Below are 72,089 nucleotides of genomic sequence, written 5' to 3' on the forward strand. Positions count from 1 at the left end.
AGTACCCTGTGGGTGTCTGGCTCTGCCTTTCCCTTCCTGTCTGTTCCGTGTGAACAGAGCCCTGTCCCCCCTACTCAGCCTTGCCTGCTCTGACTCCTTTGCTCACTGCTCCGGCGGTTCTAGCCTGCTCTGACTCCTTTGCTCACCGCTCCGGCGGTTCTAGCCTGCTCTGACTCCTTTGCTCACCGCTCCGGCGGTTCTAGCCTGCTCTGACTCCTTTGCTCACCGCTCCGGCGGTTCTAGTCTGCTCTGACTCCTTTGCTTACCGCTCCGGCGGTTCTAGCCTGCTCTGACTCCTTTGCTCGCTGCTCCGGCAGCCTTGCTCCGCTCTGACCCTTTTGCTCGCTGCTCCGGCAGTCTCGCTCCACTCTTGCTCACCGCTCCAGGCCTTCTCGTCCTGCTTTACTCTTGCTCACTGCTCCAGCAGTCTCGCTCAGCTTTGATCCTTTGTTCACCGCTCCTGGCGGCCTTGTCCTGCTCTACTCTTGCTCACCGCTCCAGGCGGCCTTGTCCTGCCCTGTTCTCGCTCACCTCTCTGGGCGGCCTCACTCTGCTGTGTTTGTCCGCCACATCTGTGGCTCTGTTCCTGAGTCCCAGTGTGTACTAGGTCCTATCCCGCCAGTGTCCCTACCTGCTAGTGCCTCCCTGTCTGCACTCTAGCTGTGCTTGCCTGTACCCCTCTGCCTGTATTGTTCCTGAGTCCCAGTGTGTACTGGGTCCTATCCCGCCTGTGTTCCTACCTGCTAGTGCCTCCCTGTCTGCACTCTAGCTGTGCTTGCCTGTACCCCCCTGCCTGCTTACCCGCCTGCCTGCATACCAGTCGTGCCTGCCTATACCCACCAGTCTGTGTGCCAGCCTACCAGTCTGTTCCTGTATTCCCCTGTGTGGGTCAACAGCCGTGTCCGGGGTCTGTCCTGGAGTAGCACCTGGTCCCTTTGCTCGGTTCCTCCTTGGTGCACTGGCGTCGTATGCCGTCGTGCGACCCTGGTCGGATCGGGTGAATACCTAGTTAAGCCCCTCCAGGCATTCACTCTCCGGCACGGTCCAGTGGAATCACTACAATCACACGCACACGCCGCTCAGCCCGGGCGTGTGCATAACACTTCACACTAGACTCCAAGCATCTTGGATTTTGTTCCTCTCCACTCTTTCTCCGACTCTGGGATCTTGATTTCCAAATGAAATGCAAAATTTACTTTCCTGAAACACCACCTTGGACCACTGAGCAACAGTCCAGATCTTTTTCTCTTTGGCCCAGGTAAGATGCTTCTGGCGTTGTCTATTGGTCATGAGTTGCTTGACACAAGGAATGCGAAACTTGTAGCCCATGTCCTGGATACATCTGTGTGTGGTGGCTCTTGAAGCAATGACTCCAGCAGCAGTGAATCTCACCCAAATTTTTGAATGGTAATTTTCTTTACAATGCTTGCAAGGCTGTGGTTATCCCGGTTGCTTGTGCACCTTTTTTTACCACACTTTTCCTTCCATTCAACTTTCCATTAATATGCTTGGATACAGCACTCTGTGAACAGCCAGCTTCTTTAGCAATAACCTTTTATGGCTTTCCTTCCTTGTAGAGTGTGTCAATGACTGCCTTCTGGACATATATCAAGTCAGCAGTCTTCCCCATGTTTGTGGAGCCTACTGAAACAGACTAAGGGACCTTTTTAAATGCTTAGTAAGCCTTTGCAGGTGTTTTTTGTTAATTATTCTAATTTACTGAGATAATGACTTTTGTGTTTTCATTGGCTGTAAGCCATAATCATCAATATTAACAGAAATAAACACTTGAAATAGATCACTCTGTTTGTAATGACTCTGTATAATGTATGAGAATCACTTTTTGTGTTGAAGTGCCTGTACATATGGTGGTTATGTGTTGCAATGCAAATGTTGTGGCTGTAGGTTTCTTTGAATGTCTTACCTGTCTTCTGTCCTGTCTAACTGACATGATTAACTGCAGGCACTTTGAAAAATGGACTTACTTAAAATGGACATAAATGCCCCCTACATAAATGCATCCCCAAATATGTGTCTGAATATATAGGGGAGTTTACTCTTAGCTCTATTACTAAATTATCTTGTTAATCAACTAGCTTAAGACAGCAGGAGGCAATAAATGCACAGAGAAATAAACAAGCTTACAGACCAGCATGGATCATAAACTGAGGAAATCATCAGGGTACAAATTCAGTAAGATAGATGAAATATATACCAATAATTCAGAGTTGCAGAGATGAGAATGCACGCTTTAAAGGGATGAAGGCATCATAGCATGGAGTATATACCAATAATACAGCAATAGCATAGCTGTAAAAATTAACTTGAATCCAGTCTTACACCTTATGTAACTTAGCTCCTGGGTGTTACCAAGCTAGAAAAGTAATACACATTTGCCCTGTTTTTATTGACCAAGGGGTCTATGATTCCATTATGTTTGAGGCAATGCACCCAGAATGCTTGATTTGTAAGTGGAACTTTAATTGCTTAAACATAATTTAAATAGTAACCGTTGTTACAATTATTAGTTCATAACTCAATAGCACATGTGGAAATAACAAAACACTTTCTAATATCTAATCAGAGAAATCTTCATTCTCTCATTCATTCTCAAAATTCTCAATTAATGGGTTAAATTAATCCAGACTTTCCCATTATTGAGATAGGAGATGGCAGTTTGTGTTCATAAAGGTCTATTGAACTTGAAGCATAATATCTATATCTTCCTCTAGTTCCTCCCCATAGAATTTTTAAAGAACAGTAAATGCCATCTCCTATCCCAGTAACGAGAAACTCTGTCTTCACTGAAAGCAAATTTTACATGTGAATTGAGAGTGAAAGATCAGGTCAGGAGGAGAAAGAAGCAGATTTGTCTGATAAGATATATATTACACAGTTTCTTATTTTACATGTACTATTGATTTATGGTAAGATATGATAAGAATGGCCACTACACAGTGTATAGAGCTCAAACATGGGACTGCAGAGAAAACAAAGATATTGACTACTGCCAGGTACGACCAGGGCACATTTGAGATGGACGTTGAAAAACTGGAAATTGCAAAATACTTCAACCTACTTGGATGAATGATCACTCAAGATGCAGAGAAGTCAATAAGAGAATATCTATGAGCAAATCAACGAAGAAGTTACTGGACAAGGTCTTCAATTCGAGGAATACTTCACTGGCGATGAAGACACGGCTCGTACATAAAAACAAAATGAGAAAATACCATGCAGTAAATAAATAGCAATAGTGCATGAAAATAACATAGGGTACTTAGTTAATATAATTTTGATCAAAGAAACGTAAAAGCCATCCCAATGCGTCAATGTGACCCTATTCAGGACGATCCTAACCTCTGCATTGAAACCTTGCCATATGTCAAATGATGTAAATGTGATTAAGGGCGGAGCAGGACCGAGAACCAGACTAATTTTTAGACATATGGTAAGGTTTTAATACTAGAAGTTAGGACCGTCCCGAATAGGGTCACCTCAATGCGGTGGGATCGCTTTTACGTTTCTTTGATCAAAATTATGTTAACTAAGTACCCTGTGTTATTTTCATGCACTGTTGCTATTTATTTATTTATTTATTGCAGGGTATTTGCTCATTTTGTTTTTATCTAAGGTTTTATCTGTTTAGTGGCCAGTGTGAACATGCGGCTTAACATTGCATGCAGACCAACTTACATTCCAGTTCATCTATTTAGGTTTTTGGCTCCTACTTAGTTTGCTCTTTTCTGTGGTAATATACAGATGTGAAGCCTAGATGATAAAGAAACAAGACAGAAGAAAAATTGATGTCTTCGAAATGTGGTGCTGGTGAAGGATGTTATCAATATAATTGATCGCAAGAAGAATATGCAAGGCAAAAAGAATAAATAAAACAATTTTGGAACAAATCAAGCCAGACATTTGACTTGAAGCAAGGATCACCAAGCTACAACTTGCCTTCTTTGGGCACATCATCTGAATAGAGCAATAAGATTGGGCTTCCTACAGATCAATAATCCATCAAGTCACCATGGCTCGTGATTCAGCTGAAGGACATTTAAAAAAAACAACTATATTTTCTTAGCATATAATTATTTAAGGTACATTTCTTTCACAGAAATATATTTTTTAAAAAAAAGGAAAAACCATGCTTAAACCTCTTGCAACAATATTAGCATTTTAAGATAATTAGCCCACTGGAAAGAAAAAGAAAATAGTTTTTGTTTGGGAAAGTGAGATTTTATACCTCCCACAACAATTTGGTCCTTTAAATCCATACACATAGATCCATACCAATACTGGCACTGTTCCTTGTTCCTGACAAAAGCAATCCTATATTTACATTAAGATGATTGTGATAGGATATTAATTTGCAGATTTCTAACATATCTATGCTTAATTTTTTGACAATCACATTAAGAAAAAATGAGGCTCTCTTATGCTGAGCAATATGCTACATTTCCTAAGATTTATGCTACTTTTAGCTCATAACCCTCTGTATCTATTTTTATCTTGTCCATGACATTTGCAAAGACATGCCATGTATTATAATGCTATATATCATGCTTAGCTTAGACTGTAATAATTTTCTATATAAAATATAAAATCTTTATAGCAATTTTAGAAAATGAATATAATGAAAATGTGAAAACTTTTTATTGTTCATCAAAAGGTAAATTCTGCTTGGTGATAAGTGGAATAAAAAATGAATACATCTCACATTTCCTTTTGCAATTATCCTAACATTCCGTTTCTATAACAAGTAGTTGTTTACTTTCATAGTAACATAGTAACATAGTTTTTAAGGTAGAAGGAAGACTAAGTCCATCTAGTTCAACCCATAGCCTAACATGTTGATCCAGAGGAAGGCAAAAAAAACCCATGTGGCAACACTAAGTTCCACATTGGGGAAAAAAACGCTCCCGCTCTAGTTCAGTTATGTCTTTCTTATACACCAGAGACCAGAACTGTACACAGTATTCTAAGTGTGGTCACACTAGTGACTTGTATAGAGGTAAAATTATGTTCTCCTCATGAGCATCTATGCCTCTTTTAATGCATCCAATTATTTTATTTGCCTTTGCAGTAGCTGTCTGACACTGGCCACCAAACGTGAGCTTGTCATCCACCAATACACCCAGGTCTTTTTCAGTGACAGTTTTACAATTAAGCATATAATTATACATTTTATTTCCTCTGCCCAAGTGCATTACCTTACATTTATCCCCATTAAAGCTCATTTGCCATTTATCAGCCCACACTTTTAGTTTACATAGATCCTCCCGCAATATAAAATTGTCCTCCTCTGTATTGATTACCCCGCAGAGTTTAGTGTCATCTGCAAATATTGAAATACTACTCTGTATGCCCCCTACAATGTCATTAATAAATGTTAAAAAGAAGCGGGCCTAATACTGACCCCTGTGGTACCCCACTGTTAACTGTGACCCAGTCTGAGTGTGCTCCATTAATAACCACCCTTTGTTTCCTATCACTGAGCCAGTTCTTAACCAACTTACATATATTTTCCCCTATCCCAATTTTTCTCATTTTATGTATCAACTTTTGTGTGGAACCGTATCAAAAGCTTTTGAAAAGTCCATATGCACAAAATCCACTGCATTTCCTTGGTCCAGTCCGGAGCTTACCTCATCATAAAAGCTGATCAGATTAGTTTGACAGGAACGGTCCCTCGTAAACCCATGTTGATATTGGGTCATGAGGTTATTCTTCTTCAGATACTCTAGTATAGCATATCTTAGAAAACCCTCCAGGATTTTACCCGCAGTAGAGGTTAAGCTTACTGGCCTATAATTAGTGTTGAGCCACCCCCGCAGTGTTCGAGTTCGGTTCGGTTCGTTGAACACCCGTATGTTCGCCGAACTGTTCGTCGAACTGTTCGTCGAACACCTTCGAACACCGTTAAAACCAATGGCAGACAAACAAAAACACATAGAAACACATAGAAAACACCTTCAAAGGTGTCCAAAAGCTGACAAACTGCTCAAAAGACACAACTAGCACATGGAAGAGTGACAAGTACATATAGCCATGCAAAAAGAAAAGAGGTGGAGGAATAAAAGGAGGGGGAGACACAGATATAGGCATGTCATGCCCTTCTAAAACCAAAAAAGTGCGAAGCCGTCATGGCCAGTCCGTTCCTGCCCGTGCGACCTCCGTGTCGCCGGGTTTGTGCCAGAGCTGCGGTGGACCCTGACGGCCAGCCCCCCTCTCTCAATACTGGTGCCTGTCCGCTGGTGGGTCGAGCGAGCCCCCCTGCGGTGGAGGCAGGTCTAAGTTTTTTAATTTAAATTGTCTCTCTAATGAGTACACTTTAAATCCTTTTACAAGGATTTATTGGAGGGCAAGTCTGATGCCAGCAGCTGTGGGAATTCCAGCTCCAGTGGCGTCCACTAAAGCTGCTGCAGTTAAAAAGCTTTTATAAGGATCGAGCTTGGCGGTCCACCGCAAGGCATCCTACCACCAGTCCCAGCCCCTGTGCCTTGGGGTGCCTCCCGATGCTCTTCACTGAGTGTCCCGGGGGCCCGAAGCATTTCCTTTGAAAAAATTAAGTGTCCAAACTACAGGTGGTGTAGCTTGCTTAACAGCTGGGATAATCCGCTGACTAGCAGACACTGCTCCTAGGCTCAAAGTATTTCCTGGGCTAGATGCAGTTAAAAATTTGTAATTAGATTCTCTCGTTGGATGCTGAGAAAGCATTCCATAGAGTCTCCTGGCACGCCATATATTATTCTCTTAAAAAGCTTGGGTACGGGTCTAGGGGACCCTTTTATAGCCAAAATCACGGCCCTGTATCGCAATACGTCACCTAGGCTGAAGATAAATGGAACATTTTCATCACCTTTCGTAATCACCAATGGGACAAGGCAGGGATGTCCTCTGTCCCCTCTCTTATACATCCTAGTGACAGATCACCTGCTCTCATCAATTCGCCATAACCCCAATATTAGGTGGATTGAGGTGGGAGGCACCGAGTACAAGTGCTCTGCATTTGCTGATGATGTCCTAGTATATATCACTCAATCACATATATCCATCCCTGCTGTTATGGCTGAAATAGATCACTTTGTTACATGGTCAAATTTTAAAATCAATGAAGCGAAGTTTGAGGCCCTCGATGTCTCCTGTTATGAACTGCTACAAGCACTAAGGAAATATAGGAAAACTGTCCCTACAATAGGACTAAGCTGATTCCCTACGATGCAGCGGGGGAACCTGTTCCTTGTGAACAGACCCGCCTAAGTCTTCGGCTAGTCTGAACGCAGACCTATAGATATAAGGGAGGGGTCCCTACAAGAACTAAGGACTCGGATATAGTTGGACACCTCCTAGCAGAAATTGTAGCAGAGCAAAGACAAACAAACAAAAAGTACTAGTGGTCGAAAGACCAAGCAAACTACAGAGTTAGGTACAAGGCACCTGGCTAGCTTAAGAGTAAATGTAACACTGAAGTCCAGCAATGCCAGAAGGGCAGAGCAGGATTATATAGGCAGAAAGTCATGTGACCAACAAAATAGAAAAAGAACTAACAGGAGGGTTCTAACAGTACCCCCTCTTTATGAGGATCCTCCGGATCCTCCAGGCCCAGGTCTATCAGGAAACCTCCTGTGAAACGCTCCGACAAGTCTAGGAGCAGAGACATCATCCGCCTTTACCCAGGAGTTATCCTCGGGACCGAAACCTTTCCAAGCGACGAGATACTGCAGTCTCCCTCTATGCCATCTAGAATTAAGAATGCGAGAAATGTCATATTCACCGTCTTCCACCACCGTAAGAACAGAGACAATGGCGTCCCTATCCGAAACCTCAGCTTTTTTCAATAAGGAAACATGAAACACCGGATTAATCTTCCAAGAGGTGGGAACCTCCAACCTAACAGCAGATTGGTTAACTACGTGAAGTACCTTAAATGGCCCTACACATTTCGGGCCCAATTTCTTAGAAGGAATCCTCAACCGCAGATTCTTAGAGGACAACCAAACCATGTCACCAACTGTAAACAAAACCTCTTGACGTTTCCTGTCAAAGTACCTCTTAGATTTTTCGTTAGCCTCTTGAAGGTTACAATGTACATCAGTCCAAACTCTCTCCAAATCACCGGAAAAATTCTCCTCCTCCGGCACAGCCGATACCAATTTGGAGAATGACCCACACGACGGATGTCTCCCAGCACAACAAAAAAAGGAGAACACCCAGCAGAAGAGGATGTATGGTTGTTAAGAGCAAATTCAGCAAGTGGCAGAAACTCAGACCACCCCTCTTGATTGTCAGCCACAAAACAACGCAAAAACTGTTCAACATCCAGGTTCTTTCTTTCTGTCTGTCCATTAGACTCAGGATGATATCCAGATGAAAATGTCAAATGAACTCCCAACCTGTCACAAAAGGCACGCCAAAAACGAGCCACAAACTGAGGTCCCCTATCGGAAACAATGTCGGTAGGATCGCCAAGGAGTCTGACAATTTAATTAACAAAAGCCTTAGCGAGTGTATTAGCGCAGGGCAGTTTGATGAAAGGAACCAAGTGACACATCTTGCTAAAACGGTCCACGACCACCCAGATGACAGTGAAACCCTCAGAGGCAGGAAGGTCAGTAATAAAATCCATTGCAAGATGCATTTAAGGTGCACTAGGAACCTCCAGAGGGCAAAGCAACCCCTCAGCAGGAGCATTTGAAGACTTAGATCTAGCACACACAGTACATTGACGCACCCACTTAATGACTTCCTTCTGCAACCCAGGCCACCAAAAACTGCGACCTACAAGTCTCTTAGTCTCAGAAATTCCTGGATGACCTGCCAACCGAGACTCATGACACTCCACAAACAAATCTCTCCTAAAGTTCCTAGGCACAAACAACCTCCCATGGCGAGTGTTAGACGGGGCATCCTCCTGGGCTTTCATAATCCCATCTTCCAAAACGGTGTCCAATGCTGCTATCACAACACCTTCCTGTAAAATACTCTCCTCCTCCTTGGTACCAACCATGGGAGAAAAGCTGCTAGATAAAGCATCAGCTTTTACATTCTTGGTACCCGGGATGTAAGTAACAGAAAAATTAAACCGCGAAAAAAAAAGTGCCCACCTAGCCTGACGGGCATTCAAGCGCTTGGCAGCATCAAGATAGATCAGATTCTTATGATCAGTGAAAACCTGAATGGGAAATTTAGCACCTTCCAAGGGATGACGCCAATGTTCAACTGCGAGTTTAATAGCCAGCAATTCCCGATTACCAACATCGTAATTAAGTTCGATCTCAGAAAATTTTTTTGAAAAAAAGGCACAGGGATGTATTCCATCCTTGTTTTCCTGAGACAAAACAGCACCGACCCCCACCGAAGAAGCATCAACCTCGACCAAAAAAGGCTTGGTCTCATCAGGCTGCATAAGGATGGGGGCAGAACTGAACCTCTCCTTGAGATACACAAAAGCTTCAATGGCCTCCGTAGTCCACTGAACAGTTTTCGCACCTTTCCTGGTGAGATCGGTCAGCGGCTTAACAATTATAGAAAAATTCATAATGAATTTTCTGTAATAATTGGCGAAACCCAAAAATCTCTGTATCGATTTCAAACCAATAGGCCTAGGCCTTTCCTGCACCGCCTGAACCTTCACCGGGTCCATCTCAAAGCCCTCGCTGAAGACAATGTAGCCCAAAAAACTAATTCTCTGCACAGCGAACACACATTTCTCCAGCTTAGCAAAAAGCGAATTGTCACTTAAAAACTGCAATACCTCACGTATGCTCTGCCAATGTCATCCAAATACATCACCACATTCTTACCAATCAACGGTCTTAGGATGTCATTAATAAGGTTCTGAAAAAATGGTGGTGCATTGGTAAGATCAAAAGGCATAACCAGATTCTCAAAATGACCCACCGGAGTGTTAAAAGCAGTTTTCCATTCATCACCTTCCTTCATACGTAACAAATTGTATGCCCCCCGGAGATCAATTTTAGAGAACCACTTGGCCCCCACTAACTGGTTGAACAAGTCAGGAATTAATGGCAGTGGGTAGGAATTGCGTACGGTAATTTTATTAATTTCGCTAAAGTCCAGACATGAACGTAAACCGCCGTCCTTTTTTTTTACAAAAAAAAATCCAACAGCCACAGGAGACTTAGAAGGTCTAATGTGACCGGCGGACAAGCATGTCTGTATGTATTCCTCCAAGGCCTTTCTCTCAGGGATAGTCAGATTAAATAAGCGACTCTTGGGAAGAGTAGCTCCAGGAACAAACTCAATGGTGTAATCATAGTCCCTATGAGGAGGCAAAACTTGCGACTCCTCCTCAGAAAAAACCTTCCAAAAATCCTGAATAGGTTCAGGTAATTCCCCCCTTTCCACAGCAGCAATGCGACTGTTACAACATTTATCATGACACTTAGGACTCCAAGACTTAATTTCATGGGTAGACCAGTCCAGTACAGGATTGTGCAATTTTAACTAAGGTAACCCCAAAATCACTGGAGAAGGCAAATTATTTAATACCGCCAAATCCAAATTCTATTGGTGAATACCATTAATGGTGAGGGGAAATTCAAAAACCTTGTGAGTAATACATTTCAAGGGAGAGCCATCAACAGCAACCACAGAAATAGGAGATGACAAAAGTTTGGATTCTTATTTACATTTTTCTAAAAATCCCTTATCAATCACATTGAGTGTAGAACCACAATCCACAAATACCCGAAATTCAATTAACTCCTCCTGGCATGAGGTGCTTCCAGAAAGAAATACTCCTTTTGAGTTTAAACAAGCTATACGGGCGTAACTGACCTCTTTTTTTTTTTCTTTGTTCAAACGAAGCACACAGTTCTTAATAAAGTGGTCAGATTTGCCTCAATAAAAACACAATCCCTTAGCAAACCTGCGGTTTTTTTCCTGAGAGTGGGGTGACATCGCCCCAATCTCCATCGGTTCTCCACCTTCCGAGCAGACCCTCTGAATACTAGGAGCTGCCATAGCAGTAGATTTCTCCTCATTAATCCGAGCACGCAGTCTCCTGTCCACACGTATAGCTAATTGCATTGCCTCCTGCAAGGTTCCAGGTTTTGGGAAGGCAATCAGCAGATCCTTAACCCTTTCAACTAGACCAGCAAGAAACAGACATTTTAATGCTGAGTAGAGATGAGCGCTGTTCGACTCGAACTGTTCGCCAATCTAAAATTCGAGCTGTTTTTGGCGGTGTTCGAGCCGTTCGGCAAACACGAACGATTTGAAAAAAATTCGGCTGTTCGAGGTTAAGTTCGATAACTGTTCGTGCACCAAAATCATAACTGGATTTTTTCTCAGTAATGCTGAAAATTAATGTTAATACGCAGTTTGAGTGTACAGTGGGGCGGGGGGGGGGGCAGGGGATGGATCTCTGCAGAAATAATGAAGATCTCCATTTTTTTTTCTCTTTCCCGCATTTACAGTGGGGAGGTGCAATCTGTCAGCCTATCAGCAGCGCACACACGGAGCGAACTGCTTTTTTTCACACAAGCAAGGGCATGTGTCATTGGCAGTATATGTCACATGTCCTTGCCCTATAAGACCCAGCCATTTTCCCCGTCGCCACCATTTTCTCACTGCTGCAGCTACGTGTTAGACGGCACCGCTTTAGCTGTGTGCGCTATACTTTGTTAATTTGAAGCCAATTTTTCGCACAAATCTACAGATAGCTTGGGAGTAGGGAATAGTTGTGATTGCAGTCCTTTTAAGGACTAGGTTACATCATTTCCTACGATTTTTATCAGGCTGGTCTGTGCTCTTAAATAGATAGGTTGGGAGTAAAGACTAATTGTAATTGCAGTCCTTTTCAGGGCTAGGTTACATCAGTTCCTATCACTTTTTGCCAGGCAGGTCTGTGCCAGTGCTGTGCAAGCTTTTTTTCACAGCATTTGGCTAAATCTAGCAAAGAAAATCCTTTTTGGCCTATTGCAGAGTGTGTTAGTCAGTGGAGTAGCCTATCTGTGTTGCAAGCTACACCACCTGTGTATAGAATACAATTATTTTTACTGCACCTAGTGAAGTAAAACCTTTTGGGCATAGCATCATTCTATTAGTCCATCTATACTGACCTCCACCAGGTTGCAAATTCAATATAATTTTTTCCTGCATCGAGCTCTGAAAAAATATTTAGGCTTCTAGCAGTGTGTGGGACTTGTTCTATTAGTCCATCTATTCTAACCTCCATCAGGTTGCAAATTCAATATAATTTTTTTCTGCATCTAGCTCTGAAAAAATATTTAGGCTTCTAGCAGTGTGTGGGACTTGCTCTATTAGTCCATCTATACTAACCTCCATCAGGTTGCAAATTCAATATAATTTTTTTCTGCATCTAGCTCTGAAAATATATTTAGGCTTCTAGCAGTGTGTGGGACTTGTTCTATTAGTCCATCTATACTGACCTCCATCAGGTTGCAAATTAAATATCATTTTTTTCTGCATCTAGCTCTGAAAAAATATTTAGATATTTAGGCTTCTAGCAGTGTGTGGGACTTGTTCTATTAATCCTACTATACTGACCTCCATCCGGTTGCAAATTCAATATAATTTTTTTCTGCATCTAGCTCTGAAAAAATATTTAGGCTTCTAGCAGTGTGTGTGACTTGTTCAATTAGTCCATCTATACTAACCTCCATCAGGTTGCAAATTCAATATAATTTTTTTCTGCATCTAGCTCTGAAAAAAATTTCAGCTTCTAGCAGTGTGTGGGACTTGTTCTATTAGTCCATCTATACTGACCTCCATCAGGTTGCAAATTCAATATAATTTTTTTCTGCATCTAGCTCTGAAAAAATATTTAGGCCTCTAGCAGTATGTGGGACTTGTTCTTTTAGTCCATCTATACTAACCTCCATTAGGTTGCAAATTCAAAATAATTTTTTTCTGCATCTAGCTCTGAAAAAATATTTCAGCTTCTAGCAGTGTGTGGGACTTGTTCTATTAGTCCATCTATACTAACCTCCATCAGGTTGCAAATTCAATATAATTTTTTTCTGCATCTAGCTCTGAAAAAATATTTAGGCTTCTAGCAGAGTGTGGGACTTGTTCTATTAGTCCATCTACACTAACCTCCATCAGGTTGCAAATTCAATATAATTTTTTTCTGCATTTAGCTCTGAAAAAAAAAAATTTCAGCTTCTAGCAGTGTGTGGAACTTGTTCTATTAGTCCATCTATACTGACCTTCATCAGGTTGCAAATTCAATTAAATTTTTTTCTGCATCTAGCTCTGAAAAAATATTTCAGCTTCTAGCAGTGTGTGGGTCTTGTTCTCTTAGTCTATCTATACGAACCTCCATCAGGTTGTAAATTCAATATAATTGTTTTCTGCATCTAGCTCGGAAAAAATATTTAGGCTTCTAGCAGTGTGTGGGACTTGTTCTATTAGTCCATCTATAATAACCTCCATCAGGTTGCAAATTCAATATAATTTTTTTCTGCATCTAGCTCTGAAAAAATATTTAGGCTTGTAGCAGTGTGTGGTACTCATTGTATTAGGCCATCTATACCAAGCTCCACCAGCTTTGAAATTAATAATAATTTTTAGCTGCATCTAGCCCTGAAAATAATTTTTCTTCCCAATAGTGGTAGCAATAGAAATATGGGGCGCGCGCCTGGCTAACAAAAAACAACAGCCTAGCGCACTGCATTAATAAGATGGCATCATCGTCTCTCCCAGTGCTAGTCCTACTACGCCGGCTAGCATTCCTGTGCCTCAATCACAATGTATGGGTCCGCGCTAGCCACGATGCTGAGGGGTCTAAAGCTGCTGCTAACGCTTTATCACAATTCGATAGGCAGATTTTCACAGAGCTCTTCCCCAACACCCACCCATCGGGCAACAGTTGCCCACCCTCCCTATGGGATCTAGTGGCGAATAGTTGATGCCATTAATCAGAGCGTTAGTTGCCCCGTCGATGTGGCAAGCATACAGTAAGGCATGGTAAGAGTGGACTCGACTAGTAGCAGGCAGACGGGTTTACCAATGTGAACAAGCCAGATCACTAGTCACCATAGAATTTCTCCACCAGCTAATGATGAGGGGCATATCAGGGGCGTCAGCGCAGCGGTGTCTGACCGGAGTAACATTTCACTTCCAACTACTGAATTGGGGAGATGTGACAAAGATTCATCATCAGACAATCCATAAAAGGGTGGAAAAGGGGTCAACCAAGTCAGGAGTGTAGACGTCCCATCCCGTGTCACTAAAATTGATATCTCACATCATATCCCTAACACCATTAACATGACACTCAGAATTTGAAGCAACACCACTGTGTACTGCATTTGCGATCGCCTTCTTCGTGGCGCTATGCATAAGCGAATTGGTCCCTCAATCCAAAATTACAACCAGTGGAGGCTTATTTCACCAGGACATAGTCATAGCCAATAATGCAATACGTCTACGCATACGCCAATCGAAAACGGTTCCAGCTGGCAGGGCAGTTGGGTACTTCTACAACCCACAAACAGTACACTGAGTCGGGTATCAATAGTAAAAACATATATATCTATCAAATCACAAATTAATTTCTTCCTATCACACATTGATGGAACGCCATTATCATGATACCAGTTCCAAGCTATATTTAATAAATGCATAACATCGGCAGGGAACCACCCCAAAGATTACGGGACACACTCATTCCGCATAGGTGCGGCCACGGAAGCAGCAAGAGCCGGACTGTCAGAAACGGAAGTTCAGAGGATAGGGAGATGGCGATCCACGTGTTTGGCGAGATACATAAGACCGGACTTGTTATCCTAACGTGGTTTGTTTCTTTTACAGGTGACGCTAAGCCAACAGTGTGGGTGATAGGCCACTCGTATATATATTGGGCAGAAAAAAGGGCGAAAGTCCGCCCAGGTGGGAGGAAATTAGAGTTTCATAACACATATTTCAACTGGAGAGGTATTAGAGGCCTGCTATGGCCACAGGTACTAATGGAGGTAATCAAGGTAGGGAGAGAGGCAAGAGGTCTGGTCATCATAGTTATACAGGCCGGGGGAAACAACCTAGGTCATCACAATAGCGCATAACTAATGGCAATAATGAAACTAGTTCTTCAGAGAATTTTTCACAAAACTAACTCTAGTATGGACAGAGATTGTGCCGATAGCGGTATGGCAAGGTGCGCGAGACATCACGGCCATCGAACGGACAAGGCGGGTAATAAATATTCGGATGGCAAAATTTAGAAGAGACAGAGGCGGTGTAGTGATACAACACCGACAACTGGAAGGAGATAAAGCAGGCCTCATACGGCCCGACGGTGTTCACTTAATGGATATTGGACTGGACATATTCCTGTCAGGACTCCAGGATGGAGTGGAACAAGCGTTAAGAGTGATGGGTGGGGGTCAGAGTCCTGCATACGAGTACGCAGGAGCCTCCGCGGCCTGGAAATAGAAAGGACAAGTTGGAGAGTTACACTTGTTGGCCAACTTGCCGGAGTGGAGACCCAGGGCATGCTGCAACAATCTGAATTATTTTAGAAATAAAATGCCTTTCTATTGGAATGAGTATAAAGAGTTAATAAAGCTGTGACCGATCCTCACCCATACAGTTGTAAGAGTAACATTATTGTATTGTCAAGGAAAGGGGGGCGGTAGGGGGGCTGAGCATCTGGGTTTGGTTGGGGGTCTCCACAGTCTGCCTAGGCTAGATGCATTTAAAAATTCTTATTAGATACACAGGCGGTGCAGCTTGCTTCGCAGCTGGGCTACTACTCCCAAAGTATTGCCTAGGCTAGATGCAGTTAAAAATTCTACGCTGACTAGCAGACACTGAAGCTTTGGAGCAGACCTCTGAGTAAACAGCTCTTCAGACTCAACCATCTGTGTTACCCAAAGCCAGAGTGTATGTAGTTTCTTACAGTTAAAAGGGGGGGGGAGCGACCCAACCCACCTGAAACTGACGATGCCAACGTGACTTAAGACACAGCAAGGGGACTCCAAAAAGAGTCTCCATTTTTTTCCCAAAATTGTGGCACAGACACCACTTAAGTGGCATCAATTGCCCCACAGTTGCTTAAAACGGTTGGTGAGGTGATTTTACCAAATCCTCAAGCTTTTAGTCTCCCCAGGATGACACAGGGGTAGAAAAGTCCTTGCGGATCCATGATTTGTTCATCTTTATGAACGTGAGTCTGTCTATATTCTCAGTGGACAGCCGCGTGCCCTTATCTGTCAGCACACCACCAGCAGCGCTGAACACACGTTCAGAGAGAACGCTGGCTGCAGGGCATGACAAGATCTCCAAGGCGTGAGTGTCGAGCTCCGGCCATTTTTCCAGATAGGAATCCCAAAATGAGCAAGGGTCCAGTGACACAGTCATGGCTTCGATGTTCACTTGGAGATACTCCTGTACCATCCTCTCTAGGTGTTGACTATGTGTCAGACTTCTTGTCTCCTGTGGCCTTGCAAAGGATGGTCTAAAAAAGTGGTGAAACGATTCCACAAAATTGCTGTTACTAGCAGATACTGTGTTACTGTTGCGGTTTGAGTGATGAAGACTCGACAGTCCCACGGTTGGCAAGTTAGAACTGTGAGATTCACTACGTGCACCACTGGTGTTTTGTGGAAAAGCACATGTAAGATTCTGCAACAGCGTCTGCAGATACTCCTGCATGCGTGAATCCCTTTCTATGGCAGGAATTATTTCGGCAAATTTACTTTTGTACCAGGGATCTAAGAGTGTGGCAACCCAGTAGTCGGGATTACGTCGAATTCTGACAATCCGAGGGTCATGTTGCAGGTAGTGCAGCAAGAAGGCACTCATGTGTCTTGCGCATCCAGGAGGACCAAGTCCTTGTTGTGTTGGTAGCGAGGTAAGAATCAAGCTTCCTTCCTCTGCCCTCTCCCCCCAACCTCGCACAACAGAAATGTGATCAAGGTCTCCCTCATCTGATGAGTCTTACATGCCCATCGCCAGTTCGTCCTCCACTTCTTCCTCGGCTCCTGCACTTTCCTCAACAGTTTGGCTGCTACCATGTGCCCTGGTTAATCCATCTCCCCCACCCTCCCATGCCTGCCGCCTTGGTGCTGCCGACCGTCTGGACCTTGGAGATGTTATCCCTTCCGCATACTACTCCTCCTCTACTTCCTACATCTCCTCTTGGTCCACCACCTTACTCTGAATTCTGTTTAAAGTGTGCTCCAGCATGTAAATCACCAGAATAGTCATGCTGATAATGGCATCGTCGTCAGCACTAAACATCTTCGTCGCCATTTCAAAACTGTGCAGAAGGGTGTGTGGCGCCCCTGTGGGTTCAGTCGCCACAGAGTTACTGCATCTCGCCCAGAGGTGTGGTATCTCACCCTCAGGTAAGGAAGGAGTATAGCTCGGGACCCTAACACCTGCATCCAACACATACCCGCAGTGGGGGTAGGGCGAGATTGCTCCTAAGGGAGAGCACAGTCCCAGGTCCCTAGCTGGCGGGAGGGTCTTATGTAGTGGGTGCTTAGGGGAGCAGCTTAGGGGAGCACATGACAGGGAGAGTATAAATAGGAAGCCATCTTATAAAGAGCAAGCCAGTCAGAGGAGGAGAAGTGACAGGAGCAGAGGCTCTTCATGAGCTCTGCTCCGGAGGCAGGCATAGCCTTGGAGGCCCAGGACTGAAGGAGAGAAGAGAGGAGTTGGAGCAGGAAGGCTCCAGGAACCGAAGGGACCCTAGGGGTATGGGCCGTGCAGAAGGCCACCCGTATGCCCCCTGCTACCAGGAGGTAGAGGGGTCAGGCCAGATAAGGGGAACCGGTCCCTCAACTAGCGGAGAAACAGCAAGGCTCAACTAGAAACCCGAGGCTGCAGCATTTCATGTACTGCAGGCCAAAGTCCACACCAGTCTCACTAAGAAGGTAGCCACATAGGACCCAGGGGATGGAACACACGTCGCCCGCCAAGGCCCGAGGATGCAGGATAGAAGTGTCACTGGGTGTGAGGTGCAGGGAGAAGGCCAGAGAAAGGACACAAAGAAGGGGGTCCTGCTAAGTACTCCGGAGCTATCTGGGGGTGGACTGAGCCCCTCACTGAGTACGCACAGCACGACGGGGGAGATTGCTCTGGTACCTGTAATCTGGACTGCAACAACTGTGAGTAAAGATCTTGGGACTGCATCACACGGACTCTGTGTTCATTACTGACTCCCTGCACTACAACCACCATCATCCACCCACACTGTCCTGAAGCTACACTCTTCCTGTGGGGAGTAATAATACCATTGTTGCAAAACCACCAGCTTCAGAGGACTGTTCCGCACCGGCGGCCCCTTTGGCCGCACTACACAGGTGGCGTAGTCGGACATTATAAATCCCATATATACAAATTACCCTTGGATTGACCGCCCTGGGTCACGAACCGGGTCACCGCCACAGTGACTACAACCCCCAGCGTCTACCGGCCCGGCTCCGGGTACTCCACGGCCCAGGGGGCGTGTCAACTTCATAGGTCCCTGATCTGAGACCACTCCTGCAGTGTGATTTCCCCACCTCTGGATCTCGTTGGCCCAGGCTATATGTCAGAACGTATTGCACCATTGCTAGTCGGTGCTGCCACAGTCGCTGCAACATGTGCAGAGTTGAATTCCACCGTGTCGGCACATCGCATTTCAGCCGGTGAAGTGGCAGGCCCAACGACTTCTGTAGAGATGTAAGTCGTTGAGCTGTGGGATGCGAACGGCGGAAGTGAGCACGCAGCAACCGTGCCCTCTACAGAAGGCCATCTAGTCCGGGATAGTGGGCTAAAAATTGCTGGACAACCAGGTTCAACACGTGAGCCATACAAGGCACGTGTGTGACATTGCCCCGTCGAAGGGCCGCACCCAGGTTTGCAGCATTGTCGCACACGGCCTTCTCTGGTTGCTGGTCCAGTGGAGACAACCATTCATGAAACTGCGTCTCCAGAGCTGACCACAACTTATCAGCTGTGTGACTCACATTTCCCAGACATTTCAAAGTAATCACTGATGCCGTTGAGCCCTGCTGCCAGCATAGTAAGGAGGTGTGCAGAATTCCTTCTGTGCAGTTAGAAAGCAGGTGGCATTACCAGACAGGCTTTGGGTGCAGGTGGAGAACCGAGAGGAGGTTGAGGAGGCAGAAGCAGTGGAGGAACTTCGAGATAAAGAGGATTGACGCACAACTCGTGGGGACGGTAAGACTTGGACAGCAGCCCCTTGTCCTGCTGTCACCATAGTTACCCAGTGCCCAGTCAGCGACATGTAACGCCCCTGTCCATGCCTACTCGTCCAAGTGTCTGTGGTGAAATGCACCCTGTCACACACAGAGTTTCTCAAAGAAGCGGTGATGTTGTGTGCGACATGCTCGTGGAGGCCAGGCACACCTTTCTTTGAGAAGTAGTGCCGAATGGGCATCTGGTACTGGGGCACTGCGACGGAAAAAAGGTATCGAAAATCCTCTGTGTCCACCAGGCGGAAAGGCAGCATTTCTGTAGCCAAGAGCTTGCAGATGGTGAAATTCAACCTCTTAGCTTTGTCATGGCTAGAAGGAAATGGTCTTTTACTTGTCCACATCTGAGGGACCGAGGGCTGGATGTTGTGCTTAGAAGGGGTTGAGTAGGGTGTCCCCGGCAAACTGCCGGTCTGTGAGAAAGATGCATGCGGACATGTTAGGTTGCCTTGATCCAAAGGTGGTGCTCTCGATGTGAGAGAGCGCTCAACACCAGCAGGTGTTTCCACTTCCAAATGAACTGATGGCCTGCCAATCAAACTGGCTGTTGCGGGTAAAGAGGTGGCAAGTCTGCGTCCAAAAACATGTGTGACTGCTGTCCCCCCAGTCACAGAGGATGAAGAGGCCGCGGATGCACAATATGGGGCAGACAGTGGTTGGCCTGGCCCGCTAGGCTGCATTGTAGCAAGGGTGAGCTTCCCACTGTAACTTATGCTTCATATTCATGTGACTGTTCACGCATGAAGCACTCAAACTATGGATTTTTTGGCCTCTACTTTGCTTTTGGTGACAAATATTACAGATAACACGAGTTGGGTCATCCTTATCGATCTGAAAAAATGCCCAGGCTATGCAAGGCTTAGAGCCCATGCGACCTGAAGAGCCACTACGACTTGTGGTCAGAGGCAGAGTTGTGGTTGAGGATGCAGTTGTTGACGTGCTTCCAGTACTCCGTCTCTGTCCAGGAAAGCGCAACCTAACCTCATCTTCAATAGCATCTGTGACGCCCCGCTGCTCTTGGTATCACAGATCCTAGAAGAGTGCATTGATGGAATCCTCCACAAGAGGCCCCCATAAATATTCACACATCTCCACCTTCCACCTCAGACCAGCAGAGGGAGCCTGTTAGGGATATAAATAGTGAAGGTGGAGCTAGGCAGTTCAGTTCCTCTGAAGAGTTCCTGCAGTAGAGAAGCCTAAGAGAGGTCAGTCTGCAGTGGAGCTCAGTCTAGTCTAGAGAACTCAGTTAATAGTTCAGCAGTGGATCACGAGGTTCCTGCTAGCTAGATTCTGGGAGCCCAGTTACAGCGTAAGGTGTGCCGGCGCCTTAAGATCGGTGAAGCACGGCAAGCTGCCGTTAGTGTATATAGCCTAGTGTGGGCCCGAGTAGGCCGAAGGCGAGTGGCGAGTTAGTACATAAGGGGCAAAGGAGCTTAACAGCTCACCCCGAAGCATTTACCGAACACCGGATCCGAGCTTACCGGGATCTCTATGACCCAGTAAGGCATAACCGGAAGCCCTTGAGAACTACAAGTACCAGGATCGCTAAGGTGCTGATACGTAACAGAGCCAGGAGACGCTTAGGCCCCGCATACTGGGAGCGTGAACTCCAAGACAAGGCCCTACCATAAGGTCAGCCAGCGCAGAACAGAGACAAAGTTAGGCCTAACTCCAGGCAGGTCAGAAACTTACTACGCAGAGGCATGAAACAGGAGGCCCTACACCCGCTCATTGGGGAGGATCCTGATATGCACCCTTCACCCTACAGTGGTCCGGGATGTGCCTGAATTTCCACAAGTAAAAGGTACTGAAGTGACTACCGTGTCCATTCCCGTTCTTGCTCTGACCCAGCTGGGTCTCGCCTGTCCTGCTTTCCCCCTGCATATGCTTTTCTGAGGCCTAGCTCCACCTGTGGAGAGCTATACCAGCGAGCTGCCTTATCACCGGCCTCAGTGGACTGCTGCAGAGCTGGTGCTTCTCACCAGATACCACAGGTGGCATCACGAAGTCTTATAAAATTAACAATTATCCACCCTTTTAAAGAGTGACCCCAGGGTACTGGCCCAGGAGCTGACCACCGCTACATCCCCAAGGCCAGGCAAAGGCCCGGGTACCGAGTCATCCCCATCCTCTGGGCTAGTCACATCCTCCTCCACCTCCTCTGCTGACCTCATCGACTGGCTGACTGTGGGTTGACAGCAAGTGGGATCTCCAACCTCGTCATCATCACCCTGTGTGTTCTCACACCCATCGTCCTCAGAGCCAACCTCTTCCTGCCCTGACCGAAAAGTCAAGATGACGCTCCAATCAGGTATTTGAGTCTCATCATCGTCTTCATCATTGTCTCCACCAACTGGAGTTACAGTTTGGGAATGAGGGTCTATGTTACGGGGCCGGGTGGTGGAACCTCTGTGCCGAGGTGCAAGGAGGGACCCAGAGGGGTGTGACTAAGTATCCACCCGAACCGACCCTAGTCGTACGGCAGCAAACGACACCCTGACCAGGGAGGATCCAGGCTGAGGGACCAGATGCTACTCTGGAATGACCTTGTAAGAGAGCAGGTGGCTCCCACGGGTCAGATGGCTGAGACTGACCGGTATGGCGGATGGACACGGCAAGCAGGCGGAAGTCTCTGGTAGCTGGCAGGTGGACACAGTTCGAGAAAGCAGGGCAGGTAGCAGTCTATAGGTTTTACCAGGAAGATGGTGACGGCAGGGTCTCCAGGCAGGCTGGCAGGAAACAGGCAGGCGCTCCCAGGTGAGCGGGCAGACAGACGAGGCGGGTAACTGGCTGGTGACTGGTGGGCGCTCCCAGGTGAGCAGGCAGACAGACGAGGCAGGTAACAGGCAGGTAACTGGTGGACGCTCCCAGGTGAGCGGTCTGACAGACGAGGCAGGTAACAGTCAGGTTACTGGTGGACGCTCCCAGGTGAGCGGTCAGACAAACGCGGCAGGTAACAGGCAGGTAACTGGTGGACGCTCCCAGGTGAGTGGTCTGACAGACGAGGCAGGTAACAGTCAGGTTACTGGTGGACGCTCCCAGGTGAGCGGTCAGACAGACGCGGCAGGTAACAGGCAGGTAACTGGTGGACGCTCCCAGGTGAGCGATCTGACAGACGAGGCAGGTAACAGTCAGGTAACTGGTGGACGCTCCCAGGTGAGCGGTCTGACAGACGAGGCAGGTAACATTCAGGTTACTGGTGGACGCTCCCAGGTGAGCGGTCAAACAGACAAGGCAAGTAACAGGCTGGCAGGCAGGACGAGGAGTCAAGCTAGCAGCGGAACCTGAGGGCTGAAGCACAGGTGAGACACAGTGCAAACAACTTTGCTCGGGCACCTCCATTTTGGAGGAGGTGCCTTATATATGGGAAGTCCTCCGGCAATTGGCCGGGGACCCCTTAGGACGACACGCGCGGCCCCTTTAAGAGAGGGGGAGCGCGCGCGCGCGCCCTAAGCACAGTGCCCGGGAAGGAGCGCGCGCCGGCAGCAGCGAGGGAAGGAGCGCAGGAGGACGCCGCGTGCTGAACAGGAAGGTGAGAGGGACGGCATCTCTGCCTATCAGGAGGCAGAGATGCCGATGCTACAGTACCCACCCCTTTAGGCCCCACCTTTTTTAGGCCAGAGAGAAATTTCTCAAGGAGAAGCGGAGCGTTGATGTTCTCCCTGGGTTCCCAAGTTCTTTCCTCAGGACCAAGCCCCTTCCAATCCACTAGAAAAAAGGTTCTCCCTCTTACCCTCTTGGTGGCCAGGATACTCTCCACTTCAAAGACGTCCTCAACAGAAACCGGAGTAGGAGGAGTACCTGGATTGTCGGAAAAAGTGTTAAGGACAACGGGTTTGAGGAGGGATACGTGGAAGGAGTTGGGAATACGTAGGGTGGCCGGGAGTTTTAATTTGTAGGCCACTGGGTTAATTTGCCTGAGGACTTCGAAGGGTCCGATGAACCGAGGGCCCAACTTGTAGGAGGGTACTTTGAGCCGCACATATTTGGAAGAGAGCCAAACCTTGTCCCCTGGACGGAATTGAGGTGGATCCAGACGTCTCTTATCAGCATATCTCTTCATCCGCTCGGAGGACAGAAGAAGAGCGGACCTGGTACTCTCCCAAATAGTAGAAAACTCGCTGACAAGAGACTCTGCGGCAGGGTTGTCCACAGAAGCGGAGACAGGAACTGGAATCAGGGGGTACTGGCCATAGACAATAAAGAACGGGGATTGGGAAGAGGATTCGCTCTCATGGTTATTATAAGAGAACTCGGCCCATGGTAGGAGATCCACCCAATCCTAGTGGTGGGCATTATCGAAGTGCCGGAGGTAGCTGGTCAGGATCTGATTGATTCACTCCACTTGACCATTGGACTGTGGGTGGTGGGCGGAGGAGAAATCCAGGGTAACAGCTTACATGTGGCTCTCCAGAAGCGTGAGGTGAACGGAACCCCACGATCCGACATGATGTGGAGGGGTAGGCCATGGAGACGGAAGATATGGCGGATAAAGTCTTTAGCCAGCTCGGGTGCAGATGGGAGACCAGGCAGGGGAATGAAGTGGGCCATTTTAGAAAAGCAGTCAAACGACCACCCAAATGACTGTACAACCGGCAGAAACAGGAAGATCGGTGATAAAGTCCAGAGCAATGTGCTGCCATGGAGCATCAGGTATGGGCAGGGGCAAGAGATGGCCAGCTGGTAGATGTCTGGGGACTTTGTTACGGGCACAGGATGAACAGGCCGCGACGAAGTCTACAACGTCCTTACGCAGGGTAGGCCACCATTAATGCCGGGAAATGAGCTGGAAGGTCTTCTTTTGGCCAGCATGGCCAGCTAGTTTAGAAGAATGTCCCCAGCCAAGAACCCTCTCCCGATCTGATACTGCTACAAACGTCTTACCGGGTGGAAGACGAGTCAGATCCAAGGGGGCCACATTCATCACCTTGGAGGAGTCAATGATGTGCGTAGGCTCCTCCTCTTGATCTGAGGACAGGAAGGACCGGGACAAGGCATCAGCTTTGACGTTCTTGTCCGCCGGGCGGAAATGAAGAATGAAGTCGAAGCGGGCAAAAAACAACGACCACCGAGCCTGGCGAGGATTGAGTCTCTGGGCATTTTGGAGATATGCCAGGTTTTTGTGATCCGTGTAGATGATTACCGGGTAGAGAGACCCTTCTAGCAGATAGCGCCACTCCTCCAGTGCCAATTTGACGGCTAGCAATTCACGGTCTCCTATGGAGTAGTTGCGCTCAGACGAGGAGAAGATTTTGGAGAAGAAGCCGCCGGCTACCTTTCTCCCGGTAGAAGATTTTTGGTTGAGTACCGCTCCGGCTCCGGAGGAGGAGGCATCAACCTCCAGGTAGAATTGTTTATTATAGTCCGGACGATGCAGGACAGGAGCAGAGGCGAAAGCTCTCTTTAAGGAAAGGAAGGCCTCCTCGGCTTCAGGCGACCATACCTTGGGATTTGCCCCCTTACGGGTAAGCGCAGATATGGGAGCAGTCTGGGATGAGAAGTGTGGGATGAAAAGACGACAGTAATTAGCAAAGCCCAGGAATCGCTGTATCGCCTTCAAACCCTCTGGATGGGGCCATTTTAGAACAGAAGAGAGCTTCTCTGGATCCATTTGTAGACCTGTCTGGGAGATAACATAGTCCAAGAATGGAAGGGAGGTCTGGTCGAAGAGGCACTTCTCGTATTTGGCATAGAGGTGGTTCTGCCGGAGCCTAAGCAGGACCTGACGAACATCCCTCCGGTGTGTGGGGAGATCCGGAGAGAAGACCAAGATATCGTCCAGGTAAACCACTATGCAGGAGGTCACGGAAGATGTCGTTGACCAGCTCTTGAAAGACAGCGGGGGCGTTACAGAGACCAAAGGGCATCACAAGGTACTCATAGTGACCGTTCCGGGTATTGAATGCTGTCTTCCACTGGTCTCCTTGACGGATACGAACTAAGTTATATGCCCCTCATAGATCCAGCTTGGAGAAGATTCTGGCGCCCTTGAGACTGTCAAACAATTCGGAGATGAGCGGCAGGGGGCATTTGTTTTTTATAGTGATTAGATTGAGTCCTCTGTAGTCTATACAGGGACGTAGCGAGCAGTCTTTCTTTTTGACAAAGAAGAATCCGGCTCCAGCCGGGGAGGTAGATTTTCGGATAAATCTCCTAGCGAGATTCTCCTCAATGTATTCAGACATGGCCCGGGTTTCGGCCGCAGACAACGGGTAGATACGCCCACGGGGAGGAGTGGCGCCAGGTACCAGGTCGATCGGGCAGTCATATGGCCTCTGGGGTGGCAACGTCTCTGCTTCCTTTTTACCGAAGACGTCCGCATAGGGCCAGTATGGAGCCGGGAGACCTGGAAGATTAGCTGGAGTAGGCGGAGGGCGAGCTGGGCAGACCGGAACCAGGCACGTCCTATGGCAGTCTGGACCCCACCGGAGTACTTCGCTGGATCGCCAGTTCAATACGGGTTCATGTGTCTGGAGCCAAGGTAGATCTAGCAACAGGGAGTGAGAGAGTCCGGATAGCACATGGAAGAAGATCTTCTCAGAGTGCAGCATTCCCACCTGCAGAGTTAAGGGTTCATTGATGAGCAGGATGGGTACTGGAAGGAGTTTACCAACCACGGAGGCAACTGAGAAAGGTTCAGGGAGAGGCTTGGTGGGAATACGGTACCTCTCTTCTAAGGACTGGGAGATGAGGTTCCCAGCCGCTCCAGAATCCAGGTAAGTGTTTTCAAAGTGCCGATCCTCTCCCCAGGAGGGAGAGACAGACAAAGTCAGGGAGGGAGAGGACTTACTTTTGTCTAGGGCGACCTCTCCGAGCGATCCTAGACACCGGCGTTTCCCGGCCTCTCCGGGCAGGAGCGGATCAGGTGCTCCTTGCTGCCACAATAGAAACAGCTCCCCTCGGCCCGGCGTGACTCCTGGCGGGATTTGACCTTCTTGGTCTGGTCGACCTGCATGGGCTCGGGTGAGTGCGCCCGGGGAGTGACTGAAGAAGAGACAGGTCTCTGGTAGAGATGAGCGGTGTTCGACTAGAACTGTTCGCCAATCTCAAATTCGAGCTGTTTTGGGCGGTGTTCGAGTTGTTCGACGAACCCGAACGATTTGCAAAAAATTCGGCTGTTCGAGGTTATGTTCGATAACTGTTCGTGCACCAAAAGTGTGTCCTGCATGTCTGGCGCTATTTAGAGCACCAATCATGCAGGGATTGTCTGCCACTCACTGTAATGCCACAGCCATGGTGGTTGTGGCATTACAGTGATTGCCCAAATCGATGGGAACAGTGCCAACAGTGAAACATGAAAAGCCGGCAATTCATCAGCGGCATACACCGGTACCCGACAATTTAGAACCGAAAGAATAAAGCATCACACATAGATTAGATAGATAGAAACATGTCAGTCACACATATAAGAAGCACAGTGACAGTGTTGCTTACAGTACTTGTCATTTAGTGTAAAGGATTTATCAAAAAAAATAATAGTGTTTTCAGTGCACCGTCTCTTTAAAAAAGCCGGCCGGCAATTCAGCAGCGGTACCCGACAATTTATAACAGACAGAATAGAGCTTCACACATAGATTAGATAGATAGAAACATGTCAGTCACATATATATGAAGTACAGTGACAGTGTTGAATACTGTACTTGTCATTTAGTGTAAAGGATTTATTAAAAAAAATAATAGTGTTTTCATGCACTGTCTCTTTAAAAAAGCCGGCCTGCAATTCAGCATCTGTACCCGACAATTTAGAATAGAAGGAATAGAGAATCACACATAGATTAGATAGATAGAAACAGGTCAGTCACATATATATGAAGTACAGTGACAGTGTTGCTTACTGTACTTGTCATTTAGTGTAAAGGATTTATTAAAAAAAAATAATAGTGTTTTCATGCACCGTCTCTTTAAAAAAGCCGGCCGGCAATTCAGCATCTGTACCCGACAATTTAGAATAGAAGGAATAGAGAATCACACATAGATTAGATAGATAGAAACATGTCACTCACATATATATGAAGTACAGTGACAGTGTTGCTTATTGTACTTGTCATTTAGTGTAAAGGATTTATTAAAAAAAATAGTGTTTTCATGCACTGTCTCTTTAAAAAAGCCGGCAGGCAATTCAGCATCTGTACCCGACAATTTAGAATAGAAGGAATAGAGAATCACACATAGATTAGATAGATAGAAACATGTCAGTCACATATATATGAAGTACAGTGACAGTGTTGCTTACTGTACTTGTCATTTAGTGTAAAGGATTTATTAAAAAAAATAGTGTTTTCATGCACTGTCTCTTTAAAAAAGCCGGCAGGCAATTCAGCATCTGTGCCCGACAATTTAGAATAGAAGGAATAGAGAATCACACATAGATTAGATAGATAGAAACATGTCAGTCACATATATAAGAAGTACATTGACAGTGTTGCTTACTGTACTTGTCATTTAGTGTAAAGGATTTATTTAAAAAAATATTAGTGTTTTCATGCACCGTCTCTTTAAAAAAGCCGGCCGGCAATTCAGCATCTGTATCCGACAATTTAGAATAGAAGGAATAGAGAATCACACATAGATTAGATAGATAGAAACATGTCAGTCACATATATATGAAGAACAGTGACAGTGTTGATTACTGTACTTGTCATTTAGTGTTAAAATAAAGGATTTATTTAAAAAAAAATTGGCGTGGGGATCCCCATAATTTTAGGCTCTAGCGGAGGTTAACCAGACGGCTGGGGCAGATGTTTGAAGCCTGGGAAGGGGGTAATACCCACGGAGCTTCCCAGGCTACTAATATCAGCCCCCAGCGGAATACCTAGCCTTTACTAGCTATTAAAATGGAGGACCCCCCAAAAAAATGACGTGGGGTCCCCCCTATTTTAATAGCTAGCAAAGGTTAGGCAGACAGATGGGGGCTGATATTAATAGCCCAGGAAGGGTTCCATGAATATTGGCCCCCTCCCAGGCTAGAAACACCAGCCGTCAGCCGCCCCAGAAATGGCGCATCCACAGGATGCGCCAATTCTGGCACTTAGCCTCGCTCTTCCCACTGCCCTGTAGCGGTGGCAGTGGGGTAATAGGGTTGGGGTTGATGTCAGCTTATAATGCCAGCTGACATCAAGCCCAGGTTAGTAATGGAGAGGCGTCTATAAGACACCCCCATTACTAACCCCATAGTCAAAGTTAAAAGAAAACACAAGCACACAGAATAAAGTCCTTTAATTGAAATAAAGACACAATCCTTTATTGTTCTAAATTAAACCATACTTACCATCACGCCCATTCCAGCTGAAGCCAACGATCTCCTGCAATAAAAGAAAAATAATAAAGCAACCTCATCCTTACCTTTCCATGGTTCCCACGACAGCTTCAGCTCTGCTACATCGAGATGACAGGCTGGACCGCAGCAGAATGCTGCCATCCAGCCTGTCATCCCGCAGATAATGAGAAGCGCAGGCATGCTTGCGCTCCTCAGTGTCTCTCTGTGACAGCATCCAGATGAGCCGAGGTCATGTCCAATGAACTCGGCGCACCTCATGCACGTCACTGACAGCGTGGGAGAATTCTCCTGCACTCAGCGCTACAGCATGAGAATTCTCCCACGCTGTCAGTGACGTGCATGAGGTCAGCTGAGTTCATTGGACATGAATGAGCTCACCTCATGCACGTCACTGACAGCGTGGGAAAATTCTCACGCTGAAGCGCTGAGTGCAGGAGAATTTTCCCACGCTGTCAGTGACGTGCATGAGGTGAGCTCATTCATGTCCAATGATCTCAGCTCACCTCATGCACGTCACTGACAGCGTGGGAAAATTCTCCTGCACTCAGCGCTACAGCGTGAGAATTTTCCCACGCTGTCAGTGACGTGCATGAGGTGAGCTCATTCATGTCCATTGAACTCAGCTGACCTCATGCACGTCACTGACAGCGTGGGAGAATTCTCGCGCTGTAGCGCTGAGTGCAGGAGAATTTTCCCACGCTGTCAGTGACGTGCATGAGGTGCGCCGAGTTCATTGGACATGAACTTGTCTCATCTTTATGCCGTCACAGCGAGACACTGAGGAGCGCAAGCATGCCTGCGCTTCTCAGTGTCCGCGGGATGACAGGCTGGATGGCAGCGTTCTGCTGCGGTCCAGCCTGTCATCTCGATGTAGCAGAGCTGAAGCTGTCGTGGGAACCATGGAAAGGTAAGGATGAGGTTGCTTAATTATTTTACTTTTATTGCAGAAGACATTGGCTTCAGCTGGAATGGGCGTGACGGTAAGTATGGTTTAAATTAGAACAATAAAGAATTGTGTGTTTATTTCAATTAAAGGACTTTATTCTGGGTGTTGTGTTTTTTTAAATACTTTACTAGAAATTCATGGTGGTCATGTCTAATATTGGCGTGACCCCATGAATTTCGGGCTTAGGGCCAGCTGATAATGCCAAGCTGGCCTTAACCCCTTTATTACCCAGTGAGCCACCGCTCCAGGGCCCTGGATGAGTTGGGTGCAGCGCCAGAAGATGGCGCTTCTATGAACGCGCCATTTTCTCGGGCGGCTGCGGACTGCAATTTGCAGTGGGTGGGGCCCAGAAAGCTTGGGCCTCCCTGCGCTGCGGATTCCAGCTCCCAGCTGCCTAGTTGTACCTGGCTGGGCACAAAAATAGGGCGAAGCCCCACGCATTTTTTTTTTTAATTATTTCATGAAATTCATGGAATAATTAAGAAAAAAAGGGCTTCCCTATATTGTTGTGTCCAACCAGGTACAAATAGGCAGCTGGTGGTTGGGGGCAGCCCGTCCCTGCCTGCTGTACCTGGCTGGACACAAATATAGTGCGAAGCCCCACGTCAATTTTTTTTTAATTATTTCATGAAATAATTTTTTTAAAAAAGGGCTTCCCTATATTGTTGTGTCTGGCCAGGTACAAATAGGCAGCTGGTGGTTGGGGGCAGCCCGTTCCTGCCTGCTGTACCTGACTGGACACAAATATAGAGCGAAGCCCCACGTCAATTTTTTTTTAATTATTTCAGGAAATTCATGAAATAATGAAAAAAAAATTGAAGTGGGGCTTCGCCCTATATTTGTGTCCAGTCAGGTACAGCAGGCAGGAACGGGCTGCTCCCAACCACCAGCTGCCTATTTGTACCTAGCCGGACACAACAATATAGGGAAGCCCTTTTTTTCTTAATTATTCCATGAATTTCATGAATTTAAAAAAAAAATACGTGGAGCTTCGCCCTATTTTTGTGTCCAGCCAGGTACAACTAGGCAGCTGGGGGCTGGAATCTGCAGCGCAGGGAGGCCCAAGCTTTCTGGGCCCCACCCGCTGCAAATTGCAGTCCGCAGCCGCCCCGGAAAATGGCGCGTTCATAGAAGCGCCATCTTCTGGCGCTGTACCCAACTCATCCAGGGCCCTGGTGCGGTGGCTCACTGGGTAATAAAGGGGTTAAGACCAGCTTGGCATTATCAGCTGGCCCTAAGCCCGAAATTCATGGGGTCACGCCAATATTAGACATGACCACCATGAATTTCTAGTAAAGTATTTAAAAAAAACACAACACCCAGAAAAAAGTCCTTTAATTGAAATAAACACACAATTCTTTATTGTTCTAAATTAAACCATACTTACCATCACGCCCATTCCAGCTGAAGCCAATGATCTCCTGCAAAAAAAGTAAAATAATAATGCAACATCATCCTTACCTTTCCATGGCTCCCACGACAGCTTCAGCTCTGCTACATCGAGATGACAGGCTGGACCGCAGCAGAACGCTGCCATCCAGCCTGTCATCCCGCAGACACTGAGAAGCGCAGGCTTGCTTGCGCTACTCAGTGTCTGGCTGTGACGGCATCCAGATGAGCCGAGGTCATGTCCAATGAACTCGGCGCACCTCATGCACGTCACTGACAGCGTGGGAAAGTTCTCCTGCACTCAGCGCTTCAGCGTGAGAATTCTCACACGCTGTCAGTGACGTGCATGAGGTGAGCCGAGTTCATTGTCGGCTCATCTGGATGCCGTCACAGAGAGACACTGAGGAGCGCAAGCAAGCCTGCGCTTCTCAGTGTCTGCGGGATGACAGGCTGGATGGCAGCGTTCTGCTGCGGTCCAGCCTGTCATCTCGATGTAGCAGAGCTGAAGCTGTCCTGGGAGCCATGGAAAGGTAAGGATGAGGTTGCTTTATTATTTTTCTTTTATTGCAGGAGATCGTTGGCTTCAGCTGGAATGGGCGTGATGGTAAGTATGGTTTAATTTAGAACAATAAAAAATTGTGTCTTTATTTCAATTAAAGGACTTTATTCTGGGTGTTTGTGTTTTTTTTTTAACTTTGACTATGGGGTTAGTAATGGGGGTGTCTTATAGACGCCTCTCCATTACTAACCTGGGCTTGATGTCAGCTGGCATTATAAGCTGACATCAACCCCAACCCTATTACCCCCTGCCACCGCACCAGGGCAGCGTGGAAGAGCGAGGCTAAGTGCCAGAATTGGCGCATCCTATGCATGTGCCATTTCTGGGGCGGCTGACGGCTGGTGTTTCTAGCCTGGGAGGGGGCCAATATTCATGGCTCCCTTCCTGGGCTATTAATATCAGCCCCCAGCTGTCTGCCTAGCCTTTGCTAGCTATTAAATTAGGGGGGACCCCACGTCATTTTTTTTGGGGGGGTCCCCCATTTTAATAGCTAGTAAAGGCTAGGTATTCAGCTTGGGGCTGATATTAGTAGCCTGGGAAGCTCCGTGGGTATTACCCCCTTCCCAGGCTTCAAACATCTGCCCCAGCTGTCTGCTTAACCTCCGCTAGAGACTAAAATTACGGGGAACCCCACGCCAATTTTTTTTAATAATAAATCCTTTATTTTAATACTAAATGACAAGTACAGTAACCAACACTATCACTGTACTTATTATATATGTGACTGACATGTTTCTATCTATCTAATCTATGTGTGAAGCTCTATTCTGTCTGTTATAAATTGTCGGGTACAGATGCTGAATTGCCGGCCGGCTTTTTTAAAGAGACGGTGCATGAAAACACTATTATTTTTTTTAATAAATCCTTTGCAGTAAATGACAAGTACAGTAAGCAACACTGTCACAGTACTTCATATATATGTGACTGACATGTTTCTATCTATCTAATCTATGTGTGAAGCTCTATTCTGTCTGTTATAAATTGTCGGGTACCGCTGCTGAATTGCCGGCCGGCTTTTTTAAAGAGACGGTGCACGAAAACACTATTATATTTTTTAATAAATCCTTTACACTAAATGACAAGTACAGTAAGCAACACTGTCACTGTACTTCTTATATATGTGACTGACATGTTTCTATCTATCTAATCTATGTGTGATGCTCTATTCCTTCTTGTCTAAATTGTCGGGTACCGGTGTATGCCGCTGCTGAATTGCCGGCCGGCTTTTTTAAAGAAAGCGTCTTCTGAGCAGTTTGTGAGCTTTTGGACACCTTTGAAGGTGTTTTCTATGTGTTCCTATGTGTTTTTGTTTGCCTGCCATTGGTTTTAACGGTGTTCGACGGTGTTCTAAGGTGTTCGATGAACAGTTCGACGAACAGTTCCTCGAACATCCCGGTGTTCGACGAACCGAACCGAACCCGAACACTATGGGGGTGGCTCAACACTAGTCTCTGGAAGTTAGGAGCAATGCGGGGAAACTTTCTCTCGCGGGTGGTTTCCTTTGTACGTTCCTGGAACCGGATGTCAATCCGGGTAGCAAGTGACACTAGGTCGTCCAGGGTGGTAGGGATGTCCCGATCGGCAAGTTCATCTTTAATCCGACGGGAAAGACCCTCCCAGAAGACGGACAGCAGGGCCTCGTTATCCCAGGCAAGTTCAGAACCCAGGGTACGGAACCGTATGGCATATTGGCCTACGGTGAGACTCCCTTGGCGGAGAAGTAGCAGAGAGGAGGCTGACGAGGTCTTTCGTCCCGGTTCATCGAAGACTTTCCGGAAAGCAGAGAGGAAAGCTGACAAGTTGGATACTAGGGGATCCCCTCTCTCCCACAGGGGATTTAGCCAAGCCAGTGCCTCTCCAGTGAGATGGGACATGATGAAAGCCACTTTGGCCCGGTCGGTGTTAAAGTGATGTGCCAAGAGTTCAAAGTGCAGGGTGCACTGGTTTATGAAGCCCCGAGCTTGAGCGGGGTCGTCTCTGAAACGAGGAGGTGCAGAAAGCCGGGGTCCGGACCAGGATTCCATGGTATTGATGGGCCGCGGCGCTGCCGGTGTGCGAGTCGTGCAACTAGCGGTGGTTGCTGGTGGAGCAGTCAGTGTGTCCAGGCGGGAGTTGACATTCCGCAGGTGGTTCAGGATGGACTCCTGCTGGGATCTCTGACTGGAGACTACCTGGTATAGGTCAGAGAGCGAGGGAGCTTGAGTGCCACTGGGTTCCATGGCCCGAGCAAACTGTTACGGGGCCGGGTGATGGAACCTCTGTGCCGAGGTGCAAGGAGGGACCCAGAGGGGCGTGACTAAGTATCCATCCAAACCGACCTTGGTCGCACGGCAGCAAATGACACCGTGACCAGGGAGGATCCGGGCTGAGGGACCAGGTGCTACTCTGGGGACGTCCTTGTAAGAGAGCAGGTGGCTCCCACGGGTCAGATGGCTGGGACTGACCGGTATGGCGGATGGACACGGCAAGCAGGTGGAAGTCTCTGATAGCAGGCAGGTGGACACAGTTCGAGAAAGCAGGGCAGGTAGCAGTCTATAGGTTTTACCAGGAAGATGGTCACAACAAGTGATGGCAGGGTGTCCAGGCTGGCTGCCAGGAAACAGGCAGGTGCTCCCAGGTGAGCGGGCAGACAGACGAGGTGGGTAACTGGCAGGTGACTGGTGGACGCTCCCAGGTGAGCGGGCAGACTGACGAGGCAGGTAACAGGCAGGTAACTGGTGGACACTCCCAGGTGAGCGGTCAGACAGATGAGGCAGGTAACAGTCAGGTTACTGGTGGACGCTCCCAGGTGAGCGGTCAGACAGACGCGGCACGTAACAGTCAGGTAACTGGTGGACGCTCCCAGGTGAGAGATCTGACAGACAAGGCAGGTAACAGTCAGGTTACTGGTGGACGCTCCCAGGTGAGCGGTCAGACAGACAAGGCAAGTAACAGGCTGGCAGGCAGGACGAGGCGTCAGGCTAGCAGCGGAACCTGTTTGCTGAAGCACAGGTGAGACACAGTGCAAACAACTTTGCTCGGGCATCTCCATTTTGGAGGAGGTGCCTTATATATGGGAAGTCCTCGGCATTGTCCGGGGACCCCTTAGGACGACGCGCGCGGCCCCTTTAAGATAGGGGGAGTGCACGCACGCGAGCCCAAAGCACAGTGCCCGGGAAGGAACGCGCGCCGGCATCAGCGAGGGAAGGAGCGCAGGAGGACGCCGCGCGCTGAACAGGAAGGTGAGAGGGACGGCGTCTCTGCCTAGCAGGAGGCAGAGACGCCGATGCTACAGTCTACATTATGCTCAGAACCTTCTTCATCTGGTCCTGGATCCGACTTATAAAGATTCTGGGCATCAGTGCAGATCATTTCCTCGTCTGGATTAACAGAAGCTCTGGAGCAGACCTCCGTTTCCCAGGCTATAGTATGAGTAAACAGCTGTGCAGACTCAACCATCTGTGTTACCCCATACTCAGATGGGCAGCTGGAGACTTGGGAGCTGTGAGGAAGCAAGTGCGATTGGGGTGACACCTCTGAGGACTGGAGTATTTGTGATGTTGAAGTTGAGGTGGAGGAGAGCCCACTTGAAGGAGCACTTGATATCCGTTGAAGCACCTGCTGTTTTTGTGCCTCATCTGGAATTTGTAGCGATGGGCGTGTCCGTAAGAAAGGGATCGTATCACATTGTCGACGAAAAGAAGTAGACATCTTAGTTTGGCTGGAAGATGGTCTTTCTTCTGCAGATGTTACTCCCCCCCACCGCAGGGGGGCTCAACCAACCAGCGGACAAGCACCAGTATTGGGAGAGGGGGGCTGGCCGTCAGGGTCCACCGCGGCTCTGGCACAAACCCGGCGACTCGAAGGTTGCACGGGCAGGAACGGACTGGCCGTGTCGGCTTCGCACTTTTTTGGTTTTAGAAGGGCATGACATGCCTATATCTGTGTCTCCCCCTCCTTTTACTCCTCCACCTCTTTTCTTTTTGCATGACTATATGTACTTGTCTCTTTTCCATGTGTTAGTTGAGTCTTCTGAGCAGTTTGTCAGCTTTTGGACACCTTTGAAGATGTTTTCTTTGTATTTCTATGTGTTTATGTTTGCATGCCATTGTTTTTAATGGTGTTCGAAGGTGTTCCACGAACAGTTCGACGAACATACGGGTGTTCGACGAACAGAACCGAACTCGAACACTACGGGGGTGTCTCAACACTAATGCTGAGTCATTCCATTCCACTTCGGCCGACGATCTTCTGAAGTATGTACAATAATTTTCCACATCACCTGTTCCCTGCTTCTAACGTCTTAATTCCATTTCAGCAGATGAGACTCGATCAGGATCATCATACAACAACCCCATAGCAGAAAAAAAATCTTCCACAGATCTAAAACACGGATCATTAGGTTGTAGAGAAAAGACCCATCCCTGTGGTTTTCTGCACAAAAGTGACATTATAAACCCAATGCGCTGTGATTCATTCCCCGAGGATCTGGGTCTTAAACGAAAATATAATAAAAAAGCGTTTTTAAAGGAAAAAAAATCTTGCTGTTTACCATAAAAAAAATCTGGCAGTCCTACCTTGGTTCGACAAAATGCGCTCCAGGACAGCTACTCACGTGTTGCTGAAGCTCGGCCACCTCCAGAGACAATCCCTGTAGGCGTTCAGCCAACTCCTGAACCGACACCATGTTGATATCTGGATTGCTTTCCTTAGAGTGTTTTATTTTGGGCTGGACTTACTGTTATGAACTGCTACAAGCACTAAGAAAAGATAGGAAAACAGTCCCTACAATAGGACTAAGCTGATTCCCTGCGATGCAACGGGGGAACCTGTTCCTTGCTAACAGACCCGCCTAAGTCCTCGGCTAGTCTGAACGCAGACCTATAGATATAAGGGAGTGGTCCCTACAAGAACTAAGGACTGGGATATAGTTGGACACCTCCTAGCAGAAATTGTAGCAGAGCAAAGACAAACAAACAAAAAGTACTAGTGGTCCAGAGACCAAGCAAACTACAGAGTTAGGTACAAGGCACCTGGCTAGCTTAAGAGTAAATGTAACACTGAAGTCCAGCAAGGCCAGAAGGGCGGAGCTGGATTATATAGGCAGAAAGTCATGTGACCAACACAATAGAAAAAGAACTAACATGAGGGTTCTAACATCTCCCTCCCCAAATCCATACAGGATTCCATCCAGTCCAACTTTTCCTTTGCCTGGCCCTCACAGGGTATCAAATACTTAGGAATTCGCACTCATAGAGACCTCTCCCTTCTATGTTATCTTAATTTTGGGCCCTTTATTGAACAACTCCATACAGACCACGGTTGGCAAGTTAGAACTGTAAGATTCACTACGTGAACCACTGGTCTTTTGTGGAAAAGCACATGTACACTGTGTTCCAAATTATTATGCAAAAAGTGTTTAGGAGTGATAAGGGAAGAATTTGTTTGTTTGTCAGTTAAACTCATTGATGGTGATGTGTGTCAGGGCTCTTTATATCACTGTAAGCAATTGCAGACAACTGTGCTAATTAGTTTGGCAGGTGTGTCCAATGAAAGGCAAGACTACTTAAGAAGGCTGTCCCACATTATTAAGCAGCCTACATTTTTTAGTTTCTTACTATTTATGTAGTTAAAGAATATTTTGGGATTATTTTTACTTTCTCTGTCAATGAGTCTCTCTGTCTCAATCTTTGCTGCCTTGATTTGGTTTTTACAGAATTTATTTAATTTTCTGTATTTATTTAATGCCTCATCACTACCTACTTGCTTTAGTTCTTTAAATGCTTTCTTTTTGTCGTTTATTGTGCCCCTTACAGCTTTATTTAGCCATAGTGGTTTCCTCCTATTTCTTGCATGTTTATTCTCATAGGGTATATATTGTGCACAGGTCCTATTCATGATGCTAATAAATGTCTCCCATTTACTTTGTGTAGGAATAGTATATTTTATGTAATCAATACTTATACATGCCCATCTAAAAATGAGGATATGACTGTCTTATTTTTCTTAGGTCTCACTCAGGAGAGAACATTTAATATACAGTGGTGTGAAAAAGTGTTTGCCCCCTTCCTGATTTCTTATTCTTTTGCATGTTTGTCACACTTAAATGTTTCAGATCACAAAACAACTTTAAATATTAGACAAAGATAACCCATGTAAACAAAAAATGCAGTTTTAAATGAAAGTCTTTATTATTAAGGGAAAATAGATCCAAACATACAAGGCCCTGTGTGAAAAGTGATTGCTCCTAAACCTAATAACTGGTTGGGCCAACCTACGCAGCAACATATTCAATCAAGCATTTGCGATAACTGGCAATGAGTCTTTTACACACATTGAAGGGTTTCCAAGAATGAACCGCCTTTTTAAGGTCATACCATACCATCTCAATCGGATTAAGGTCAGGACTTTGACTAGGCCACTCCAAAGTCTTAATTTTGTTTTCCTTAAGCAATTCAAAGGTGTACTTGCTGGTGTGTTTTGGATCATTGTCCTGCTGCATAACCCAAGTGTGCTTCAGCTTGAGGTCACAAACAGATGGCCTGACAATCCCCTTCAAGATTTTGTAGTAGACAGCAGAATTCATGGTTCCATTTACCACAACAAGTCTTCAGGTCCAGAATCAGCAAAACAGCCCAAGAATATCTTGCTACCACCATCATATTTTACTCTTGGTATGATGTTCCTTTTCTGAAATGCTGTTTTACTTCTACACCAGATGTAATGGGACATACACCTTCCAAAAAGTTCAACTTTTATCTTGTCAAACCACAGAGTATTCTCCCAAAAGTCTTGGTGATCATCAAGATGTTTTCTGGAAAAACTAAGATGATCCTTTATGTTCTTTTTGCTCAGTAGTGGTTTTCGTCTTGGAACTCTGCCATGCATGCCTTTTTTTCCCAACCTCTTTCTTATGATGGAGTCACGAACACTGGCCTTAACTGAGGCAAGTGAGGGCTGTAGTTCTTTGAATGTTGTTGTGGGGTCTTTTGTGACCTCTTGGATGAGTCATCACTGCGCTCTTGGGGTAATTTTGGTCTGTGTTCCACTCTTGGGAAGGTTCACCACTTTTCCATATTTTCGCTATTTGTGGATAATAACGCTCACTGTTGTTTCTCTGGAGTTCCAAAGCTTTAGAAATGGCTTTATAACCTTTTCCAGACTGATAGATCTAAATTACTTTAGTTTGTCATTTGTTCCTGAATTTCTTTGGATGGCAGCATGATGTCTAATGTCTAATATTTAAATTTGTTTTCTGATTTGAAACATTTAAATGTGACAAACATGCAAAATAATTAGAAATCAGGAAGGGGGCAAACACTTTTTCACACCACTGTAGATAGAAAACTGCATTATCCGTCCAAAAAATAAGCCTGTCCTGTATGTTGATGTGTTTTTGCTACAGATGATCAAATCAATCAACAGAGATTTATCTTTCAGTTGAACTTCCTCAAACTAGCAGGTCCACACTAATTCAGACACTTTCTGATTTAATTTGCAAGGATCACAAAGACAAAAAAACATACCTCATGCTTTTTCACACACTGCTAAATTCTCAGAGAGCAAGGAAATTTTGTATTCCACAATGCCTTACAGTTTTCAAAACACACTGTGGCTTTCCCTTAATGCCTTGCAGCTTTGCAATCACAAGGGCTAGCGTAGCCAATCTGGGGGGATTATCACAATTACTATTAAAGATGAGGGCCTTCCAAGCAGCGCCATTTTATAATTTTACAGTGCATGGAAAACAGATGAAAGCACACAGCTCATTCCATGTAGGGGTAGAAATTGGTCTAAATCTGACATTGGTGTACTTCAGTGGTAAAGCACATTGAAAATTGAGGTGGTAGTCTCAGTCTGTGAATAAAAATCCAAAGATTCAAATGATAGGGAAGTGCTGTACATGTATATTCAGTGTGACTGTGAACTGATTGATCTGACAATTTAATACTCCTCTGTCCTAATGTAACACCTGCACAGGGAACTGTCAGGGAAACTACCGGTATACTTGAACTTACAGACACTAAGAAGAGCTTTGCAGCTGCTGTTAAACAGGGACCTACAGACATTAACCATTTTTCCCCTGAGCTGCAGTGGACTACAATTCCCAGGGACCCTTGTTTCAGTCAGATGACACAGCCTGGAAGGATAGAAGGAGTGAGAGTGGATTGGATGAGGAGGAACTTGGGGGAGGGAGCTGGACAGGAAGTGAAAGTGAAAGTTCAGAGGAGAAAGAGCGTGGCAGCTTGCTGTGAGGGACAGAGCGGTGTGGATTTGCATTCCTCTATGCTACAGAGTGTGGCTGCCCCCTCTGAGATACCCGCGCTGCTGGAGAGAGGGCAGCCTTGTCATTCTCTGAAGCAAGTTACATCAAGGACTCGGAGAGTTCTACCGGCACCCCACCGTATAAAGGCTAGAATCCTGCCGCCCCCAGCTGGTGTCCAGAGAACCATCCGATCACTTGAGACACACAGTGAGTGCCCTTCTGTGACTTGTGTTTCTACCAGCGCTATTTACAGTGAGTACACTACAACCCAGACTATTGACATTAATATTCATCTAAGTGCACCAATTGTTCTAATTTACGCGCCAACATCCGCGGCAACTGGGCCCCAACGTTTGGACTGAGTTAATACAAAAAGGGAAAACCTGCTACATTATATTTGCAGGGTCGGAGTAGAAGTAGATTGTGATGTGTATATGACTTTTATAGAGTACTTGTATTGTATGTTATTCCTTTAAACCCACCTTAATTCTGCTGCATAGAAATAAACCTGTTAAACGGTTTTACTCCAGTTCCCTGTGAGTGTGTACTGAGCTGTGGCAGGGGCATCCCGAATCAGCCACTGGCAGAAGATAACCGTCCTTCTGTAGTCCCAGAGAGAGAGCTCCAATCAAGATTCTGGTGGAGGCATTGCGCCCTAGAGAGGTGAGACCCCCCATAACACCCAGTGTACCGTGGTAGCCCTAAAGGGTTGTTGGAGGCACTGCTGAGATCCAGAACTAACACAGGAGTATTTACTATGGAAACTTTAACAGAGCAAGAAGTCTATTTGTGGTGTGAAGAGATGGATGTTACAGCTAAACAAGCTTTGCAGTGAGTAGTGAGCTCTGTGGTGCATCTGATGAAGAGATACTGAAAACAGTTAACCGACTCACTGAACTTGCCCACCCTAAAGTGGTCGACCACAGGAAGGAAAAGGGGGGACATTTACCCACAGCCCTGATCTCAACCGGGCACATCTTGAGGAAAGAATACTTCCCATCCATGGTAGCCGTGTCCCCAGAGTATGGTGGACAATGGAAGATCACTTGGCCTACGGAGTCTGAAGTTGAGACCCGGCAACAGGAATCAACCACTCAGCCTAGAAAGACTAGTATATGTCCGCCCTCTACTCCACTTAGAGCCAGTCGTGAAGAGACAGCGGCCCCTGCTGATGTGCTTATGACAGCTATGGAAAAGTTAGTCAGTCAGTTTGCAAAGATGCAGCCAGAAGGGAACTACCATCGTCTAAGAACTTTCTCGGGTGCGCTCCCCACCCCTGCTGGAGAAGAAGGATATGATACTTGGAGGGATGTCACTTTACTGTGCTTAGAAGAGTGGCAGTGCACTGATGCCGTAAAGAAGCTGAGAATAGTAGAAAGTTTGAAGGGTACTGCTATGGAAGTGGTGCAGGCTGCTTGGCGGAGCAAGCCACTAGCAATTTATCAAGATTATATGAGTGCTTTAGAAGATGCTTTTGGATCCCCTGAAGATGCTACTGATCAACTCTATAAACTCCGTACCACCTATCAACAGCCAGAAGAGAAGATGTCCGACTATCTATACCGACTAGATAAGCTGGTTCATTGAATAGTATCTAAAGGTGGAGTCAACCCTAAAGAAGTTGATCGGTATCATCTGGAACAAGTACTCAGAGGAGCTCTCACGCATGATCCAATTGCCCAGCGGATGAGGTCTTGTGATAGAGAGAAGATTCCTGGTTCTTTTCATGAGTTGCTAAAGGAAGTTCGCAAGGAGGAGGTTATATTGGCCGCAAGAGAGAAGACATCCCCTCGGGTGACTACTGTTGCCCTGAAGCCAGCAGCCGACTGCCGAGAGATGGAACTGTTGAAAGTCATCGAGAAACAGGGGGAGCAGATTGCACAATTGTTAAGTGCCCAGGCCAAGACAATACAGCGGCTACAAAGTGCTGCAGAGGTAGCCGAGAAGCAAACCCAGCTTTAGGAAGCGAGAATGATGACCTCTGTAGAGTAGAGAGTAGGAAACCAGAAGGGTGCTTTGTTTGTGGGAGTCCAGGCCATATAGCTTGTCAGTGTCCGAAGAGGTGGAGCTCAAAGAACTCTTCACATCTTCCCCATCACACTCAGAAGCAGTCAGGAAACGGGAAAGGGGGGCCAGTAGAACCCCATATTGAGCCACCATCAGCAACTAAGACCTACTCTACCGCCCCATACAATAGTGCCTCATCGAAAACACTGCCTGAAGGTTTAGTGGGACCAGCCCCACATGTCCCCGCATATATTAATGGTCAACCTTGTACTGTATTGCTGGATAGCGGGTCTTAAGTGTCCATCATCTTTGAAGGATGGTATAAGAGAAATTTATCCAACGTGCCTCTGAAACCGTTGTCTGGACTCGTGGTGTGGGGACTGAGTGAGCACAGCTATCCCTACAGGTTATGTGTCCGTGACCCCACGATTCCCAAAGACTGTTGTTGGAGTGGATAAAGAAATACCCATCATAGTGCTAATCTGCCCGGAGGCAGAGGCAGATGAGAGACCAACACCTGTCATAGTGGGAACAAATGCCAAAATTTTCTGTACATTAGCTCAGTGGTGTCGGGAAGTTGGGGGAGAAAATTACTCGCAGACCCTGTCCATCCACCCAGTCTGTCTGGAAGCCTATGTGAGAACCGAGGAGGAGAAGAGGGAACTACAGCCTGAAAGCTTTGATCCTTATTTGAAGGAAGTGAGCTGAAAGGAGAAGAGAGGGGGTTGGTCATCGACGGCATGATGATGCGGGGGGCAGCTTTATCTTTAGGCGAATGGGACATGGGTCTCGCACAAGGAGTAGATTCGCATTCGGTTGAAGGATCAAAAGCCTTTCTGAGAGAGATCCCGAAGATTGGCCCCGGCGGATATCGGAGATGTCAGGCAGCATCTACGCGGTATGTTAGACACAGGAGTCATCATAGAGTCTAGTAGCCCCTATACTTCCCCCATCGTGATAGCTCAGAAAAAAAATGGAGCTATTCGGATGTGTGTGGATTATCGTACCTTGAACAAACATACGGTCCCTGACCAATACTCTGTGCCCCAAATCGATGAAGCTTTGGATTGCCTGCAAGGGAGCCAATGGTTTTCTGTGTTAGATCTCCGGAATGGCTACTATCAGATACCCATGTCAAAAGAAGATCAAGAGAAGACCGCTTTTATCTGCCCCATTGGGTTCTTCAAGTTTCAGAGACTGCCTCAAAGACTGACAGGTGCTCCGGTCACTTTTCAGAGATGTATGGACAAAGTAGTGGGGGACATGCACTTACGTGAGGTCCTGGTTTATCTAGATGATCTTATTGTTTTTGGGAAGACTCTGGAAGTACACAACCAGCGGTTGTTCAAGGTGCTGGATTGGTTGAAGGAGGCTGGGTTGAAGTTGTCCCTTGACAAGAGCCGGATTTGCCACACGACTGTGAAATATGTGGGGCACATAGTCAGCAGAGAAGGAATTTCCACCGATGCTGCCAAAGTGGAGGCTGTTGTAAACTGGCCTAAGCCCACCAAACTGAGGGAGTTTAGGTCCTTTTTAGGATTTTGTGGATATTACCAAAGATTTGTACCCCAGTACTCTCGGATTGCGAAACCGTTAACTGCCCTTACCCAGGGGTATCCGCCTTCCGGGACGACAGCCCAGTCCTCAAGGTCAGGAAAGAGGGTCTACTTCCGAGTTAATGAACTTTTTGGGAAAAGATGGACACCTGTATGCGATGAGGCTTTCGAGAAACTGAAGTCATGTTTGACCCAAACTCTAGTGTTGGCCTATGCAGACCCCAGTAAACCATATGTGTTACATGTAGATGCTTCTCTCGATGGACTAGGAGGGATTCTCTACCAGGACCATGATGGATGTCTGCGTCCCGTTTACTACATTAGTCGAGGATTGACTCCCAGTGAACGCAACTACCCAGCTCACAAACTGGAGTTTCTGGCTCTGAAATGGGCTGTAGTGGACACGTTGCATGATTACCTCTATGCGGTACACTTCGTGGTTCATACCGACAACAATCCATTAACCTACGTGAGAACCACAGCAAAACTGAATGCCACCGGGTACCGGTGGCTTGCCGCACTCTCTTTGTACGATCTCAGCTTAAAATATCGACCAGGGATCAGTAACATTGATGCAGACCCACTTTCTCGCTTGCCTAGGGAACCCTTAAATGAGGAAGAAGAAGGAGGATGGATAGAGGTCCCTGCCCCTGAGGTGAAGACTCTGTGCCATAGACATCAAACTAAAGTCCTCCCTATGCAGTGCTGTGCTAAATTCTTAGGAGTATCCAGTGAAGCGCTCCCGGTGTTGTACTGCCAAATGACAAATGTAACCCCAGACTCTTTCTCTCAACTTTCTCGTAATCAAGTCAGAAAGGCGCAGCAGGAGGATTGGTTGGTTAGGGTAGTCTGATCGTGCGTTAAGAGGGGCTGTAGGCCCGAAAAGAATGCATTAAGAATAGAGGAGTCTGTCCTGCTGACTCAGCAGCTAGAGTCTCTAGTAGTAAGAAATGGATTACTATAACGGGAGGCAAGGCGCCAGAAGGGAGGAGGCCGTAGACAGCTGGTGTTACCCACCCGATTTTGGAGGATGATCAAAAAGTCCCTGCATGATGATCATGGACATCTTGGCATCGAAAAGACCACGGGTCTTGTGGCCGACCGATTTTACTGGCCTCGGATTGAAGCGGATATTGAAGAATACTACAAATCATGCTCCCGGTGTGTATTGAGAAAAACCTTGCCTTTGAGAACAGCCCCCCTTGTGAACATTACCAGTGATGGCCCACTTGAGCAAGTGTGCATTGATATACTCTCCATCGAGCCTGATGAAAGCAGTGACAGTAATGTGTTAGTGGTCACTGACCATGTCACCCGATATGCCCAAGCCTACCCCACTAAAGATCAAAGGGCAATCACTGTGGCAAAAACACTATGGGAGAAGTTCTTCGTACATTACGGGCTGCCAGCCCGCATCCATACCGATCAAGGAAGAGATTTCGAAAGTAGACTAATCAAAGAGCTATCCGCCATCTGTGGGATCAAGAAATCCAGAACCACACCATATCACCCCCAAGGGGACCCTCAACCTAAGAGGTTCTACCGTACCCTTCTGAACATGTTAAACACATAGGATCCCAGGAAGAAGGGACACTGGAGCAGGCATGTGAGTCAGTTGGTTCATGCCTACAATTGTACCACAAATGAGTCAACTGGATACTCACCTTATTTGCTCATGTTTGGAAGAAAAACCCGGCTACCAGTGGATATTATTTTTGGGATATCCTTTGACAGTTCTAATGGGAAGACCTACTTAAAATATGTGTCCCAGCTACAAGAAGATTTGAAAAAAGCTTACAGATTGGCAGAGCAGGCCTCTGGTTAGTCAGGGAGGCGCAAAAAGACTCGCTATGACTGTAGAGTTCGAGAACAAGTTTTACTGCCTGGAGATAGAGTCCTTATCCAACTTCTGGGCCTTCCTGGAAAGCACAAGCTGTTATGATCTGCTACAGGGACTAAGGAAAGACAGGAGAACTGTCCCTACAATAGAACTAAACTAGATCCCTACGATGTAACGGGGAACCTGATCCAGCGATCAGACCCGCTAAAGTCCTCGACTAGTCTGAACGAAGACCTATAGATGTGAGGGAGGGATCCCTACAAGAACTAGGGACTGGGATAAGTTGGACACCTCCTAGCAGAAATAGTAGCAGTCAAAGACAAACACACAACAAAAAGCAAAGAGGTCAGAAGACCTAGCAAAACTAACAGAGAACGGCAACAGAGCACCAAGCTAGCTCAAGAGTAGTAAATACAATGAAGTCCAGCAAGACCAGGAGGGCGGAGCCGGATTAAATAGGCAAAAATGGTCATGTGACCAGCAAACTAAAAAAAACCTAACAGGAGAGTTCTAACAGTACCCCCTCTTCTAAGAGGATCCTCCGGATCCCCTAGGCCCAGGCTTACCAGGAAACCTCCTGTGAAACGCTCTGACAAGTCTGGAAGCAGAAACATCATCCGCCCTCACCCATGAGTTATCCTCAGGTCCGAAACCCTTCCAAGTGACGAGATACTGCAAACTCCCTCAATACCGTCTAGAATTTAGGATGCGAGAAATTTCATATTCCCCGTCCTCCACCACCGGAGGAACAGTGGCAGAGGCGTCACCATCAGACACATCAGCTTTTTTCAACAGAGAAACATGAAACACCGGGTTAATCTTCCAGGACGTAGGAACCTCCAACCTAACAGCAGATTGGTTAACTATCTGAAGCACCTTAAAGGGCCCTACGAACTTGGGACCCAATTTTTTAGAAGGAATCCTCAATCGCAGATTCTTAGAGGACAAGAAAACCATGTCACCAACAGCAAACAAAACCTCTTGCCGTTTCCTATCAAAGTACCTCTTAGATTTTTTGTTAGCCTCCTGAAGATTACCACGCACATCCGTCCAAACTCTCTCCAAATCACCGGAAAAACTCTCCACCTCAGGCACAGCCGAAACCAAATTGGAGAATGACCCAAAAGACGGATGTCTCCCAGAACAACAAAAAAAAGGCGAACACCCAGCAGAAGAGGATGTATGGTTGTTAAGAGCAAATTCAGCAAGTGGCAGAAACTCAGACCACCCCTCTTGATTGTCTGCCACAAAACAATGCAAGAACTGCTCATCATCCTGGTTCTTCCTTTCTGTCTGGCCATTAGACTCAGGATGATATCCAGATGAAAACGACAAATGAACTCCCAACCTGTCACAAAAGGCACGCCAAAAACGAGCCACGAACTGAGGTCCCCTATCAGAAACAATGTCAGTAGGAACACCATGTAGTCTGACAATTTCCTTGACAAAGGCCTTAGCGAGTGTCTTAGCGCAAGGCAGTTTGATGACGGGAACCAAGTGACACATCTTGCTAAAACGGTCCACGACCACCCAGATGACCGTGAAACCTTCAGAGGGGGGAAGGTCAGTAATAAAGTCCATAGCCAGATGTGTCCAAGGTGCACTAGGAACCTCCAGAGGGCAAAGCAACCCCGCAGCAGGAGCATGCGAAGACTTGGATCTAGCACACACCGTACATTGGCGCACCCACTTAATGACTTCCTTCTGCCATCCAAGCCACCAAAAACTGCGACCCACAAGTCTCTTGGTCTCAGAAATTCCTGGATGACCTGCCAACCGAGACTCATGACACTCAACAAACAAATCTCTCCTAAAGGTCCTAGGCACAAACAACTTCCCATGGGGAGTGTTAGATGGGGCATTCTCCTGAGCTTTAAGAATCTCATCCTCCAAAACGGAGTCCAAAGCAGCAATCACAACACCTTCTTGTAAAATGCTCTCCTCTTCCTCCTCAACACTGACCATGGGAGAAAAGCTGCGAGACAAAGCATCCGCTTTAACATTCTTGGTACCCGGGATGTAAGTAACGGAAAAATTAAACCGCGAGAAAAAAAGTGCCCACCTAGCCTGACGGGCATTCAAGCGCTTGGCAGCATCAAGATAGATCAGATTTTTATGATCAGTGAAAACCTGAATGGGAAATTCAGCACCTTCCAAGAGGTGACGCCAGTGTTCAAATGCGAGTTTAATCGCCAGCAATTCCCGATTACCAATATCGTAATTAAGTTCAGTCTCGGAAAATTTTTTTGAAAAAAAGGCACAGGGATGTACTCCATCCTTGTTTTCCTGAGACAACACCGCACCGACCCCCACCGAAGAAGCATCAACCTCAACCAAAAACGGCTTAGTCACATCAGGCTTCATAAGGATGGGAGCAGAGGTGAACCTCTCCTTTAGAAACACAAAAGCTTCAATGGCCTCAGAAGTCCACTGAACCGCATTAGCACCTTTCCTGGTGAGATCGGTCAGCGGTTTGACAATAATAGAAAATTTTTTTATGAATTTTCTGTAATAATTGGCGAAACCCAAAAACCTCTGTATCGATTTCAAACCAATAGGCCTAGGCCATTCCTGCACAGCTTGAACTTTAACCGGGTCCATCTCAAAACCTTCACTGGAGATAATGAAGCCCAAAAAACTAATTCTCTGTACAGCGAACTCACATTTCTCCAGCTTAGCAAAAAGCGAATTGTTCATTAATAACTGTAATACCTCACGTACGCTCCGCCAATGAGACTCCAGATCAGGCGAATAAATCAGAATGTCATCCAAATACACAACCACATTTTTGCCGATTAAAGGTCTAAGGATGTCATTAATAAGATTCTGAAAAAATGCTGGAGCATTGGTAAGACCAAAAGGCATAACCAGATTCTCAAAATGACCCACAGGAGTGTTAAAAGCAGTCTTCCATTCATCACCCTCCTTCATGCACAACAAATTGTATGCCCCCCGGAGATCAATTTTAGAGAACCACTTGGCCCCCACTAACTGGTTAAATAAATCAGGAATCAATGGCAGTGGGTAAGGATTGCGTACAGTAATTTTATTAATCTCTCGAAAGTCCAGACAAGGACGTAAACCGCCATCTTTTTTTTTTTACAAAAAAAAATCCAACAGCCACAGGAGACTTGGAAGGCCTAATGTGACCGGCGGCCAATCTTGTCTGTATGTATTCCTCCAAAGCCTTTCTCTCAGGAATAGTAAGATTAAATAAACGACTTTTAGGAAGAGTCGCTCCAGGGACAAATTCAATGGTACAATCATAGTCTCTATGGGGAGGCAAAATTTGTGACTCCTCCTCAGAAAAAACTCTCCAAAAATCCTGAATAGGTACAGGCAATTCCCCTTTATCCACAGCAGCAATACGTCCGTTACAACACTTGTCATAACACTTAGGGCTCCAGGACTTAATTTCATTGGTAGACCAATCCAGTACAGGATTGTGCAATTTTAACCAGGGTAACCCCAATATTACTGGAGAAGGCAAATTATCCAATACCACCAAATCCAAATTTTCTTGGTGAATACCATTAATAGTGAGGGGAAATTCACAGACCTTATGAGTAACACTCTTCAAGGGAGAGCCATCAACAGAAACCACAGCAATAGGGGATGACAAAGTTTTAGGTTCTAATCTAAGTTTTTCCAAGAATCCCCCATCAATCACATTCAGAGTAGAACCACAATCCACAAATACCCGAAATTCAATTAATTCATCCTGAGCAGCAGTAGTGGCAGATAGGAATACTCCCTTAGAATTTAAACAGGCAATACGGGCATAACTGACCATTTTTTTTTCTTTCTTCATACGAAGCACACAGTTCTTAATAAAATGACCAGAATTTCCGCAATAGAAGCACAAGCCTTCAGAAAGCCTGTGATCTTTTTCTTGAGAGCGGGGTGCCATCGCCCCAATCTCCATCGGCTCTCCGTTGTCAGCACAGACCCTCTCAAGACTTGGAGCTGACATAGCAGAGGATTTGCTCTCATTAACCCTTGCACGCAGTCTCCTGTCCACCCGTATAGCTAATTGCATTGCCTCCAGCAAGTTTCCACGTGTGGGATAAGCAATCAGTAAATCCTTAACCCTTTCACCTAGCCCTGCAAGAAACAAGCTTTTCAAAGCTGAATCGTTTCACCCCACCTGGGCAGACCACCGACGGAAGTGAGAACAATATTTTTCCACATTACCTGATCCCTGCCTCAAACGTCTCAATTCAGACTCAGCAGATGAGACACTGTCAGGATCATCATACAACAAACCCAAAGCAGAAAAAAAACTATCCACTGATCTAAAGCACGGATCACTAGGTTGGAGAGAGAAGGCCCATCCCTGAGGATCTTTGCGCAAAAGTGACATTATGAACCCTATACGCTGTGATTCATCACCAGAGGATCCGGGTCTCAAACGAAAATACAATAAACAAGCATTTTTAAAAGAAAAAAAATCTTGTTGTTCGCCAAAAAATAAATCAGGCAGACGTACCTTTGGTTCCACAAAATGTGCTCCAGAACAGCTACTCACGTGTTGTTGGAGCTTGGCCACCTCCAGAGAGAGTCCCTGCAAGTGTTGAGCCAAATCTTGAACCGAGACCATGATGGAAAACTGGAGGTCTTTCCTTAGAGAAAATTTTTTCTTTTTTTTTTTTCTTTTAGGGCTGGACTTACTGTTATGATCTGCTACAGGGACTAAGGAAAGACAGGAGAACTGTCCCTACAATAGAACTAAACTAGATCCCTACGATGTAACGGGGAACCTGATCCAGCGATCAGACCCGCTAAAGTCCTCGGCTAGTCTGAACGAAGACCTATAGATGTGAGGAAGGGATCCCTACAAGAACTAGGGACTGGGATAAGTTGGACACCTCCTAGCAGAAATAGTAGCAGTCAAAGACAAACACACAACAAAAAGCATAGAGGTCAGAAGACCTAGCAAAACTAACAGAGAACGGCAACAGAGCACCAAGCTAGCTCAAGAGTAGTAAATACAATGAAGTCCAGCAAGACCAGGAGGGCGGAGCCGGATTAAATAGGCAAAAATGGTCATGTGACCAGCAAACTAAAAAAAACCTAACAGGAGAGTTCTAACACAAGCTTGCTGATCGGTGGTGTCCTGACCCTTATGTGGTGATGGAGAAGCTGCCTGGTGTCCCGGCCTACAGAGTGAAGCCTGAGAAAGGGGGCGGAGCTGTCAAAACCTATCATCGACACCATCAGTTGACTGTGGGAAAAAACATCCCTTTACCACCATTGCCAACTCAAGGAGGTCATACCACCCTTCCGTGTAATAGGAGAAGTCATAGGTATAAACAACCACCCCAGCCTTGGGTTGCCTCAGGAGGAAGTGACAGCGAGTCTGGGGATGAATGGGGACCCGATGGTCAATGGAGCTACAGATGGATCGAGGACCCATGCCCCATAGGCGCAGACCCTGTAAACCAGACTCCTGAAGTGGAAGCACGCAAAAAGGACATTTGTCAGGAGGCGAGTGCACTCTGCCCACAATTGGGGGAAAGTTCAGAAGAGGGACATTTATTGAATGAAGAGATCCATCTGGAGGAACTCGTTCTTGAGAGACAAGAGTTGAGTGCTGAGGAGGGGGCCCCCTCAATACACACTCGTCCCAAATGGGACACTAGGCCACCCATGATGCTGACCTATGATAGAATGGGACATACCACTGAAGTCCCCAGGCTGATACACCCTAATTCAAATTCTGTTTGGCCTTATTTCCCGGTATCTCCCATGTGTCTAGGTAGTGGTTTGTGTTCATGTAAATTTGGTGTTAGTCAGGATGCCTTAACCCCCATTCATGTTTCAGGTGGTGAGTCCTCATGTCGTGATGGGACACTTTCAATGACTCACCAGGGGGAGAATGTATTGTGACACCCCAAGGGTCTGGTTGCCACAGTAATAGAGATATTATGTCTGAGAGCAAGTGGGAGGTTTCTCTGGTCAGGATCCCTAAACATGCAACACGGCCCGCCCAGACCTGGGAGGGGAGGAATCTGCCCTTATAAACTGGGTCTGGGGCGGGATTAGGTCAGTCAGAGTGAAGCTGCAGACAGTTCCAGACACAGGGAAAGTGAGATCAGGAGCTCTGTAGGAGCAGTAGCTAAAGACCAGGGGCTGGAGCTAAGCAGAGCTCACCCTGGACGAAGACACTAAAACCGGACACAGGAGTCCGAGGCTGTGGGGACTGATATACACCCAGCAGCAGAAACCAGCCGGCAGGGGATTCCAGGTCCTCTGGCCATAGAAGCCCGGAGGCTCAGTCACAAACAAGGGACCAGCGCCGCCATCCAGGAGCGGAGGCTAACAGAAGGCCCCAAGTCACCAGCCATACGGGTGAGCACCACACGGTATACTCAGGGACGTGGGCTACTTGTAACCGCTGACAGCAAGGTAGCCAGGAAGAGTGCAGATTAACGGGGAGGCCTACAACTCCACCTGGCCAGGGGAACTCCTGCTTGCTCGCAGACTGACCAGGCCCCTTACACTAGCCAGTACTCCCGGGAGGGTCCGCCTTGTACCATCAGTAAAGACCCTGAACCGCACCTCACGTCTCTGTGATTCCTTGCCGCTCCAGCACCATTAGCACTGGGACCCTCACACCATCACTCCCATCATCATCCACATTAGCTGCCCTGAGGCAATACTCCTCCCGTGGGGAGTTATCCCATACTCGGCTGCGCAACCAACATCAGCCTCAGCGGTCGGCAGCGCAGTGGCGGTCCCCACTGACCGCAATCCACGGGTGGCATAGTCGGACACTTATTACAACGTTTAGACTGCCACTGGTTTGACCACCCTGGGCACAGACCGCGTCACCGCCACGGAGAACTACAACCCCCAGCGATCCGGCTCCGGGTATTCCCCCTGCACAGCAGCAGCAGCACAGGCCCAGGGGGCGCGTCAACTTTGGCGTAGTCCGCAGGATTTCGTGCCCGCAACCACCGGGTACTGCGTGCCTGAAAAAGAGACTTTTATACTTACCTGTGGTGAAGTTTCCCGCCGTCCGGAGTCGTTTCCTGCCATCTGGAGCCGATTCCCTCCATCAGACGCCATCTTGGACCGTTTCCCGCCGTCTTCTGCCTTCTTCCCGCCATCCGCAGCTGCTTCCCGCCTTCGGACGCCATCTTCGGGACTCCGCACGGGAAGAAGAGGGGCGTGGATGCCGAAAGCGCACGAGATCCGAAGCTCCGCCCCACGCTCCGCCCCACGCTCTGATGCTGCGCAAGGTCCTGGAAGGGAGGAAGAGCGACGCTGACGTCATCGGAGTGCGACGCCAGGTCCTCAACCCCGACGATCGACTGCGGAGCCGCGGCCTATGGAAGAAGAGCATCGCAAGGTAGGCCACGGTCCACTAGGGGGGAAGGAGGATGTCGGACACTGAGGGGAGCTCCACTGCCACAGCCACCGCCAGCGCAACCGCTGCAGCAGTCATGCCATTCACCATGCCCTATATCCCGGGGGCAACCTGGCTACCCCAGTACTCAGGGGAGTCACATACTCTAAATGACTTTAGAGAAAGACTGGATAGCCTCTTCCAGGTGTACCCCCTCACAGAAGAGCAAAAAGTGAGCATCCTGGTGGCCCAATTAATCGGGGCAGCCCAAAGGGAGGTAAAGTCCTGGCCACCTGGGAGGAAGAGGACTGTCAGAGAGATACTAGCCCTGCTGAAAGACACATTTGACACCCGCACCTCAGCCGAAATAAAGCTCCGATTTTACGGGTGCAAACAGCGAGCACATGAGAGTATAAGAGACTATACTTTAAACTTACAAGAGGCCCTGAGAGCCATTAAGCAGGCAGACCCTGACAGCTTGGGAAATGAAGATAAGCTGTTGACTGAACAATTTATTGAGGGTCTACTATGCAATGCCCACCGAACCCAGTTGCGGGCAATGGCCTTACAGGACCCTGACCTGGACTTTGCACAGTTCAAGGACAGAGCCATCCGGGTGCTCCGAGAACCGGCACCAGGTGGCGCTGTGACCCACAGGCGCCCTGCTATCACTAATCACCAGGAGACGGCGCCCTTGTCTGCAGGGCCTGTGGGGGCTGATGCGCAGGCTTTGAACAATGACCCGGCAACAGACCTGCACCATCAGGTCCAAGAGCTGACTAAGAGTGTTGCCGCGCTAACCAGAACTGTGCAGTCTTTGCAGGTCTCTTCTCCCAGGAAAGATCCAGCTGGCATCCGGACCGGAGGACGTCCCTTGGCGCCGACTGAGGAGGACCCCACCGGCCAGAGGAAGACCCAGCGACAGATACAGCGAAGACGGACGACCCATCTGCCGCCGCTGCAATCAACCCGGACATGTGGCAAGGTATTGTCATTTAAACGGGCACAACCTGGGGTAGAGGGCCAACCCCCAGGCACAAGACCATCAGGCCCATCAAACTGGCGTGATAAATACGTAGGGGGACGTCCAATCTTGCCTGTGGTACTGGATGGCATTCCTATGAGTGCCCTACTAGACACCGGGTCACAGGTCACCACCATCCCGTACGTGCTCTTCAAGCAGTACTGGAATGACTCGGACATAACCCGCTACCCAGATGACGACCTGAGTATCATCGCCAGCAATGGTCAGCCCGTGCCGCAGGTGGGATTCAAGGAGGTGACCATTAAGATCGGTAAAGTCGAACTGGCGGCACAAGGACTGATTATAGTGGACATAGACCGCCATGAGAGTCACCCTAGAATAACCTTGGGAACTAATGTGATTGAAAATTGTCTTGCAGAGGTGATTCTCATTTTACAACAGGTTGCCAAGAATGCCAGTTCCGGCCAGCAGCGTGTGCTCCAAAAAGAGATCCGGGCACTGATGAAGCGGCAACAGGTGGAACTATCTGGTGGTGAGATAGGTAGCGTGAGAATGTGTGACCCGTTCCCTATTGCCATGCCCCCAAAAGTGAGATGATGATTTGGTGTCGGGCAGCTATTGGTCTAAGAGGTAGAGACTACCAAGCAATGGTAGAACCCGTCTACTCAGACAGTAGGCCCACCATTTTGACAGCACGGGGGGTGGTCGATGTACGCCATGGGAGGGTGCCCGTTCGCATCATAAATATTGGGGAGAGAGAAGTACACCTGCCCCGGTATGCCACGCTAGCCAAATTGTTCACCATAAACCAGAATTCTGTACAGGCCGTGGAACCCTTGCCTCCATCTCAACCAGAGGAAGGTAACGGCTCTAAGAGACCAATGGAGGACTGGTGTCAGCAACTACATTTGGGTACTGACTCCACTCCCACACACCAGAAACAGGGAGTCTATCGGGTGGTTCAAGAGTACGAGAGAGTGTTCAGCAAACACCCGTTAGACTTCGGGTGAGTAAAGGGGGTAGAACACCACATCCCCAAGGGAGACCATCCTCCCATAAAGGAAAGATACCGACCCGTACCCCCGGCACACTACCAACACGCCAAGGGGATGCTTAGAGACATGAAGGAGGCTGGGGTAATCAGGGACAGCTGTAGCCCCTGGGCAGCTCCACTAGTCTTAGTGAAAAAGAAAGACAACACCATGAGGATGTGTGTAGACTACAGGAAGGTCAACCGTATCACACACAAAGATGCATACCCGTTACCAAGGATAGAAGAGTCCTTAGCTGCATTAAAATCTGCTAACTTCTTCTCTACTTTGGATCTCACTAGCGGGTACTGGCAGGTTCCTGTAGCAGAGGCGGACCGGGAGAAGACCGCATTCACCACCCCGATGGGTCTCAGCGAATTTAACTGTATGCCATTCGGGCTCTGCAACGCACCAGGAACCTTCCAACGGTTGATGGAATGCTGTCTGGGACACCGGAACTTCGAGACGGTCCTGTTATACCTGGACGATGTCATCGTCTATTCCAAGACCTACGAGGACCACCTGAAACACCTGGCAGAAGTGTTCGAAGCTCTGGCTAATTACGGCCTAAAGGTGAAACCCTCCAAGTGTCACCTCCTGAAACCAAAGGTGCAGTACCTGGGACACGTGGTGAGTGCTGACGGAGTGGCTCCCGACCCTGATAAGATCACTGTGATTAAGGACTGGCCAAGACCCTCCAGCATAAAGGAAGTGCGGCAGTTCCTCGGGTTGGTAGGCTACTACCGAAGATTCATTCCCGGTTTCACCAAAATGGCAGCCCCTATGCAGGACCTCCTGATAGGTCAATCTCAGAAAGCCAAAAACCAGAAGCCGCCCTTCAGGTGGGAAAAGCTGGAAGAGGAGTCCTTTTGCCAGCTGAAGATGGCCCTCACGGGGGATGAAACCCTGGCATATCCGGACTACAGCCAGCCCTTTATCCTCCACACGGACGCAAGCAACATCGGGCTAGGAGCCGTACTGTCCCAGATCCAGCAAGGGAAAGAACGGGTAATCGCTTACACCAGCCGAAAGCTACGGCCCACGGAGAGGAACCCTGAGAATTATAGCTCATTCAAGCTGGAGTTCCTGGCAGTAGTGTGGGCAGTGACCGAACGTTTCAAGCATTACCTTGCCTCCTCCAAATTCACCGTGTACACGGATAACAACCCGTTGACACACCTGGACACTGCAAGGCTCGGTGCCCTGGAACAGAGATGGATGGCCCGCCTGTCCAACTTTGAATTCACCATCAAATACCGGGCAGGACGATCAATTGCAAACGCGGATGCCCTGTCTAGAATGCCGAACTTACCGGATGTAGGGGAAGATCCAGAAGATCTGGAAGAAGTTGAGCTCCCTGCTTTCCACCGTCATGGGATTACCCTGTATTCCCACCGTGTGAAGGACAGGCGCTCCGTGACGTTCAATCCCTTGCCCCACTACAACTGGGCGGAGACGCAAGACAGTGATCCCGCAGTCCATTTGGTGAAGGAAATGCTGACCCAAGCCGATGCCTGTCTTGACCCAGACGCTCCGGAGGACACCAAGCAACTGTGGAAGGAGAAAAGTAAGCTATTCCTCTACAGGGAGAAGCTGTGCCGGAGAATGGTTAACTCTCGAACACATGAGTTGACCTGGCAGGTAGTGGTCCCAAGACGAGACGCGGCTATGGTTCTGGAGGCATACCACAACGGAGCAGGACACTTCGGATGGAAGAAGCTGGAGTTCTTGTTGCGTGAACGGTTCTACTGGGTAGGCATGAGAGGAGCCATCAAGAGGTGGTGCAGAGACTGTGGCCTGTGCCACCTGAGAAGAAAAGACCGTGCCAGCCAGAAGACTCCCCTGCAGCCCATCATCACCAGACAGCCACTGGAACTGGTAGCCCTGGACCATGTGAAACTGGCTCCAAGCAGATCTGGGTATGTCTACGCCCTCACAATCGTAGATCATTACTCCCGGTTCCTGGTGGTGGTCCCGGTCAAGGACTTAACGGCTCAAACAGCAGCTAGAGCCTTCCAGCAGCACTTCTGCCATCCATACGGGTACCCGGACCAAGTGTTGACAGACCAAGGACCAGCCTTCGAAGCGGAGGTCTTCCAGGAGTTCTGCAACCTGTATGGCTGCAAGAAGATAAGAACAACGCCCTATCACCCTCAAACCAATGGACTCTGCGAGAAGATGAACCAGGTGGTGATAGATCTGCTAAAAACATTGCCCCTGGAAGAACGCAGTCTGTGGCCTGAGAGACTGCCCGACCTGGTGGACCTGTATAACCACATCCCTGTAGGTTCCACCAACTGTACCCCGGCTTACCTAATGAGAGCAAGACCTGGTAAGCTGCCTATCGACCTGGATATGGGAGTCCTGACGCCTGAGGACACCTCACCAGAGCCAGACTGGGATACAGAATGGCAGCAGCAGTATCAGAAAGTACAGGAGAGCGTCGAGCAAAGTCTGTCTCAAGCTAGAGAAAGGCAAGAGAAGGCTTATAACCAGTATGCTCCCGCTGTTCCCCTGGTACCTGGAGAGCAGGTCTTGAAGAGGAAGAGGCGGCTCCACAAGTTGGATGACCAGTGGGAGAAGGACCCGTACACCGTACTGCCATCAAGCCATGAGAACCCAAAAATCTGCGTAATCAGTAAGGATGGAGGAGAAACCACAGCCATTGTCTCCAGAGACCACCTGAAGAAGTGTCCTGAGCAGCTGCAAAGCCCTGAAGAAGATCAAGAAAACCCTCAACCCGCAGAGGAAAGGGAAGAAATGATCAGTACCGTACTCGGAGACTTCCCCCGGTCTTGGACACAAGTAAACGGCGCTGTCGTAGTACCCGTCCTCAAAGTTTCTCCAGCCAGCCCCGCAAGTGCCTACAGAGGAACCGGTAGAGCTGGAAGAGCAGCCGGCCCAAGAGGCAGAGGAGTCTACACCAGCAGTCCAGGAGGATCAACCCTCTGCTAGTAGTGAGCCTGCCGTGCCCCTAGTGAGCCAAAGAGTGCGCAGACAGCTACCCAGCTTACCTATAACATCCCCTACACCCTGTAGTGCAGACCCAGTTAGTGAGCTCCGTAGGTCCACTAGAGTCACTAGAGGTCAGATGCCCGCTCGCTGGAGAATCTAAACCAATGCACTGTAAAGTTGACTGTTTATTGAAAAATGTTTATGGTTTTTGTTGTTGCCTGTTACTAATTATGTTTCTCAGTTACCCTGCAGATTTATTTGGACTAACAGGTTATGGACACTGGATAACCGGAACAATGCTTGTAGATAGTTGCACCTTGGTGCCTCTTGCGAAGACGGCCGCAGAAGAGAAAACCTGTCTGGCGTGGCCTACTTGCGGCCCAAAGTAGCTAGCTCCAGCCTTGCAGCCACGCACAAGGACAACGCAAGGGGTTTGCTTTGGACAGGTCCCCTATTCTGTGCCAAGACTTCGCCTTGTTGGGTGACATGGACACCCCCTTTGTTTCATAAACTTCACCTTGGGTGATATGGACACCCGGTCACGGAAACGCCGTGACCTCTACAGACTAAAGCTTCTTGTAAATATGTTGTCTTGTTATTGTTATACCTTGTATTTATGTTTCTTTAAAAATGTGTTTAGTCCCGGAGTACTAAAATTTACTAGGGGGGAATGTGACACCCCAGGGGTCTGGTTGCCACAGTAATAGAGATATTATGTCTGAGAGCAAGTGGGAGGTTTCTCTGGTCAGGATCCCTAAACATGCAACACGGCCCGCCCAGACCTGGGAGGGGAGGAATCTGCCCTTATAAACTGGGTCTGGGGCGGGATTAGGTCAGTCAGAGTGAAGCTGCAGACAGTTCCAGACACAGGGAAAGTGAGATCAGGAGCTCTGTAGGAGCAGTAGCTAAAGACCAGGGGCTGGAGCTGAGCAGAGCTTGCCCTGGACGAAGACACTAAAACCGGACACAGGAGTCCGAGTCTGTGGGGACTGATATACACCCAGCAGCAGAAACCAGCCGGCATGGGATTCCAGGTCCTCTGGCCATAGAAGCCCGGAGGCTCAGTCACAAACAAGGGACCAGCGCCGCCATCCAGGAGCGGAGGCTAACAGAAGGCCCCAAGTCACCAGCCATACTGGTGAGCACCACATGGTATACTCAGGGACGTGGGCTACTTGTAACCGCTGACAGCAAGGTAGCCAGGAAGAGTGCAGATTAACGGGGAGGCCTACAACTCCACCTGGCCAGGGGAACTCCTGCTTGCTCGCAGACTGACCAGGCCCCTTATACTAGCCAGTACTCCCGGGAGGGTCCGCCTTGTACCATCAGTAAAGACCCTGAACCGCACCTCACGTCTCTGTGATTCCTTGCCGCTCCAGCACCATTAGCACTGGGACCCTCACACCATCACTCCCATCATCATCCACATTAGCTGCCCTGAGGCAATACTCCTCCCGTGGGGAGTTATCCCATACTCGGCTGCGCAACCAACATCAGCCTCAGCGGTCGGCAGCGCAGTGGCGGTACCCACTGACCGCAATCCACGGGTGGCGTAGTCGGACACTTATTACAACGTTTAGACTGCCACTGGTTTGACCACCCTGGGCACGGACCGGGTCACCGCCACGGAGAACTACAACCCCCAGCGATCCGGCTCCGGGTATTCCCCCTGGACAGCAGCAGCAGCACAGGCCCAGGGGGCGCGTCAGTAACACTTGCACAGGGAACTGTCAGGGCAACTACCGGTATACTGGAACTTACAGACACTAAGAAGGGCTTTGCAGCTGCTGTTAAACAGGGACCTACAGACATTAATCATTTTCCCCCTGAGCTGCAGTGGACTACAATTCCCAGGGCCCCTTGTTTCAGTCAGATGACACAGCCTGGAAGGATAGGATAGAAGAAGAGAGAGTGGATTGGATGAGGACGGACTTGGGGGAGGGAGCTGGGCAGGAAGTGAAAGTGAAAGTTCAAAGGAGAAAGAGCGTGGCAGCTTGCTGTGAGGCACGGAGCGGTGTGGATTTGCATTCCTCTATGCTACAGAGTGTGGCTGCCCCCTCTGAGATACACGCGCTGCTGGAGAGAGCGCGGCCCTGTCACCCTCTGAAGCAAGTTACATCAAGGACTCGGAGAGTCCGTATAAAGGCCTGAATCCTGCCTCACCCAGCTGGTGTCCAAAGAACCATCTGACCGTTTGAGACACACAGTGAGTGCCCTTCTGAGACTTGTGGTTCTACCAGCACTATTTACAGTGAGTACACTACAACCCAGACTATTGACATTAATATTCATCTAAGTGCACCAACGGTTCTAATTTGCGCACCAACATCCACGGCAACTGGGCCCCAACGTTTGGACTGAGTTAATGCAAAAGGGAAAACCTGCTACATTATATTTGCAGGGTCAGAGTAGAAGTAGATTGTGATGTGTATATGACTTTTATAGAGCACCGTTACTTGTATTGTATGTTATTCCTTTAAACCCACCTTAATTCTGCTGCATAGAAATAAACCTGTTTTACTCCTGTTCCCTGTGAGTGTGTACTGAGCTGTGGCAGGGGCTTCCTAAATCAGCCCCTGGCAGAAGATAACCGTCCTTCTGCAGTCCCAGAGAGAGAGCTGCAGTCATGACTCGGGTGGTGGCACTGCGCCCTAGAGAGGTGAGAACCCCCATAACACCCAGTGTACCGTGGTAGCCCTAAAGGGGTGTTTCACTAATTTTTCTACTAAAGAAAAATCCTAAAACCATGACTTGTATGTTGCAGAAAATGTGCTTCCTTTTCTGGGCATATGCTCTCTGGCAATGACTTCATCCAGCGGTGAGTACACATCACTGGATTAAATCACCACCTGTGATCTGAGACCAGTAGCCACAATGATTTGATGTCTCCTCTCAGATCATAATAATTGTCTGCTGTATTAGAATTTGTGTTAAAGCATAATTTCTTTTCATTCAATGGCAAGTTCTTCCAGCGATCTCAGGGGTACTGCGATGGGAAGCCCCTATGCCCCCACATATGTCAATCTGTTCCTTGGCTGTTGGGAGGACACCATTGTTTTTGACAAGGATGGAACGTCTTAGTGGAACCCCAAAATATTATTCTGGGGTAGATTTATAGATGAAATTTTAATTCTCTGGTCCATGGACACCTGGTCCTTTGCCAATTTTGTGGGGGGACCTTAATGATAAAGCTATTGGCCTAAAATTTAGTCATGAGATTGATCATGATTCTCTGAGGGTGGTGAGAATGGCATCTCACTCCTCTGATATTTCTGTTGGTTGAATGTATTTTACATGCATGTTAGTGCTATGTATTTAATGGTTATTTCCCTATGAGCTGCAGTGTTGACCGGAGGCCACAAGATATCACTGTCTTTCTTTTCACTCTGGTATAGAATGTAGGTGAAATCTGCCCAGATACAGACATCAGGTACAAAGACAGTTTGAGGGTTAATTAGAAGTACAGCCCATAGTGGGAGGAAGTTTTGTGGCTTCTGGGAGAAGGGATCAATTTTAGGGAGTCTAGAAGAGGAAGAGAAAAAGGGAAGACAGATTGTTCCTTGTGTGGAACTACAAGGCTCATGAGGACATGGATCTAGTTACAGAGGCAGCAGGATGACACAAGCAAGTGGGGAAACCTGCAGGAGAAAAGCTTAGAAGTCCAGGAAACGTACTGTCCAGCGAGAAGAGGGATCTTGGGATGAGATAGGGTCCTTCTGTGGGTACTTGTTAGAACCCTCCTGTCTGTTTTTTCCATCATGTGTTTTGCGGTCACATGACCATCTGCCTTTATATTCCAGCTCCGCCCTTCTGGCTGTGCTGCACTTCAGTGTTTGACTGTTTCTCTAGCCTGGTGCTTCGGTGCCTTTCTCTGTCTGTTCGCTTGGTCCTTCTGGGACCTCTAGTACCTTTTGTCAGTTTGTCTTTTTGTGTTCTGCAACAACTTCTCTATTTAGGAGGTGTCCCACTTTTTATCCCAGTCCTTAGTTCTTTTAGGGACCCCTCCCTTAATACTATAGGTCTTCGTTCAGACTAGCAGAGGACTAAGGCGGGTCTGTTCGCTAGGAACAGGCAGCCCACTACATCGTAGGGATTCAGCTTAGTCTTACTGTAGGGACAGCCTTCCCCTATCTTTCCTTAGTGCATGTTGCAGATCATAACAGTAAGTCCAGCCCAAAAAACAAAAAAGAAAAAAATTACAGGGATCAGTATGGTTTCCATCCAGGATTTTGCTCAAGGTAGGACTGCCTAATGTTTTTTATGGTAAACAGCAAGATTTTTTTTCCTTTAAAAATGCTTGTTTGTTATATTTTTGTTTGAGACCAAGGTCCTCTGGGAATGAATCACAGCGCAATAGTATTATTATGTCACTTTTGCGCAATGAACTACCGGGGTGGGCTTTTCCTCTCCAACCTTAAGGTCTGTTGAAGAATTTTTTTCTGCTACTGGGCTGTTATATGACGATCCAGATCGAATCTCATCTGCTGAGGCAGAACTCAGGCGTTTGAATCAGGGGTCAGGTGATGTTGAAAATTATTGCACACACTTCAGGAGATGGGCCTCAGAAGTTAAATGGAATGATCCTGTGCTGAAATGTTTATTACTTGCTGGTCTGAGTGAAAGGGTTAAGGATCTGCTAATTGCATTCCCTGCACCTGAGACTCTGCAGGACTCTGCAGGATGCCATGCAGTTAGCTGTTCGTGTGGACAGGAGACTGAGGTCCAGGGTGAATGAGGTAAAGACTCCTGTAATGTCAGTTCCTAGTCCCCAGAAAATCTGCTCAGACGGCGGAGAACCGATGGAGGTTGGGACTATGTCACTCCACTCTCAGGAAAGAGACCGGAGGTTCGCGGAGGGATGGTGTCTTTATTGTGGTAAAGCTGACCATTTGATTAAGTATTGTGAGCGTCGTTTAAGTAAAGAAAAAAGAAAGGTCAGTTACGCCCATATAGCTTGTTTACGCTCTGCAGGAGTATTTCTTTCTGGGAGTACTACTTTGCAGGGAGATTTGATGGAATTTCAGGTATTTGTGGATTGTGGTTCAACACTTAATGTGATTGATAAAGGGTTTTTGGAAAACCTTAAATTGAAATCCAAACCTTTGTCATCACCTATTTCTGTGATTGCAATTGATAACACTCCCTTGAAATATGTTACTCACAAGGTTGCTGCATTTCCTGTCACTATCAATGGAGTTCACAAAGAAATTTTGGACTTGGTTGTCTTAGATAATTTACCCTCTCCGGTTGTTCTAGGATTGCCTTGGTTAAAACTGCACAATCCTTTACTGGACTGGTCTACTAATGTGATTAAGTCTTGGAGTCTGAAGTGCTATGATAAATGTTGTAATGGTCACATTGCGGCTGTGGAAAAAGGGGAATTACCTGTACCTATTCAAGATTTTTGGAGTTTTTTTTCGGAGGAGGAGTCGCAAGTTTTACCTCCTCATAGGGATTATGATTGCGCCATTGAGTTTGTTCCGGGAGCTACTCTTCCCAAGAGTCGCTTGTTTAATCTGACTATCCCTGAAAGAAAGGCCTTGGAGGAATGCATACTGACTAGCCTGGCTGCTGGTCACATTAGACCTTCTAAGTCGCCTATGGCAGTTGGATTTTTCTTTGTTAAAGAAAAGGACGGGGGTTTACGTCCATGTCTGGATTTTCGTGAAATTAATAAGATTACCGTACGCAATTCCTACCCATTGCCGTTAATTCCTGACTTTGACTTGTTTAACCAGTTAGTGGGGGCCAAGTGGTTCTCTAAAATTAATCTCCGGGGGGCATACAATTTGTTACGAGTGAAGGAGGGTGATGAATGGAAAACTGCTTTTAACACTCCGGTAGGTCATTTTGAGAATCTGGTGATGCCTTTTGGTCTTACCAATGCACCTGCATTTTTTCAGAACCTTATTAATGACAACCTGAGACCTTTGATTGGTAAGAATGTGGTTGAGTATTTGGATGACATTTTGATTTACTCACTAGATCTAGAGTCCCATTGGCAGAGTGTACGTGAAGTTTTTCAGTTATTGAGTGATAATTCACTCTTTGGTAATCTGGAGAAATGTGAGTTCGCTGTGCAGAAAATTAGTTTTTTGGGCTACATTGTCTCCAGTGAGGGCTTTGAGATGGAACCTGTGAAGGCTCAGGCTGTGCAGGAATGGCCTATTGGTTTGAAATCTATACAGAGATTTTTGGGGTTTGACAATTATTACAGGAAATTCATTAAGAATTTTTCTGTAATTGTTAAACCTCTAACCAATCTCACCAGGAAAGTTACCCAATGGACTACTGAGGCCATTGAAGCGTTTGAGTATCTCAAAGAGAGGTTCAATTCTGCCCCTATCCTTATGCATCCTGATGAGACCAAGACTTTTTGGTCGAGGTCGATGCTTCAATGGTGGGGGTCGGAGCAGTTTTGTCTCAGGAGAACAAGGGTGGAGTACATCCTTGTGCCTTCTTTTGGAAAACATTTTTGGAAACCAAACTGAATTATGATGTTGGAAATCAGGTGTTGCTGGCTACTAAACTCATGTTTGAACATTTGCGTCATTTTTTGGAAGGCGCTAGATTTCCTATTCAGGTTTTCACAGATCATAAGAATTTCATCCATCTGGATACTGCCAAGCGCTTGAATGCCCGTCAAGCTAGGTGGGCACTTTTTTTTTCTCGGTTTCATTTTTCTGTTACCTATATCCCTGGTACTAAGAATGTTAAAGCTGATGCTTTATCTTGCAGCTTCTCTCCTACGGTCGGTGCAGAGGAGGAGAGCATTTTACAGAAAGGAGTTGTGGTGGCGGCATTGGACTCTGTTTTGGAGAATGGGATTCTGAAAGCTCAAGATGATGCTCCATCTAACACTCCCCATGGGAGGTTGTTCGTGCCTAGAGCCTTTATGAGAGATTTGTTTTTGGAGTGTCATGAGTCTCAGTTGGCAGGTCATCCAGGAATTTTGGAGACTAAGAGACTTTTCAGTCACAGTTTTTGGTAACCTGGATGGCAGAAGGAAGTCATCAAGTGGGTGCGTCAGTGTACTGTGTGTGCTAGATCAAAGGCTTCACATACTCCTGCTGCGGGGTTGCCTTGCCCTCTGGATGTTCCTAGTGTGCCTTGGATGCATCTCACTATGGATTTTATTACCCTGCGCCAAAACACTCGCTAAGGCGTTTGTTAAGGAGATTGTCGAGCTCCATGGCGTTCCCACGGATATTGTTTCTGATAGAAGACCTCAGTTTGTGGCTCACTTTTGCCGTGCTTTTTGTGCAGGTTGGGAGTCCATTTGTCATTATCGTCTGGTTATCATCCTGAGTCTAATGGACAGACTGAAAGAAAGAACCAAGATGTTGAACAGTTTTTGCGTTGTTTTGTGGCAGACAATCAAGAGGTGTGGTCTGAGTTTCTGGGTCTCGCAGAATTTGCTCTTAACAATCATACATCCTCCTCTGCTGGGTGTTCCCTTTTTTTTTGTTGTACTGGGAGACATCCGTCTTTTGGTTCGTTCTCCAAATTGGGGTCGGCGGTGCCGGAGGAGGAGAGTTTTTCCGGTGATTTGGAGAGAGTTTGGACTAATGTAAGAGGCTAACAAGAAGTCCAAGAAGTATTTTGACAGGAAAGGTTTTGTTTACTGTGGGTGACATGGTTTGGTTGTCGTCGTAGAACCTGCAGTTGAGGATTCCCTCTAAAAAACTGGGCACACAGTGATCGCGAGGCAAGAGCGCAGCCTGCATGGCCAATGAGCATTGGCGGTGATGATGAGAAGGCAGAGGCCATGAATGGTGAGAGCCAATATGAGGACCCGTATGCAGTGGACGAGTACTGGCAGGATATTGGAGTCTTTTACGTGCCCTTGGGCCCTGATTACCACGATCAAGTAGTTCCGTAGATGCCACCATCACCAGTTAATGTGGTTCAGCCTGAAGTTGGACACTCAATGTACATCACTTGGGGAACAGAAGAGTACATGATCCCTCCAGAGTACCAAGAAGAAGCGGAGCCCACTGCACAAGGTATGCAAGCCTCAGCTCCATCCCATCCAGTAAGGCCGGACGCAAGCCAGCAACTATTACATTGTGCTCAGTTATCAACCCAAAGGAGCTGTGGTGAATTCCTCTGAAGCATTGAGCAGTGGTATGCCGAGGGGACGAAGATGGTTGAGGAGCTCTGGGAAGGATTTTGGGCTTTGACTTCACTACGGGAACCTGATGCAGATGTGTAGGTAGTTCCAGTGATGACTTCATCTGGAAGTGGCTTGACTTTGCCTGAGAGAAGCCTTTAAGAAGATGGAAAAATTCCACGAGACACCTGAGCAGTGACAAAGGTGACCTCTGGGCAGTTGCAGTTACTCGATTTGTCCAGCAGGCTAGTTTGAGGGGTCAAGTTCCAAGGAACCCCTATTTACAGGCTGAAGACCAGTCGAGTCTCAGGAAACTAAGTTTAAGACGCCTCGCCTTTGTTATCCTTGGAAGGACTGTTGATACCTTCATGGCCAGAAGGCCTGTGTGTGTTTTTTTTTCCTAAAAGGAATCAGAGGGACTGTTCCAGATACTCTCAAGGCTGATTGGGCCTGTAGTAGCAGCAGACGGCTCACGTTGTTTATTTTGCCCCCTTACTGGATTGGAGGACATTGCAGCTGCGAGAGGGTTGCACACCCTTTGCTGAGGACTGTGCCCAATCCCATAAAAGAACGTTGCCCCCCAAGGGACTGTGTGCTTGCCACGTAGGAAGTTCTGTGTGGTGAAAGGACTGAGACCCTGGTCCTAAGGACTGCTGTTGGGGGGAGGTGTGATGGACGACCTGATTCTCCAGCCAGGTCAGGAACTTTGAGGACTTTGCCCTTGCACAGGAAGGGCTGCTACTTTGATGGCCCATGGGCCTCTTTATGGACATGGACACTTTGTTCCGGGGTCCTTACCAAGAAGAACCGGTGCTGGTAAAGTTATGGACAGTGTCGGTTGTTCAAGGACTCTTAACAGAGAAGGGCCGGACATCCAGTGATTAGAACATGTCTAAGAAAGACTTCAGTCTGAATGAGTTAAAATGTTTGATTTTGTATCAACCCTTGCTTTTAGGTACTGTATGGTCGAGGGCGACCATAATTAAAGTATGGGGGGATGTGAGGGTGGTGAGGATGGCATCTCACTCCTCTGATATTTCTGCTGGTTGAATGTATTTTACATGCATGTGCTATGTATTTAATGGCTATTTCCCTATGGGCAGCAGTGTTGACTGGAGGCCACAAGATGTCCCTGTCTTTCTTTTCACTTGGTATAGAATGTAGGTGAAATCTGCCCAGATACAGACATCAGGTACAAAGACAGTTTGAGGCTTAATTAGAAGTACAGCCCATCCATTTTAGGGAGTCTAGAAGAGGAAGAGAAATAGGGAAGACTGATTGTTCCTTGTGTGGAACTACAAGGCTCATGAGGACAAGGATCTAGTTACAGAGGCAGCAGGACGACACAGGCAAAAGTACTGTCCAGTGAGAAAGGGGATCTTGGGATGAGATAGCGTCCTTCTGTGGGTACTGAAGCATGATGTCCAGCGAGAAAGGGACCTTGGGACAAGGCATCCCCCTGCTGTGGGTACTGAAACAGGGAGCACGTCTCTATGAGCGACTACCTCTTGAAGCTCATCAAGAGAATGCCAAGAGTGTGCAAAGCAGTCCTCAAAGCAAAAGGTGGCTACTTTGAAGAACCTAGAATATGAGACATATTTTCAGTTGTTTCACACTTTTTTGTTAAGTACATAACTCCACATGTGTTAATTCATAGTTTTGATGCTTTAGTGTGAATGTACAATTTTCAAAGTCTAGAAAATATAGAAATATCTTTAAATGAGAAGGTGTGTTCAAACTCTTAGTCAGTACTGTATATATATATATATATATATATATATATATATATATATATATATACAGTACAGACCAAAAGTTTGGACACACCTTCTCATTTAAAGATTTTTCTGTATTTTCATGACTATGAAAATTGTACATTCACACTGAAGGCATCAAAACTATGAATTAACACATGTGGAATTATATACTTAACAAAAAAGTGTGAAACAACTAAAAGTATGTCTTATATTCTAGGTTCTTCAAAGTAGCCACCTTTTGCTTTGATGACTGCTTTGCACACTCTTGCCATTCTTTTGATGAGCTTCGAAAGGTTGTCACCGGAAATGGTTTTCACTTCACAGGTGTGCCCTGCCAGGTTTAATAAGTGGGATTTCTTGCCTTATAAATGGGGTTGGGACCATCAGTTGTGTTGTGCAGAAGTCTGGTGGATACACAGCTGATAGTCCTACTGAATAGACTGTTAGAATTTGTATTATGGCAAGAAAAAAGCAGCTAAGTAAAGAAAAACGAGTGGCCATCATTACTTTAAGAAATGAAGGTCAGTCAGGCCGAAAAATTGGGAAAACTTTGAAAGTGTCCCCAAGTGCAGTTGCATAAACCATCAAGCGCTACAAAGAAACTGGCTCACATGAGGACCGCCCCAAGAAAGGAAGACCAAGAGTCACCTCTGCTTCTGAGGATAAGTTTATCCGAGTCACCAGCCTCAGAAATCGCAGGTTAACAGCAGCTCAGATTAGAGACCAGGTCAATGCCACACAGAGTTTTAGCAGCAGACAAATCTCTTCAACAACTGTTAAGAGAAGACTTTGTGCAGCAGGCCTTCATGGTAAAATAGCTGCTAGGAAACCACTGCTAAGGACAGGCAACAAGCAGAAGAGACTTGTTTGGGCTAAAGAACAAAATGAATGCACATTAGACCAGTGGAAATCTGTGCTTTTGTCTGATGAGTCCAAATTTGAGATTTTTGTTTCCAACCACCGTGTCTTTGTGCGACGCAGAAAAGCTGAACGGATGGACTCTACATGCCTGGTTCCCACCGTGAAGCATGGAGGAGGAGGTGTGATGGTGTGGGGGTGCTTTGCTGGTGACACTGTTGGGGATTTATTCAAAATTGAAAGCATACTGATCCAGCATGGCTACCACAGCATCTTGCAGCGACATGCTATTCCATCCGGTTTTCATTTAGTTGGACCATCATTTATTTTTTAAAAGGACAATGACCTCCAGGCTGTGTAAGGGCTATTTTACCAAGATGGAGAGTGATGGGGTGCTACCCCAGATGACCTGCCCTCCACAGTCACCAGACCTGAACCCAATCGAGATGGTTTGGGGTGAGCTGGACCGCAGAGTGAAGGCAAAAGGGTCAACAAGTGCTAAGCATCTCTGGGAACTCCTTCAAGATTGTTGGAAGACCACTTCCGGTGACTACCTCTTGAAGCTCATCAAGAGAATTCCAAAAGTGTGCAAAGCAAAAGTTGGCTACTTTGAAGAACCTAGAATATAAGACATATTTTCAGTTGTTTCACACTTTTTTGTTAAATATATAATTTCACATGTGTTAATTCATAGTTTGATGCCTTCAGTGTGAATGTACAATTTTCATAGTCATGAAAATACAGAAAAATCTTTAAATGAGAAGGTGTGTCCAAACGTTTGGTCTGTACTGTATATATATACAGTGCATTGTGAAAGTATTTGAACTTTTCTACCTTCTGCCACATTTCTGGCTTCAAACATAAAGATGAAAAATTCACATTTTTTGGGGAAGAATCAACAACAAGTGGGACACAATCGTGAAGTGGAATGAAATTTATTGGATATTTTAAACTTTTTTAACAAATTAAAAACTGAAAAGTGGAGCGTGCAATATTATTCGGCCCCCTTGAGTTAATACTTTGTAGCTCCACCTTTTGCTGCGATTACAGCTGCAAGTCGCTTGGGGTATGTCTCCATCAGTTTTGCACATCGAGAGGCTGAAATTCTTGCCTATTCTTCCTTGCAAAACAGCTCGAGCTCATTGAGGTTGGATGGAGGGCGTTTGTGAACAGCAGTTTTCAGCTCTTTCCATAGATTCTCGATTGGATTCAGGTCTGGACTTTGACTTGGCCATTCTTACACCTGGATACGTTTATTTTTGAACCATTCCATTGTAGATTTTGCTTTATGTTTGGGATCATTGTCTTGTTGGAAGATAAATCTCCGTCCCAGTCTCAGGTCTTTTGCAGACTCGAACAGGTTTTCTTCCAGAATGGTCCTATATTTGGCTCCGTCCATCTTCCCATCAATTTTAACCATCTTCCCTGTCCCTGCTGAAGAAAAGCAGGCCCAAACCATGATGCTGCCACCACCATGTTTGACAGTGGGGATGGTGTTTTGAGGGTGATGAGCTGTGTTGCTTTTACGCCAAACATATCGTTTTGCATCGTGGCCAAAAAGTTTGATTTTGGTTTCACCTGACCAGAGCACCATATTCCACATGTTTGGTGTGTCTCCCAGGTGGCTTGTGACAAACTTCAAATGAGACTTTTTATGGATATCTTTGAGAAATGACTTTCTTCTTGCCACTCTTCCATAAAGGCCAGATTTGTGCAGTGTACGACTGATTGTTGTCCTATGGACAGACTCACCCACCTCAGCTGTAGATCTCTGCAGTTCATCCAGAGTGATCATGGGCCTTTTGGCTGCATCTCTAATCAGTCTTCTCCTTGTTCGAGATGAAAGTTTAGAGGGATGGCCCGGTCTTGGTAGATTTACAGTGGTCTGATACTCCTTACATTTCAATATGATCGCTTGCACAGTGCTCCTTGAGAAGTTTAAAACTTGGGAAATCTTTTTGTATCTAAATCTGGCTTTAAACTTCTTCACAACAGTATCTCGGACCTGCCTGGTGTGTTCCTTGGTCTTCATGATGCCCTCTGCAGTTGAAACAGAACCCTGAGACTATCACAGAGCAGATGCATTTATACGGAGACTTGATTACACATAAGTAGATTCTATTTACCATTACCAGTCATTTAGGACAACATTGGATCATTCAGAGATCCTCACTGAACTTCTGGAGTGAGTTTGCTGCACTGAAAGTAAAGGGGCCGAATAATATTGCACAACTCACTTTTCAGTTTTTAATTTGATAAAAAAGTTTAAAATATCCAATAAATTTCGTTCCACTTCACGATTGTGTCCAACTTGTTGTTGATTCTTCCCCCAAAAATTTGAATTTTATATCTTTATGTTTGAAGCCAGAAATGTGGCAAAAGGTAGAAAAGTTCAAGGGGGCCAAATACTTTCACAATGCACTGTATATTGTAATGCAGCGACTTGCTGGCATTATGGTAATGGTCCAGGATGTGTTTTACCTGACCATGTACCTTCCCCCTCAGGTGACAGGTCACATGACTGTGACATAGCACAGGTCCTGCACGCACAGAATGTCTGTCTGATCACATGACTGTGACATCAGCAAGGTCCTGTCAGTATGTGTGTGTGTGTGCACGGGATGCATATATAAACCCTGCTTGATGGGAGACAGGTGTGTTCTGTGAGAGAGGCGTAAGACCTGTTCCCGTGTGTGTGGGACACCAACCATGTGAGGCCTAGTGAGGCCGAGTGAAGCCTGGTGCCTGAAAGACAGAGCCTGGATCCTGTGTGGATGCTAGTGGCCTTGGAAGGCAGAGGTTTGCGGAAGAGTCCTGAAAGGCGCAGGCTGGATGTGAGTGAAGACATACCAGTAGCCTTTGAGGAACGACTGCTGGAGACCCCTACCTAGGAAGCCGCAAAGCCACAGTGGTGGCGGAGTAATGGACTGAGACAGCTAAACCCGGCAAAGGTAATACCCTGTGTTATATGGACATTGCTATGGACATTGCTATCTGATTACCTTGCAGAATGCTGTACCTGGAGCAGGTGGGCCGGTGTGTCACTTGGCTCGTGAATATTATATATATGTGTGTCGGCGTGCCACTGAGTTGGACCCGGTCATATGCGGTTTATGAAGTAATAAACTATTGAGCATTGTTTAAAAACGGAAAGACATTGCACGTGTGCATTGATGGTCGCAGAGAAGCGAGTATTCCCCATTATGATGTCTAGCGCTACCTTACATATGGTTCTAGAATGTGGGCAGCTGCAGCCCGGTTGCTAGGGGCAGCTGCAATCCGGTTGCTAGGGGCAACAGCACAGGACGACGAGTCTGGATTAAAGCATCTGGCTGCAACTCGGCGGGGTTGCGAAGATTGTCGTCACACTCAAATCCGGTTGTTTGCTACAACTCGGCGGGGTTGCGAAGGTTGTCGTCGCACTCAAATCCGGTTTTGCTGCAACTCGGCGGGGTTGCGAAGATTGTCTGCGCATGCAAAACCTGGTTTGCGGTGGCTCGGCGGGGCCACGAAAATTTTCAGGGAGAATGTTGTAAAGTGTCTAGTGTGTACCGTGATGGCCATGAATGGTGCAGTATCTCCAGACGGAAAGGAGAAGGAGTTAGATGACCATGTGCAATCGCTCTTCGGCGTAATGGAGTTTCCTGAAGAAATGCAGGAGCAGATAATGATGGCTGTGAAGGGAGCAGCAGATGAGTCTGAAGCTGTTGAGCGATTGAAATGCCTGTTGGAGTCGCAGCAGCAGCCATTGGAGTCGCAGCAGCAGGCATTGGAGAAACAACAACAGGACTCGCAGCAGGCATTTGAGAAACAACAGCAGATATGGGAGAAACGACAAGAGGTCGTGGTGCAGGAAGGGCAGGAGCTGTTGGCCTGTTACAGAGAGGCAGCAGCGGACCATTCTGTGAACTCTCCGGGGGCACCATTGTTGTCCCAGAGTGCCCGGGGAGGTGGTAATAGCTGTTGTGAACTGAGTCCTAAGACTATTGTTGATTTTTCTTGCAAAAATTCCCCTGCCGAT

Source organism: Phyllobates terribilis, unplaced genomic scaffold (genome assembly GCF_046119375.1).
Source record: "Phyllobates terribilis strain yellow unplaced genomic scaffold, ASM4611937v1 Scaffold_1__5_contigs__length_1240528914, whole genome shotgun sequence".
In the NCBI taxonomy this organism is placed as follows: Eukaryota; Metazoa; Chordata; class Amphibia; order Anura; family Dendrobatidae; genus Phyllobates; species Phyllobates terribilis.